The sequence below is a fragment of the Hevea brasiliensis genome, chromosome 12 (assembly GCF_030052815.1).
Source record: "Hevea brasiliensis isolate MT/VB/25A 57/8 chromosome 12, ASM3005281v1, whole genome shotgun sequence".
Lineage (NCBI taxonomy): Eukaryota > Viridiplantae > Streptophyta > Magnoliopsida > Malpighiales > Euphorbiaceae > Hevea > Hevea brasiliensis.
This window is the reverse complement of record NC_079504.1, coordinates 42417364-42489452: the sequence shown is the minus strand read 5'-3', so window position 1 is coordinate 42489452 and position 72089 is coordinate 42417364. Positions and strand designations below refer to the sequence as shown.

The 72089-nt window shown below is 36.2% G+C and overlaps 1 non-coding gene and 1 pseudogene across 1 annotated transcript; one reads left to right on the top strand and one right to left on the bottom strand.

The window, feature by feature from the left end:
- Positions 1–30406: 30406 nt before the first annotated feature.
- On the top strand, positions 30407–30513 carry LOC131171613 (small nucleolar RNA R71). Its single transcript, XR_009142273.1, has one exon. It is a non-coding gene; the product is annotated as a small nucleolar RNA R71 (small nucleolar RNA).
- A 36976-nt stretch (positions 30514–67489) lies between these two features.
- On the bottom strand, positions 67490–69767 carry LOC110633174 (TMV resistance protein N-like; annotated as a pseudogene).
- Between the last annotated feature and the right edge of the window lie 2322 nt (positions 69768–72089).

Below are 72089 nucleotides of genomic sequence, written 5' to 3'. Positions count from 1 at the left end.
TAATCATGTAAGATGATTAAAATCAAGATTAAATATAGGTTTGACACTTGGCACAATGTGATTGGGTCACTTAAACCTAGAGCTAATCAAAGGGTGACATGTGGCAAGGGTTTAATGTGTTAACCTAGCTATTTAAGTGTTGTTATGAAAAGAAAAAACAACCAGCAGCCACTCCTCTCCTTTGTCACGCCATTTTGAGGCTTTTCATCTATTCTTCTTCATCTCTCATCAATTCAAAGATATTAGCCATCAATCTCTTGAATTAAGAACACTAGAAATTGTTTTTAGTGTCCTGTTTACATCTCTAATCTCTTAAAAGGCAGAACTTGAATTTCTAATTAATAGAAAAAGCTTTAGAAGCTGTTCAAGGGCTGCCATAGGTGTTCTTGGTGTGGACAAGCTAGAGGGATAACATCTGGTGTCCTGAAGACGAATCTCAAAGATGCAGACACGCTGCAGTGCATCAAGAGGTTAGTGTAATCATTCTTTTTTAATCTGATTAATTTTAAAATCTTAAATGGCAAATACAGATCCAAAAACATATTAAAAGAGTTTTAATATGTTGTTTATCATTGAAATCAAATAGAAAAAAATAAATCTTGCATGGTGCATGTGACCCTAGGTGAAAATTTTTGAATTCAATGGTATAAACTTGTATTTTTTACGCTTCCGTTCCTTTAGGTACATCTTACCAAATTTATTTCTATGTATTTTGCGTTTTCTTGCAATTTGCTGGACTCCGGGATACTAGTTTGACCTAGTTCCCTCGATTTTTGGTCAAAACAACAAACTTGTAGATCTATGTCTTATTGCACACGGGGCAAAATTTCAGGTCATTCTAAGTTATGTAGACCAAGTTATGGTCATTTTACTATTGCTGGTAAGAATGTACCAAAATTGGTCACTTTAGGTTATTTTAGGTCAATTTTGGTTCGGCCAGTTTTTGGACCCGAACTTGTGCAAGCTTTTTGACTTGCTTATGGTCATTTCTGGGCTTTGGTGTCTTCATAAGACTTGTAGATATAGGTCTTAACTATTCATGGTCAAAATTTTAGGTCAATTGGACTTGTTTTGAGTGAGTTATGGCCTAAACACTAACTGCTGCCCAAATGGTCAATTTTCAGGCCTTAAATGCACTAATCCGGATTTGGTCTTTTTTCAAGTTACCTTACAAGCTGAATTTTGGCAAGCTTCCTTCATGAAAGTTGGCACATTTTGTGCCTAGTTTCACCTCCAATTGGTCTCATACCAATTGGAGCCACACACTTAAGGTTCTAAGCCCAAAACCTAACTGCCCTATTGCATTTCCTTTATTACTCATCAAAGATCACTTTTAGCATTTACCAATTTGCACATTCATGCCCAATCTGGTTTGTACCATAACCTAAACACAATTTACAACATATTGTTGATCATTTTGGCAGCTTATAATCACACTCAACATACTCCATATAGTGCAGAATTTGTCAAACTCAATTACAATAATTTAATCACCTAATCATGCTCATTTACATGTCCAACCTCACACCATCATACATATACCCAAACTGCCATAACCACTACTACAATTCAACATTAATATTCCATAAACCAAACATGAAATAATATCCTTTTGGTTCACCAAACCAAACTGCCGATTCATAAATTTACATTCCATTAATTTCCAAGCTTCCAATTTCAAATACACATTCACATATACTAAGTATATATCACCCAAATTAATTTCTACACACATAAACATTTAATCAACCTTTTAATCTACCATTTACAAGCAAGAATAAACTGTCCTCAAGGAGTTTCCATGACTGCCAAAAATAAACATCTCCCTTAGAACATTAAACTCCAAAATTCTTTCCACAATTCAAGTACCCATAACCTCCTTACTAACTTTAATGAAGCACTAACCAAAAACACAAACTTACCACTTTGGAAACTCTTCAAAATCTCTCCAAAACTTGGTCTTCTTGCTGCCAATCTACTGCCCAAGGTGTATGGACAACTTTTAGTGAAGAAACTATAACCGTTAGAAGCTTGGATCATGGATGCATGGAGGACTTCAAGGTGTGGCCATGGAGTCCCATGGAGGATGAATTCGGCTGGTTTGAGAGGAGGTTGAAGATGAACTCATTTCTGCCCATTTTAGCTCTTAAGTGTCCCACAATTCTAAGTTAGTGGAGCACTAACCATTATTTAAGATTTAATAATCCAAAGTTTCACAATTCACTCATTTTACCTCATTTCTTTTACTATTCCTATAATATACCACAAATTTAATTTTCATGATATTTTCAAAGTGTAATATCATTTATTTTTAATGGAAATTTAGGTCAAAAGACAACTCAGGGTGTCAAATGACCACAATGCCCCTGTTCGGGTTGCATTCCCGATTTTTCGATAACACCGGGTTTTGTCCGTTTTTCGATTTCTTACTTTTCTTTGTACTAATTAATTAATTTTTCTTTGATATTTCTAATGATATTTATACTTAAATTGATGTCTCTTTAAGTCTTAAAAATATTTTCCAGGGTTTCCCGCGGTCCAGGGCTAGTCAACGGTTTACGCCGTGACTTCCCGGTGCGGTCACCCATCGCTAGGGTTCTCGACTCGCTTAACTTGGTTACATTTCTTTGCTATTATTTTTCCTTTGTTTTTCTTGTATTTTCTTTTCTTGTATTTCATTATTTTATGTCTCCTCACTCATATCGAAGTGTAGTTCTAGGCATCCTAGCTGTTCGGACAACACTGGTCACCGGAACAGTAGAACGCACTACCGAACATAGGGGTGTTACAAATAATAAGCTAAAGGAAATTTTTAAAGTGCAAGCACAGTCATAAAATGAAAGAAACTACAACTATGACCAACGTTTGGAATTCAACAGAAAAATTACAAAAGTAAACCCAAGACATAAACTAAAATTGAAATAAAATCTAAATCTGGAACAAAGCCTAAATTACTGGTAAACTAAAGAAATTCTCGCTACTCTCTGCAATCAAGGTTTCTTTATTCTTTGCTAGGTTTGTAGGTGGCATAGGGGTTGGTGCATCAGGGTCTGCTTCAGGTTCTACAAAAGCTTCTTGGTGATCTGAAGCTTCAGAGGCTGTTTCCAAGTTTTCTGTGAGGTCCTTCATTTGCTGGAGCATGTCTTGGCCCCAATGATATAGGTTGTTGAAAGATTGGGCCAATTTGTTATAGAGCTCCAACATTTGAATTTCCTGCTACTTTTGTTTCCTTTTAAGAGATGAAAATCTCTTTTTAAGCCTCTTTTCTAGCTTTTTCTACTGTTTGATCTGCTACTGACCCAAAGAATCAATTTTAACTTCCAATCCCTTCAAGGTTTTAAGAATTTCTGTGGTTTCAGTTGGAGGAACAGATGGTTGGGCAGTTAAGTTGGCTATTTTAGATTCTAAGGATATTAAAAAGGATAGAATTTCTAGTGAAAATTACTGTTCAGTAGCTGCTTGAGGTGCCAATACAGGTTCTGCTGGTGCATAAGCACCTGGTGTTGCAGAACCACTAGCATTACTATGCTGCTGTAATAACACATAAGTGTGCCCTTTTTCTCACAAAGATCCAAGTGAAGCAACATTGTGCTATCTAAAGATGACTCACAAGAAACTGGCACAAGCTTATTTAAACTAGCATCAAAGCCAAATGAAATGGCTATGGTAATTATATAACCTCTAAAAACTATGCTACTTGTGGTGTGCCTTGTGACAGTTTGGTGCCAATGAGTAGCTAAGAAGTAGGCTGTGCTAACTGGTTTTTTCTACTTCATACACCAAAAGAAAAATAAGTCTCCAGCACTCATAATGCTATTACTATGCCCTCTACCTAAGACAGTAAAAGGGATAAATCTATGAAGATATTTCAACATAGGATCCACAATCCTAGTTGCCTTTGCTATCCTCTGTCAATAATAACCTCTATAAGGGGCGATTTCCTTCTAGAACTTAATAGGATCATAAATGGTTTGTTGCCACTCAATGCTCTTATATCCAACATCCTAAAAACCAAAGACTGCGCTCATAGAGCCCATATCTAACTCTCTATCTACACCAGCACATCTGAAGCAAATTACATCTCTATGGCCAGGGACATTAGGTTTTAAATTCAACCTTAGGGAACTCAAAAACTCCAAAGTTAAGTCTTTATACATTGGTTCCTTAATCCTAGCAAACTCAGTCCAATTGATAGCATCTAGATAAGCAAACACAGCATCATATATTCCCAATTCTCTTAAAATTTGCTCATCCATATATTTATTTGCTGAAATGGGTTTGGAGGCTAAACTATCTTATGCATTTTTCATATCTGTGTCTTTAAAAGCCCAAGGTGATGGAGAAGTTACCTCCTCTATGTCATCTACAGATGTTGAAGGTATTGCTGAAGCACTGGCAGGCTGAGAAGATGTCAAGGGTGACTGAAATATGGGGATTAGAGCAATTGGTGATGAAATTGATGATGCTGACCTTGTTCTCTTACTGCTAGGTGAAGATTCTAAATCCATAGGAATAGGGGATGACCCTTTCCTTTTCGCAATAGAGACTTTCTTGGTTCTACCTACAGCCATTTTGGTTTTGGTTTTAGGTTTGGCTTGAGTTGGCATAGGTTCAGGTATTGGTTCTTGAACTTGGTTTTCGATAGTAGGTGTGTCAATAGGCGTTTCGATGGCACGGGCAAGGATGGGGGTTTCTATAGTGGCTTCTTGTTGTGGTGTGAGAGGCATCAGTGGAATGAGGGAAGGTGTTTGGTCTTAGGGTAGTGGTGGTGAATGTGGTGGTGGTGATTGTGGTGGTGGGTTTAGGTTAGGGTTAGGGTTAGGGTCAGCAGAAGGTGAAGATGGGTTTGCCATTTTCGATTTGGCAGAAGATTTGGATTTTCGGGGTTTGTGGGTAGACCAAACTTTAGTTCTCATCATTAAATAAGAAGAAATAATCTCTTTAACTTCCCAAGAACTGCCTGAAGGAACGGTAGGGAGAGTGGTAGTGTGCTCTAGTTTTTCGGGTGAGAAAATGGGATAAAAGTGGCAGAAACTTAGGACTTTAAAATTTAAGGCAAACAACTGGTGGCTTGGGATAATGCTTAGGGTCTGCACAAAATTGCTTAAGGTTAAGCATGACTTGCATAGGGTACAACTTAGGGTAAGCATGTAGCAATTGCTGAACTAAAGATTTTGGAAATGCTTAGGGTCTGCACGAATTTGCTTAGGGTTAAGCAGGACTTGCATAGGGTATAGCTTAGGGTAAGCAAATCATCAGCAAGTTTTGGCAGGTTTTGGGAAAAAATGTGATTTCACTTACCAAAAATAGTCCGAATGCTATGAAATGCTATCATGACCCTCAGCAAATCTCCAATACACATAAACACAAGAAAATTAAAGAATTTAAGCTCATCATCTCTCAAAAACTTATCAAGCATAATATAAGCATGTGGGAATTGAGAGACAAATAGCTCAAATTAGGCACAAATTGTAGATTACCCTTGCAACCTTAATGAAATGGACTTATTCCTAAGCTTATACCCAAAACATATTTTCAGCAGCATTAGAGACAAATTCTAAGCACTCAGAAATTGCCGAAAATACATTGAAATTGACTGTCATGACCCAGGGATGGGGTTGAGATGTGCTCATTCAACTAGCTACATACTAGAGTGGAACTTCATGTCCCACATCGGAAACAGGTAGAAAAAGATTTAGGCCATATGTATGGGAGCCTTTCTCACCTAGTCAGCGTGCTTTTGGGAACGAAACCTCCCAAGGGACAAATCCATGAGGCCCATGGGCCAAAGCAGACAATACTAACTAGAAATGGATCAGGCTGTTACAATGTGGTATCAAAGCTGGTCTCCCTTAAGTACGGTGTGTTATACGAGGATGCACCAGGCAGAAGTTGGTGGGCTTATCACGGATGGGATTGGGATGTGCTCATTCAACCAGCTACGTACTGGAGTAGAACTTCGTGTTCCACATCAGAAACGGGAAGAAAAAGATTTGGGCCATATATATGGGAGCCTTCCTCACCTTGTCAGCGTGCTTTTAGGAACAAAACCTCCCAAGGGATAAATCCGTGAGGCCCACGAGCCAAAGCGAACAATACTGACTGGAGGTGGATCAGGTTGTTACATTGGCTTCTTAAGCAACATGAACAGTAGCATGAACAGTAACATAAATAGTAACTTAAATAAAATTATGCAAATTCTAACAAACTATAAAAACTATAGATCCACTAAAGGGTAAAACTCAACAAACACCATTTTTGCACTTCAATAACGCTCACATCAGTCCTAAATATCAAAATTGATCCTCATTCAAGTTGCATTTCATAAAATTTACACAAGACACATCTTTAAATATGTGCTATCAAGTAGATTTCAATATCAGTAATTTAGCACAAGTTTAAAAGTATTACTGTTCACAGGGACTAGATAAGTGCAGAAATTTGCTTTATACTTGCTCCCTCTCAATTCTTCTCTTTTTGCTACAAGTCTCAATTTGCATAATCTTCATAAATGACCAACAAAAGATATGAAAATATTACTTTTGAGTTTAATGAGGGTAAAAACTAAAATAAATGAAATAGAAAATCAATAAACTTTAAAAAGATACGCTTGGGTTGCCTCCCAAGAAGCGCTTGTTTAAGGTCTTAAGCTTGACCTTCCACTCCAAATCACCTAAATATCCCCAGTTGGGGAACTAAGCCATGAAACCTCTATAACTTTTTGTGTGGGCTCTCCAACAATATAGTGCTTTAATCTTTACCCATTAACTTTGAAAGTACCTGAGGTTTCATTCCTTATCTCCATAGCTCCATATGGATATGCCTTTGTAACAGTGTAAGGCCCTGACCATCTTGACTTTAATTTTCCTGGAAATAACCTTAACCTGGAATTATATAAGAGAACAACATCTCCCTCTTGAAATTCTTTCCTCCTAATATGCTTATCATGCCATCTCTTAGTTCTTTCCTTATAAAGCTTGGCATTTTCATAAGCATCCAGTTTAAGTTCCTCAAGTTCACTTAATTGCAACATTTTCTTTTCTCTTGCAGTCTTTAAGTCAAAATTCAGTGTCCTTATAGCTTAATATGCTCTATGTTCCAACTCCAAAGGTAAATGACAAGCTTTCCCATAAACCAATCTAAAAGGGGTGGTGCCAATGGGAGTTTTAAAAGCTGTCCCATAGGCCTAGAGAGCATCATCCAACTTTAATGACCAATCTTTCCTTAAACTGTTTACTGTTTTCTTATGAATCCTTTTCAGCTCTCTATTTAAAATCTCTACTTGACCACTAGTTTGTGGATGGTAGGGTGTTGCAACCTTATGCTTAACTCCATATTTTTGTAATAGTCTCTCAAATTGATGGTTGCAAAAGTGAGAACCCCCGTCACTTATAATGGCACGTGGAGCTCCAAACCTTGTAAAAATGAATTTCTTAAGAAATTTAACCACCACAATAACATCATTAGTCAGAGATGGAATAGCTTCAATCCATTTGCTCACATAATCTACTCCAACTAAGATGTACTTGTGTCCAAAGGATGATGGAAAGGGTCCCATGAAGTCAATGCCCCACACATCAAATAGTTCCACTTCCAATATGTTTTAGAGGGGCATCTCATCTCTTTTTGAGATATTCCCTATCCTTTGACACCTATCACATGCATTTACAAGCTTTCTTACATCTCTAAAAATATATGGCTAAAAGAACCCTGCTTGAAGAACTTTTTCTATAGTCTTTGTAACACTCATATGACCCCAATAAGGTGAAGAATGGCAATCTCTAATGATATCTCCTATCTCCTCGTTAGCTAAACATCTCTTAATCAGCCCATCTCCACACCTCTTAAACAAAAATGGCTCCTCCCAATCATAATCCCTTACATCAAAAAAAATTTCTTCTTTTGTTGCCATGTCAAATCAGGTGGAAGAATTCCACACACCAAATAGTTCACAAAATTTGCATACCAAGGGATTTTTGCACTAATGGTTGCCAACAGCTGCTCATTAGGAAAATAATCATTTATTGGAAGCTTTTTCCCCAAATTATCTCCTTGTTCTTGCCTCAATCTGGATAAATGATTTGATACTACATTTTCTACTCCTTTCTTGTCCTTAATTTCCAAATCAAACTCTTAAAGGAGTAATACCCACCTTATCAACCTAGGTTTAGCCTCTTTTTTTTTTTTTTTTCTGAAGAAGATACTTAATAGCTGCATGATCTATGTACACTATTACTTTAGATCCCGAAAGATAGGACCTAAATTTATCTACTATAAATACCATTGCCAAAAACTCTTTCTCTGTAGTAGAGTAATTTATTTGAGCATCATCTAAGGTCCTACTTGCATAATAGATTGCATACACCTTCTTATCTCTCCTTTGTCCTAAAACAGTCTTAATGGCATAGTCACTTGCATCACACATCAACTCAAAAGGTAATGACCAATCTGGTGGCTACATAATAGGAGCAGATATCAAAGCTTCTTTTATCCTACAAAAAGCATTCATACAATCAGTATCAAAATGAAATTCCACATCTTTACTCAATAAATTAATAAGAGGTTTAGAAATTTAAAAAAATCGTTGATGAATCTCCTGTAAAATCTAGCATGCCCTAAGAAACTCCTCACTCCTTTCACAGATGATAGGGGTTGCATTTTCTCAATAATTTCTACCTTTGCTTTGTCTACCTCAATACCCCTGTTTGACACAAGATGTCCCAAAACAATTCCTTCTTGTACCATAAAATGGTACTTTTCCCAATTCAAAACTAAATTAAACTCTTCACATCTCTACAAAACTTTAGACAAGTTAAATAAGCATTTATCAAAAGATTTACCATACACAGAAAAATTATCCATAAACACTTCCATAATACCCTTAATGAAATAAAAAAAAATGGACATCATACATATCTGAAATGTAGTTAGGGCATTACATAATCTAAATGGCATCCTTCGATATGCAAAGGTACCATAGGGACATGAGAAGGTGGTTTTATCCTGATCATCTAGGTGAATAGGGATCTGAAAGAACCCTGAATAGCCATCCAAATAGCAAAAATAAGAATGATCAGCTAATCTCTCAAGCATCTGATCTATAAATGGTAATGGAAAATAGTCATTTCTAGTTACATTGTTTAATTTCCTATAATCTATGCAAATTCACCATTCAGTTACAGTCCTCATAGGTATTGGTTCATCATTTTCATTTTTCACTACTGTGATGCCCCCTTTCTTGGGTACAACATGAATTGGACTTACCCAATTGCTATCAGAAACAGGGTAAATGATACCTGCATCAAGCTATTTTAAGATCTCTTTTTTCACAACCTCTTTCATATTTGGATTCAATCTTCTTTGTGACTCTCTAGAGGCCTTATAATCATTTTCCAACAAAATTCTATGCATGCACACAGAAGGATGTATTCCTTGTCACAATAGCATCTCACTCTGCTGCTTTGTCCTTTCCCTTATCTACGATAGCAAAATAAAGTTATCGCTGAGTAATTTTACTCAGTGGTGCACAATAAAAATTTTAAATTTACTAAAACAATCATTCATTGAAAAACAGCAATTTTAAAACCTTTCGCAAGCATTTTTCACAAAACTGAACTTAACATTTATAATACTATTTTACCAAACAATTTATAATTCACAGTGTTGCCAATCAATAACACAACTTAGGTCATGACACAAAATTTCCAAACAATATCGTGTTATACACCACGACAAAGCAATCTCAACCTCACTAATCGAAATCAATGAGGGAGGTGGCTAGCTAGCTATATGAGTACTCATTTGAACTCGACCTCAAACTGACAAGCCAGAGAGAGAGGAAAATAGTCAATCTCCACCCTATAAACAGAGGAGGCACATTGTGATATTGCCATGCCCAGTGTGAATAAAAAAAAATTTGAAAATCATATTATTCAACATTTCATGAAAAACATTAATCAATTTTCATTTCAAATTTCCATTTACAAGGTAGGTAACACAACATTTCTCAAGGCATTATTTAGCATAAATTGTTTCAAAATGTATTCAAATAAATTTTCAAATAGCAAATCAAAAGTGAAAAGTTATTATGCATAAACTTTTAGTGAGTCGCCTGTCTACCTTGACTCACTTTTTTCTTATCTTTTTCAGTGTCTCTTTCTACTAAAACACACAATTTAAAGTGTTTCAATACTCATTAAATTTATTTCTAACTAATAAATAATCCAACAACTAAATTTTATAGACTTAATCTACCCCATGCAATTTATAACATTTTAAGTCCCTTTGCATTTTTGGTTATGGTGGTGATTACTATTCATTCCACTATTCAAGTCAAAATGTTGACTTTTTCATCTTTAATAGGTGTGTTAGTTCTAATTACTCCCACATACCATTTTTAGGTCATAATTATGTTGGCATTGATTGCCAATTGGTTTTCTAAGCTCCTTAAGTGAAACTCCAAAAATTCAATTTTTGGTGACTTGTTTTAACTGTTCCATTAGACCTTCTATAGTAGAAATTTGGCCAACTTTCCTTCACCAAAGTTGTTCCTCAATGTCTTAGATTTAATTCCTTTTTTGAATCACTCCATTTGGAGTTTTGTAGCTCTAGTTATGCCACTTTTTCCAAGGCTAGCCGGATTGGCCAAAAGTCTAGAATTCTGGGCAATTAGGGTTCTGGCAGATTTTAGGAACCAAGTTTGGTTAACAATTTGACTTAGTTATGCTCAGAATTTGGGTTTTTGTTCTTCAAAACAGTTGTTCTACTATGTCATAGCTTTCCAATGGTCCAAAAATCAGGTCATTTGGACCTTTCTACACCAAGTTAAGACCATTTGAACAAGTACTATTCATATAGTCAATTCTGTACAGTAGTAGGGTGGGTGATCCGGATTCAACCTAATTTTTCACCAAATTAATATAAATTTTAGGGTAAGGTTTCCGCATGAAAATTGTAGCTTTAGGTCTTAATTTTCATCTTCAATTAGCCTCACACCAATTGAAGTAATAGAATTTCAGTTATAACCATTTAAAGGGATAAGGGTCAAGTTGCCAGTATTGACCATTTCACATACACCATTCCATTCCAATTTTAATCATTCACTCACACTCCAAATCATACCAATTGACCAATTTAAGCCTTAATTAGGTCAATTGGCATCAATTCCCCAAATTTTCAATGGCCAAGAACCCTAATTCATGAATTAACTCAATCCACTTAAATTAAAGCTTACTAATCACCTTTACTTACTTAATCAAACTTGAGTACAAGGTTAATTAAATCAAAACACCTCATTACTCCCAACATCCCATGGTTGCTGAATTTCATGGGGTTCTAGATAGGCATGATTTCTCATGTTTTCATTCAATTCTAACTTGTTCAACCTCAATTCTATACTTATAAATCAACTAAAGTTAAGAAGGAGAGCTTACCTCTTATGAAGTTTTCCTATCTTCTCAATTCTTCATATTCCCCTTTACTTTCTCCTTCAATCTTCTTCTTGAGGTTCAATTTGAGGTTTTCTACTATTTTGACAAAGGATTTATGGTTTAATTTGGGGTTTAGAAAGCTTGATGATGAGCTTTCATAGACGAAGAATGAAGAAATGAGAGAGGGATGAGAGGGATGGGGCAGCAAGGAAGAAGATAAAATGAGGATTTTTATTTTTATTTTTATTTTTATTAATTTTTTTTATAATTGTTAAAAATTATCCCAAAATTTCAAAGTTTAAAAATTAATATTTATTGTGTCATGCTTATGTTAAGGATGATGTCATAATCTTTTTACTTTTTTAAATTTCTTTCTTTTCTTTTTCATTTTCTTTCACTCACCTCTTCAATTTGAATTTAATTTTCAATATGTTAATTTCCTACATTTTATTGGAAATTTAGGCCAAAAGTTATCTCTAAGGGTGAATTGACCAAATTACCCCTTACCAGTCTGATCCGGTTTACCAATAGCATTGTATTGCTTCCTGAACCCTAATATAATTATTTGATCTTGTTCTCAATTCTTTTTTATGGTTCTCACATTTCTACTAGCTTCGCAATAATTCCTAGGCATGCGGTGTCACAATGTCTCATACAAAATTATGGTTTTGACTAATCTCGTAATCACTTCCCAGTATGATCACCCATCATTGTGACCTTGGCTCATTTAACCTTTTATGCTTTATTTTTCTTATTTCTACTTTACCTTCATGTAATTGCTATTAATTTTTGTTCATGGCGTTTCTAAGTGATTTAAATATGGTTTTACACACTCCAACTGTCTGGCCAAACACTGGTCACCAGAACAGTGGAATTTACTGACCTAATGAACATAGGGGTGTTACAATTCTCCCCCCCCCCCCCCTAAAAATAAATTTTGTCCTAAAATTTTACCTGATCTTAGTCTCTTAATAGTTGTGGGTGCAGCCTCCTCATGTCCTATTTATGTTCCCAAGTGGCTTCCTGGCCTGAATAATGGTTCCACAACACTTTAACCAGTGGTATCTGTTTATTCCTTAGTTGTTTCACCTCATATGCCAGAATCTCTATGGGTTCTTCCTCATATGTGATGTCTGGATTTACTTCAATCTCTTCTACTGGCAGAACATGAGATGAGTTTGATTTATACCTCCTCAACATGGACACATAGAAGACATTATGTATCTTTTCTAGCTCTGGAGGTAGTGCCAATCTTTATGCCAAAGGACCCACTCTTTTCAGAACCTCATACAACCAAATAAAGCGAGGGCTCAGTTTCCCCTTTTTAACAAATCTCATAATTTTCTTCCAAGGAGAAACCTTGAGGAATACCTTGTCACACACCGCATATTCAATATCTCTCCTTTTCAAATCGATGTAGAACTTCAGATGGTCTGATGTAGCCTTAAGTCTATCTCTGATAAGTTTGATCTTCTCCTCTGTCTGCTGAACAATTTTTGGGCTAATCAGCTTTCTTTCTCCTACTTCATCCCAACACAGAGGAGTTCTGCAGTTCCTACCATACAAGGCTTCATATGGAGGCATCCCTATTCTAGATTGATAGCTATTGTTGTAAGCGAACTCAATCAAAGGCAAGTGTGTATCCTAACTACCTTCAAAATCAATTATATAAGCCCGTAGCATATCCTCCAGTATCTGAATCACCTTCTCAAACTGGCCATCTATCTATGGATGGAATGTCGTACTGAAGTTCAATCTAGTTTCTAGGGCTTTTTACAAACTACCCTAGAATCTAGAAGTGAACCTTGGGTCTCTGTCTGACACAATCGATACCGGCACCCCATGACATCTCACAATCTCATTAGTGTATAGTTTAACCAATCTGTCCAGACTGTAGTCCATCCGTACTGGCAAAAAGTGAGCAGACTTGGTCAATCTGTCCACAACAACCCATACTGCATCATGATTCTTTTGTGTTCATGGAAGTCCCATCACAAAGTCCATTGTTATTCTTTCCCATTTCCACTCAGGTACTAGCAGTGGATGTAGCAACCCTGTTGGCACTTGGTGTTCTGCCTTTACTTGCTAACAAGTTAGGCATTTAGCTACATACTCTGCTATGTCCTTCTTCATCCCATTCCACTAATAATGCTCTTTCAAGGTTCTATACATCTTGGTCCCACTAGGGTGCATAGCAAAAGGACACTCATGTGCTTCTTTTATAATGATTTGTTTCAATTCCATATCATTGGGAATGCACATTCTACCCCAGTGTAGTAGTAGGCCATCATTATTTACAGAAAAGTCTAGTTTCTAGCCTTCCCAAGCTTCCTCCACCAATTTCACATACTTTTCATCATTCTGTGCAACCATCTTTATCTGATCAATTAACACTAGCTATACATGCCATGCATCTACCATCTGTGCCTCATCATCAATCTCCAAACTAGCATGCAGTGCTTTCTACTCATGTACCATAGACAAAGGAGAAACTCTTAAACTCGCCATGGTTTTATGGCTCAAAGCATCAATGACCACATTTGCCTTCCCTGGCTGGTAGTCTATTAGACAATCAAAGTCCTTAATCAGTTCTAACCACCTCCTTTATCTCAAATTCAACTTCTTTTGGCTACCCAGATACTTCAAGCTCATGTGATCTATGTAGATGTAACACTTTTCCCCATACAGATAATGTCTCCAGATCTTCAGAGCAAATACAATAGCTGCTAGCTCCTAGTCATGTGTAGGATAATTTCTCTCATGGGGTTTCAGCTAGTGTGATGCATAAGCAATGACATTTCAATCTTGCATCAGTACACAGCCTAGCGTATTGTGAGAAGCATAACTATAGATAGTGTATTCTTTACCCGATGTAGGTAAAGTAAGGACTGGAGCTTCAGTCAAACATCTTTTTAATTCATCAAAACTGTGCTGAAATTTATCAATCCACTAAAATTTCATATCTTTTTGAAGTAGTTTGGTCAGTGGAGATGCCAATATAGAAAATCCCTTCACAAAACGGTGGTAGTAACCAGCAAAACCTAGAAAACTATGAACTTTTGTAACATTCCTGGGTGGCTTCCAATTAAGGATAGCTTCAATCTTACTAGGATCCACCTTGAGTTGACACAATATACCCCAAGAAAGAAATGTCTTTCAGCCAAAATTCACATTTTGGTAATTTAGCATATAGTTATTTCTCCCTTAAAGTCTGTAGCACAATTCTCAGGTGCCTATCATGCTCTTCTGCATTTCTCGAATATACCAAGATGTCATCAATAAACACAACTACAAATTGGTCGAGGTATGGCCTGAAAATAGTGTTCATCAGGTCCATGAATGTAGCCGGAGCATTAGTTAACCCGAATGGCATAACCAGGAATTCATAATGGCCATATCAAGTTCTAAAAGCAGTTTTTGGAATGCTCTGCTCTTGCACCCTTAATTGATAGTAGCCCGATCTCAAGTCAATTTTAGAGAACACAGCTGCACCCTTTAATTGATCAAACAAGTCATATATGCGAGGCAGTGGATATTTGTTCTTTATTGTCACCTTATTCAACTGTCAGTAGTCAATACATAAGCGAAGAGTACCATCTTTCTTCTTAACAAACAGTACTAACACTCTCCAAGGTGACACACTAGGGTGAATGAAGCCCTTATCAAGTAGCTCTTGCAACTATACCTTCAACTCCTTTAATTTTACTGGTGCCATTTTATATGGAGTAATGGAGATTGGGTCCACACCTAGCATAACCTCTATTTCGAACTGCACCTCTCTTTCTGAAGTTAATCCTGGCAACTCTTCAAGAAACATATCTGGAAAATCACATACTGTAGGAATGTCCCTCAATACTGGACTCCTTACTCGGGTGTCTACCACATGGGCCAAATATGTTTCACACCCTTTTTGGATCATTTTTCTGGCAAGTGCAGCAGAAATAAGGTTTGATGGCAATAGCTGCCTCTCCCCATGTATTACCACATCACCATACTGAGGGAGACCAAAAGTGACTGTCTTTAGTCTACAGGCAATCATTTCAAGATGCCTGGCTAACCAATCTATGCTTAAGATAATATCATAATCTCTAAAGGGCATTTCCATCAAGTCGGATAGGAATGTGTGTCCTTAGATCACCAAAGGACAATCCTTATACATTCTATTAACCCTGACTTCTTGCCCTAATGGACTAGTCACTAGCACCTCAAAATCCATTTTCACACAAGGAACAATAATAAAGCTAATGATGCTAACACTAATATAGGAATGCGTAAATCTGGAAACAAACAACAAAAACACATCTTAATTAAAGGTTGAGAAGGTACCAGCCATAATATCAGATGTTTCAGCCTCTTCTCTCTGTCTCATAGTATAGACTTTGGCTAAAGCATGACCTTGTTCTGGCTAATTCACTGTGCTCTGACTTCCAGGTATACTACCTTACCTTTGCCTCTACCTCTACCTCTGCTAACTGATGGTGAAGTCCTCGGGCTAGAAGCTTGGGTTAATCCTTCTGAAATAGTAGGTAACCCAGACCCACGTGCACTAGTGCAATCCTTAGCAAAATGACCAGTCCCTCCACAGTTAAAACATGTTCCTGTGGCTCTACAGCATACTCCACTATGTGCCTTGCCACAGGTGTCACAAAGTCGACCTGATAATGCACCTCTGGATATCTGTTGGGTTTGCTGACCGGATCGGGTTGGTCTTTGGCTAGAAAATCTACCTCTGCCAGACTTACGAGAACTGGATCCCCCAAAATTTTTCCTCTTTCCAGAACCACTATCAGGGGCTTGACTAGTAGCCTTCCCAGTTTCACTTTCTCTTCTATCCCCTTTTTAATTGTTCCTTCATTCTCAATTCTCTCTAGTTCTAGGGCTTGTGATATTAGCTCTGAGAAATTCTGGTGTTAGAACCCCACAACTTGCATTATTAAACTAGGCCTTAACCGTGCCTCAAAACGTTTACATCTGTCTCTAGGAGTGACAAGTAGGCTTCTTGCATAATGACTCAATCGAGAGAAATCTCTTTTGTACTCTGCTACTGTTTTATCCCCTTGCTTCAAACTCAAAAACTCTTGCAACTTCATATCAACATATGTGTCGGGGATCCACTTTTGCCGAAATTCACTCAAAAAATCTGACCAGGTGAGGACTGGGGGCTCAACTAAGCTGTGGGGAATAGTTTTCCACCATTCATAAGCATCCTCTTACAGTAAGAAAATGGAGTACTCAAATTTCAGTTCTTCCGTACAGTGTAACTTCTTAAATACTCTTTCCATTCTCTCCAGTCACTGCTCTGCTTCAAGTAGATCCACTGTCCCCTTAAATTCTATCACCCCAAACTTCATTAGCTTGTCATATTGCCTGGCTGGAAGCTGTGGTTGCACCACTAGTGCTTGGGTTTGGGTGGGTAAGTTTCCAGCCATTTATTGGAATAGCGTAGCCATCTGCTAGGCAAACTGAGCAGGAAACTGTGGCATCAGTGGAGCCGGAGTGGCTGACCCACTCATATTCTAGAGAGCTGGGGCTTCCCCCTGTGCCTCAGCCTCTATAGATTGCTCGACGGAATGATCTCCTTCTTCCATTTTGATTCAAAGAGATTATCTACTCCCTGATAACAAACACAAGGAGGATTATCTCCATTAGTTGACATTCATGATGTAAATATGTCATATGTATCAACTAAGAACATTTGAGCAGTTGTACTTATCAAAGAAAATATTCAAATTCATAATCAAAACTCATTCAAAACATATCTCTGATACCTCTAAAACATGTCACGCCTTACCCCTCCATAAGGTATAACATGATCCCGTAGTATAACTAATGGATTGCCGAACTTCACCTATCAATAACCCATTACGTACAATACAAGGGATTTTAAACAAATTCATTTCATTTTAATTTCTAAAGTAATGTTTAAACATTATTCAAAAGCCTTTAATTAGAGTTTAGGGTATAGGCAAATATTTTGGTGAATTTGATTTTTCGTAAATTTTATCAAAATTTTGGCAGAGTGCCGGCTGTAATTTGAGAAAATAGTTCTTCAAAACCAGAAAAGAAAGCACTTCCAATGCATTTTTCTCAAACCCAACTCCAATAGTTCTCATTTCAACACAATTCAACCCAAAGCAACTCATTTTCAATAAAACTCATCATCATTACATTCAATTTAATTTACGTACACAAGCATCAATTTATAAAAAGAAAATAAAAAATAATATTATTACAAACTTTACTATACAACTGCTCAATAAGTTCCATAAATACATATGAACTAAAAATATTTACATCAAACAAATTTACAAGGGTATAAATAAATACCCATATAAAATCCTCAAGATTTACTTCCTTGTCACAATAGCAGCTCACTCTGCTGCCTTGTCCTTTCCCTTATGTGCGATAGCAAAACAAAGCTATCGCTGAGTAATTTTACTCAGTGGTGTACAATAAAAATTTTAAATTTACTAAAACAATCATTCATCGAAAAACAGTAATTTAAAAACCTTTCACAAGCATTTTTCACAAAACTGAACTTAACACTTATAATACTATTTTATCAAATAATTTACAATTCATAATGTTGCCAATCAATAATACAACTTAGGTCATGACACAAAATTTCCAAACAATGCCGTGTTGTACACCACGACAAAGCAATCTCAACCCCACTAATCAAAATCAATGAGGAAGGTGGCAAGCTAGCTATATGAGTACTCATCTGAACTCGACCTCAAACTAACAAGCTAGAGAGGGAGAAAAATAGTCAATCTCAACCCCGTAAACGAAGGAGGCACATCGTGATATTGCCATGCCAATGTGAATCAAAAGAAATTTGAAAATCATATTATTCAAAAATTTCATGCAAAACATTAATCAATTTTTATTTCAAATTTCCATTTACAAAGTAGGCAACACAACATTTCTCAAGGCATTATTTGGCATAAATTGTTCCAAAATGTATTCAAATAAATTTTCTAATAGCAAATCAAAAGTGAAAAGTTATTGTGCACAAACCTTTAGTGAGTCGCCTCTCTGCCTTGGCTCACTTTTTCCTTATCTTTCCTAGTGTCTCTTTCTACTAAAACACACAATTTAAAGTGTTTCAATACTCATTAAATTTATTTCTAACTAATAAATAATCGAACAACTAAATTTTATAGACTTAATCTACCCCATGCAATTTATAATATTTTAAATCCCTTTGGATTTTTGGTTATGGTGTTGATTACTATTCATTCCACTATTCAAGTCAAAATATTGAACTTTTCATGTTTAATAGGTGTGTTAGTTCTAATTACTCCCACATACCATATTTTAGGTCATAATTATGTTGGCATTGATTGCCAATTGAATTTCTAAGCTCGTTCAGTGAAACTCCAAAAATTCAGTTTTGGGTCACTTGTTTCTACTGTTCCATTGGACCTTCTACAGTGGAAATTTGGCTAACTTTCCTTCATCAAAGTTGTTCCTTAATGTCCTAGCTTTAATTCCCTTTTTGAATCACTCCATTTGGAGTTTTTTAGCTCCAGTTATACTACTTTTTCCAAGGCTGGCCGGATTTGCCAAAAGTCCAGAATTCTGGGCAATTAGGGTTCTGGCAGATTTTAGGAACCAACATTGGTTGGCAATTTCATTTAGTTATGCTCCGAATTTGGGTTTGTGTTCTTCACAACAGTTGTTCTACTATGTCATAGCTTTCCTATGGTCTAAAAATTAGGTCATTTGGACCTTTCTACACGAAGTTATGACCATTTGAACAAGTACTGTTCATATGGTCAATTCTGTATAGTGGCAGGCTGTGTGATCCGGATTTAACCTAATTTTTCACTAACTTAATGTAAATTTTAGGGCAAGGTTTCTGCATGAAAATTGTGGCTTTAGCTCGTACTTTTCATCTCCAATTAGCCTCACACCAATTGGAGCAACATAATTTCAGTTATAACCATTTAAATGGACAAGGGTCAAGCTGCCAGCAATGACCATTTCACATACACCATTCCATTCCAATTTTAATCATTCACTCACACTCCAAATCACACCAATTGACCAATTTAAGCCTCAATTAGGTCAATTGGCATCAATTCCCCAAATTCCCAACTTTTCCCCAAATTTTCAATAGCTAAGAACCCTAATTCACCAATTAACTCAATTCACTTAAATTAAAGCTTACTAATCACCTTTACTTACTTAATCAAACTTGTGTACAAGGTTAATTAAATCAAAACACCTACTTACCCCCAACATCCCATGGCTGCCAAATTTCATGGAGTTCTAGATAGGCATGATTTCTCATGTTTTCATGCAATTCTAACTTGTTCAACCTCAATTCTACACTTATAAATCAACTAAAGTTAAGAAGGAGAGCTTACCGCTTATGAAGTTTTCCTGTCTTCTCAATTCTTCAAATTCCCCTTTTATTTTCTCCTTCAATCTTCTTCTTGAGATTCAATTTGAGGTTTTCTACTATTTTTCAAAAGGATTTATGGTTTAATTTGGGGTTTATAAAGCTTGATGATGAGCTTTCATGGAGGAAGAATGAAGAAATGAGAGAGAGATGAGGCGGCAAGGAAGAAGATAAAATTAGGATTTTTATTTTTATTTTTTTTTAATTTGTCTTATAATTGTTAAAAATTATCCCAAAATTTCAAAGTTTAAAAATTAATATTTATTGTGTCATGCTTATGTCAAGGATGATGTCATAATCTTTTTACTTTTTTGAATTTCTTTATTTTCTTTTTCATTTTCTTTCACTCACCTCTTCAATTTGAATTTAATTTTCAATATTAATTTTCTACATTTTATTGGATATTTAGGCCAAATTGCCGCCTTACCAGTCTGATCTGGTTTACCAATAGCATTGTATTGCTTCCTGAACCCTGATCTAATTATTTGACCATGTTCTCAATTCTTTTCTATGGTTCCCTCATTTTCACTAGCTTCACAATAATTCCTAGGCCTGCGGTGTCATAATGTCTCATACGAAAATAGGGTTTTGGCTGACCTTACAGTCATTTCCCAATACAGTCACCCATCACCGTGACCTTAGCTCATTTAACCTTTTATGCTTTGTTTTTCTTATTTCTACTTTACCTTCATGTAATTGCTATTAATTTTTGTTCATGGCGTGTCTAAGTGATTTAAATATGGTTTTATACATCCCAACTGTCCCGGCAGACACTAGTCACCGGAACAGTGGAATGTACTGACCTAATGGACATAGGGGTGTTACATCATTTCTCATCTTAGCTATCTTGCTTGGTGGAAAATATTGAGCTAAAAATGCTTGAGAAAGTTCATCCCATGTCGTGATAGAACTCGGTGGCAAAGAATGTAGCCACTTTCTAGCTTGGTCCTTCAAAGAGAAAGGGAATAATCTTAGTCGAATTGCATCATCAGAAACTCCATTTATCTTCAACATATCACTGATCTCAAGAAAGTGTGCTAGATGAACATGTGGACTTTCACTTGGACTTCCCCCAAATTGTGATTGTTGTACCAACTGACAGAGTGCAGGCTTCAATTCAAAATTGTTAGCTTCTACTCTTGGTCTTGTAATACTTGGCATGAAATCCCCAATGTTAGGATAGGCATGATCCTTCATAGAATGGTTGTTATTGTTGTTGGCCATTTCCTCTTACGGTTTCTCTTACTCTTGTGCTCTTTATTGTTGTTTTTGAGCTTTAAATTCAACTTTTCTCATCTTAGATTCTACTCTTAAAGCTCTTGCTGTCTTTTCTATTTTTGGATCAAAGAATAAATTGATTTCTTCACTTTTTATCCTTCTCAAAAAATAAAAGTACCTGAAAAACAAAATAAACAAATTCTCAAAGTAAAATGATAAAAGAAATTAAAAATAAAAATAAAACACCCAAATTAACCAAACAAACAATCGTTCAATATCAAACAAAAATCAAATCCCCAGCAAAGGCACTAAAAACTTGATGCGTGAATCCGTAAGTATACGGGTCGTATCAAGTAATAAAGTGATAAGTCAAGTTTCATTCCCACGAAGATTTACCGTTTGAGTACCAAACTATGAATGAAGCGATTATTTAGGCTAATGATTGATGAAATGATGGTAAATATAAATGAGCAAAAATAAAATTGATAAATCTAACTAAAATGGGTAAAGAGCAAGTAAATAAATTCTAAATCTAGTTACAAATGAACTAAATTAATAATGGGTAATTTAAATCAAAGTTTAATTATGATAAAAAATGATTTAAGAGTTGGGGTTTCATGCATAAATTAATTGGAATTTGTCTTGAGTATTCCAATTTTAAGGGAAAATAGAGTTTGAAAGTGATTGATTCTAAATTCCTTTGATATCTTTTTCAAGCAGACCAAAGTGTGTTTTAAGATAATCAAACCTACTTTCGTATGATATTTGATTAATTTAAAACCCATTAAGTTTTGTAACTAATCATTAAATCCTCTTAAAACCCTAGTTTATTTCTAAATCTAGGTAATATTAAGTTCTAATCCTTGATTATCTATCAATGATCTTCACCTTTCGATCTTTCAATCAAAGATTAACATAATACCCAATGGGTACCAACATTAGGCAAGTAAATCAAGCACACAAGGAAAGAACCAGAACTCATTTTTATATAAAATATGGAAATAACCAGTCCAAATCCACAAATTAATCTAAAACATGTTTCCCAACTCTGAAATCTAAAGAGTTTACTCACTCATGTTAGTATTTATAAGAGAGATTGATGAAAAAGTAAAGAAAAGCATGATAAGAGGACTAAAATAGAAAAACCCAGGTAGAAGAACCCAAAACTCTGAGTCATGGAGCTTCCAGATATGGTTGCAACAGCTCCTCTTCTTCAAAATTGATGGCATCCTCCTCCCTTCTATATTTGTAATTTTTCTTTCCTTTGTTTCTTATTGTTACTTCTTATGGCAAAAACTAGAAAATAAAGCCTTTATATGGTCCCAAAATTTGCCCTAAAAATAGATAAGAGCCAAGGAGTGGATAAGAAATGAGGTGTAAAAATGTCCAGGTCAGCAAAGTTATTAACGTTCTATGCAGTCTGCTTAGGGTACTGCTTACCCTAAGTAACATCTTTAGCAATTTTCAGCCTCTGCATGTATTGTCTGCTTAAGGTTAAGCAAACCCTCCGCAAATCTCGATAAGTTTGAGATCAAATGAGTTTCTCTGCTCATGCTTGACCTCCAGTTTCACCTGAGTTGCACCTTAAGCACTATCGCTTACCCTAAGTAGGATCTCAAGCAGGACCCTAAGAAAATCTCGGCAAGTTTGTGGATGAAAACTTGAATATGTTAGATTTAAGCTGTGCTTGACTTATGGCTTGACCTAGGCTTAAGGCTAAGCAATTTGGCATACCTTGAGCATCATCATAAGCAAAGTTTCAAGCAAATTTCGGCAAACTTAATCTTCCAATGCTTGATTTCTTCAACTTTCCACCATACTTAAAGGGTTCCAAATTTCTTCAAATCACTTCCTAATGCACTCATTGACCCTCAATTTGCCACAAAAACCTATCAAAAATAACAAAATTACAAAAATCAAATAGAAAGTAACCAAAGTTAACAAAGAAGCGAAAATAAGGCTAAAAACATAAAATATACTAAAATATAAGGGTAAAATGGATGCAAAACTACCCTAAAATGCCTATATGAAATGAGTGCAACAGAACAGTGCCATTTCAACTTAAACCATGCAAATTAACATTTTAGCACATTAAAGCTCAATAAGAATCTACACAAAGTTGCACTTATTCACAAAAGAAAATAGGCACTCTAAATTATGCTAATAATGCAGCATGTCAAAATTGAATCACATAACCCAGTTAAGTTCAAAACCACAAAAACGACCTACTCACCATAATATCATCATGATAAGCACAGATATATAAAAGATAATACACCTAACCTCAACAAAGAAGAATTAGCAAATAGCATATACTGCAGAGCATTTGCTAGAGAACTTTTCTGCATAAACCAAGAAGGGATCCTGCATAGAAAGTAATGAAAATAAATCAATCTTGGAAGAGTTAATAGATAAAATATCAGATTAAGAGTAACTCCCCAGTAGTGCAGCAACCTTCATCCCTTTGAAATACATCTACAAAAGACAAAATTCAATAATGTCAAAAATTGAATTTGGAGAGATTTAAGACAAAAATAGAAGAAATGCAAATAAAAGTAAATCAACAAAAGCAAAATAAAGAAACTTGGGTTCCTCCCAAGAGCGCTAATTTATAGTCCTTAGCTAGACTCTTGATGCATTTCACTAAAAAGAAGGTGAGGGATTAGAGAGCTTGTAACAGCTTGCTCCCTCTATTGGTTCTCCAGTGATGTAATGCTTCAATCTATGCCCATTGACCTTAAAATTCCCAGATTTTTCACTCTAAATTTCAATTGCTCCATAAGGGAAAACTTTAGAAACTCTATATAGGCTAGTCCATCTTGATTTAAATTTCTCGGGAAACAATTTCAATCTTGAGTTGAACAATAAAACTGAATCACCTTCTTTAAATTCCTTTTTCCTAAGATGCTTATCATGCTAAGCTTTGGTTCTTTCTTCATAAATGCGGGCATTTTCATAGGCATCCATCCTTAATTTTTCAAGCTCATTAAGTTGCAATAGCCTCTTCTCACCAGCTTGTTTGAGATCAAAATTCAAGGTCTGAATGACCCAATATACTCTATGCTCTAGGTCCATAGGTAAATGACAAGACTTACCATACGCCAACCTAAAAGGAATAGTTCCTATAGGGGTTTTGTAAGCAGTCTATATGCCTATAAAGCATCATCTAATTTGATAGACCAATCATTCCTAGAATTGTTCATTGTTTTCTCCAAATCTACTCAAGATAAATTTCTTTAAAAATTTCACTACCACTTTAGCATCATTAACTGTAGTTGTAACAACTTCTACCCACCTTGACACATAGTCAATTCCAACTAGAATGTATTTATTGCCATATGAGGGAGGAAATGGGGCCATAAAATCTATTCGCCATACATCAAATAATTCTACCTCAAGAATACCATTTTGGGGCATTTCATCTCTTTTTGACAGATTTCCACTCCTTTAGCATTTATCACATCCTAATACAAATTTCCTCACATCCTTGAAAAGGTTTGGCAAAAAAAAAATAGCTTGTAGAATTTTACCAGTTGTTTTAGAGATTCCAAAGTGTCCTCCATAATCAGAAGCATGACAATGATGCATAACACTCTCTATCTCCTCATCAGGAATACATCTTCTTATCAAACCATCATAACATCTCCTAAAGAGCAAAGGATCATCCCATGTATAAAATCTCACCTCATGCAAAAACTTTTTCTTTTGTTGCCATGTCATTCCTAGAGGTAAAACTCCACAAGATAGATAATTCACCAAGTCTTCATACCAAGGTAATTTAGCAACAAGAGAGAAAGGTTGTTCATCCAAGAAGAATTCATCAATAGGGACTACATCCTTTTCTTCATCATCCAATTTCAACCTAGTAAGATTATCTACAACTACATTTTTAGCTCCCTTATTATCTCTAATTTCCAAATCAAACTCTTGTAGCATCAAAATCCACCTAATGAGCCTAGGTTTAGCCTCCTTTTTATGGAGCAAATACCTAATGGCAGCATGGTCTGAAAATATAACTACCTTTGAATCAATAATGTAAGTTCTGAACTTTTCCAATGTAAAGACAATTGCTAAAAATTCCTTTTCAGTTGTCGCATAATTGATCTGAGCCTCATCCAGTGTTCTACTAGCATAATAAATAGCATATACCCTCTTATCTTTCCTTTGACCAAGAACAGCTCCAATTGCATAGTTGCTAGCATCACACATAATTTCAAAAGGGAGACTCTAATCAGGCGGTTGCATGATTGGTGCAGTAATAAGAGCTTACTTCAACTTGCAAAAGACATCCAAACACTCTTAGTCAAATATAAATGGTGTGTCATGACTTAATAAATTAAACAAAGGTTTAGCTATTTTAGAAAAATCCTTAATAAAGCATTTGTAGAACCCAGCATGCCCTAAAAAACTTTGAATTCCTTTGACATTGGTGGGAGGGGGCATCTTTTCTATCACTTCAACCTTGGCTTTATCAACCTCTATTCCCCTATTAGACACCAAATGTCCAAGCACTATCCCTTCCTGAACCATGAAATGACACTTTTCCTAGTTTAACACAAGGTTAGTATCTGCACATTACTGCAAAACTTTAGAAAGATTAGCTAAACATATGTCAAATGAAGATCCATAAACAGAAAAGTCATCCATAAAAACCTCCATTATATCTTCAATGAAATCTGAGAAGATTGCCATCATGCACATTTGAAAAGTGGCCGGTGCATTGCACAACACAAATGGCATTCTCTTGTAGGCAAAGGTTCCATATGGACAAGTAAAAGTGATTTTCTATTAATCATTTGGATAGATAGGGATTTGGAAAAATCCTGAATACCCATCTAAATAGCAAAAATAAGAATGCCTAGCCAGTCTTTCTAATATTTGATCAATGAAGGGAAGTGGAAAGTGATCTATTCTAGTGGCATTATTTAATTTTTGATAATCTATGCACATTCGCCAACTAGTCACTGTTCTTGTGGGAATTAATTCATTATTTTCATTTTTAACCACTGTTATTCTACCCTTTTTAGGGATAACATGCACTGGGCTCACCCATGTACTATCTGAGATAGGATATATTATTCCTGTATTAAGCAACTTCAAAATTTCCTTTTTAATAACTTCCTTCAAATTTGGGTTCAACCTCCTCTAATGTTCAATAGAAGGTTTGCAATTTTCTTCCAAAATAATTTTATGTATGCAAAAGTGAGGGCTAATTCCCTTGATGTCATCTATTGTGTATCCTAAAACCTTCCTAAATTACCTCAACACTCTTAACAACTTATCAACCTCTAAAGTGCTCAAATTTGCATTTATAATTACTGGATAAGTGTTATTGGGGCCAAGAAATTCATACTTGAGCTGAGAAGGAAGTTGCTTAAATTCTACCTTTAGTGCATCTTCTTCCTTGAATGATGGTAGCTTAATTTCACTTTTCTCCACTTGTGTAAGTTGAAAAACTGGAGCAGAAATGAATGGTGGACTACTCTTCAAATGTTGAGCATGTGCAACCACATTAGGATTATCATGATTTATGCTTCCTCCATGAACCAAGCAATTTTCAAGTGGATCTTCTGGATATCTCTTTCTGAAATGTTCTTCAACAAGCTCATCAATGATATCAATTCTCAAACAAGTATCAGTTTTAGAATGATGCTTCTTCATGGTGTTATTAATATTGAAAACCAATTGATCTTCACCAACTCTAAGAGTTAATTTTTCACCTTTAACATCAATTAATGTTCCTACTGTAGATAGAAAAGGCCTTCCCAAAATAATTAGGATATTAGAATCCTCTTTCATGTCCAAAATGACAAAGTCAATAGGTATATAAAATCCCTTTCAGATATTTAATTGATCTATCAGCTAACTTAAGAGAAATGTGGGTTGGTTTTAGATCTCCCATATTGAGCTTTTCATAGATGGAAAGGGGCATAAGGCTTACACTAGCCCCTAAATCAAATAAAGCTTTTATAGAGCATGACTCTCCAATATGACATGGAATTGAAAAACTTCCGGGGTCATTGAGCTTAGGAGGAAGTTTCCTTTAGAGTGTGGCACTGTACTCTTCTGTAAGGGCTACAGTCTTATGATCTTCAAGTCTCCTCTTGTTTGAGAGAATTTCCTTCAACAATTTTGCATAAGAGGACATTTGGGAAAGAGCATCAATAAAAGGCACATTTATGTATAGCTTATTTAAAACCTCTGAGAACTTCCCAAATTGCTTATCAAGCTTGGCTTTTTGAAATCTTTATGGAAAGGGAAGTTGAGGCTTATAAGGCTCTGGAGGTATATACTTCTCTTCCTTCTCTTCAACTTTCTCTTTATCTTTTTCTGCACTTTCTTTCTCACTTGCTTGTTTTTCACTCTCATCAATTTCTTTCTCATTTTCTCTCTTCTCACTTTTTTCACTCTTCTCATTGTTTAATACCTTCCCACTGCTTAAAGTGATAGGTTGATACTGCTTTCTTGGGTTTTTTGGCTGACTTGTAAGTTTTCCAAAAGACTTGATACTTGAGGAAGATGCTTGTTGTGCAATCTGGTTTTCCAGCATTCTGTTATGTGTTTGCATCTGTTCTAGCCTTGGTTTCATTTCTTTCATCTCTTCATCATGCTTAGTTTGGTTGGCAAGAATCTGTTGTAACAAAAATTTTGTGATAAAACCTTGCTCTTGCTATTTTGGTGGAGGATTCATGTTTCTCTGCTGAAAATTAGGCAATGATTGCCTATTTTGCTGATATGGAATTCCTTGTTGCTGTTGTGGTTGAAAATTCTGATTTGGGACTTGGTTTTGCTGATTTCCCCGTGAAAAGTTAGGATGATTCCTCTAAGCTAGATTATATGTTTGAGAGTAAGGATTCCCCATCTGTTTTTTTCCATAATTACCAACATATGCAGCCTACTCTCCATATCTACTCCATAACTCATTGTTCCTTCTGCACAGGCTATCTATTGTACACTTTCAGATGGTAATGATGAACTAACCAACACACTTAAATCTTCCATCTTCTTTGCCAAAAAATTTATAAGTGTATCAACCTTTGCATTAATCAATTTGAATGTGAAGGAGCGGAAGCATGAAAATTATTAGATTAGAACAATGACTTCAAAAATTTTCTTCTAGGGTCTCATGCATCATGTAAGATTCAATTTTTACCTATTGATTTCAATGTTTAATTACATATTAAAACACTGTTAATATATATTTGGATCTACATTTGCCATTTAAGATTTTATAATTAACATATTAATTCATTAAAACCCTAGATTAATTCAAGAACATGTGCACTAACCTTTTAATGAATTATAGATATGTTTGGTACCTTTGGGAAGCACCTAGGACCCCAAATGTTATCCCTCTAGTTTGTCCACACCAAGATCACCAATGGCAGCCCCTTGAACAGCTTCTAAGGCCTTGCCAACCAATTAGAAAATAGGGATTTTCCTTTAGAGAGGTTGTAGATGTATATAGGACACTAGAAACGATTTCTAGCAATTTTAATTCAAGAGAATATGGGCAATTCTCTTTGAATTGATGAAAGAAGAAGAAGAAGAGAGAGGAGAGCCTCTTTGGGTGGCGGCACCTTGAGAGAATAATCAGATTGTTATATTATTCTTTCATAACATCACATTATATAATTAGGTCATCACTTAAAACCCTTGCCACATGTCATCTTCTGATTGGCTCAGAATTTTAATTGACCTAATCACATTAAGCCAAGTGTTAAAGCTAGATTTAATCTTGACTTTGATCATCTTACATGATTGGAAGACAAATGGCAAGCTCATATGGTGCCACATGTCACCCTGTGAAATGACCAAATTACCCTTGTATTGTAATTTTGAGTTCTCAACCCAAAATAATTATTTTTCCTCTTCTAATCAATTTATATTAATTAATTAATTAATCTCTATTAATTAATTTCACATAATTAAATTCATATTTAAACACTTTAAATATAAATTTAACTTATACTATACATCCAATAACCTAGATTTGGTTTCAAGCCATGCTAGGGACTTTGCAATCTAATTACAAATCAAACCTATTTAATTAATCAATTAAACTCTTTAACTAATTAATTAAATCACATTTAACTTGGTGATTACTTGTGTATGTGTGTGACTCACTAGGCTCATCACTAATTGGCAATGAGATATGATATTAACTCTTAATATCATCAGAACTCTTTCTTACCATAAATGATTTCTCTAAATCATTTTATGCACCTCATAGACCATGGTTAACACCTAGCATAGCATGCCATGGCCATCAATAAGGAATACCTTAAATGAACCTTTTATCATATATTACCATGCACTAGAATCTCTCTGTTACAAAATCCCAATTCAAGCTGGAGTCATGGTTTATGTCAAACTCCATTTGCTATGAAAATTATGTTCTCTTTTAATTCCAATTCTTGATTAAAAAGATTTTTCTCATCATAAACTCTTTTCTGATTAAATCTATATGTCCTGGCCAGGAACTTGAAACATCAAGAACAATTAAATGAACATAGGATTTTATCCCTATTTACTTAGGGTAACAGATTCCATCTTGATCAACACCTACCTCCATATATAACTAGTAGAAGCCAACACATGCCCATATACCCATACACAGTACAAGTATGAAAGCAGTATCAAACTCAAACCACCTATATACAAGATAATTGTGCCATCTCAGGTCTAAATATTATATGCACTAATATGATTTATGACAATGCATTAACATGAGTAAACTCCATGTGCTTGTTATAAATGTCACTGGTTCGGCCTACTTATCATGCATAAGTGCCTATCATATTTGTTATATGGCATGAGACTCACCATTCCATCTTATTTACATCTCATATAAATAACTTGGGAACAAATATGATTATAATCTTTCTGGATAAGTCATGTCCTTATTGTGAATTATCCTTGATTGTGAACCAATTTATGATACTTTGTGCTAGAAACACTGATATTCTTAACAACTTAAGAATAGAATTTCTAATAAAATATCAATGGACCTTTTCTATTACACATAAATATATTATATAAACGGAAAAGTGAAAATGCCTTTTTATTAATAAAACATATACAAGATACATACTAAATGATATGCTCTAGGACATACTACTAACAGAATGGATCAAGGTCATGCATTTCAGTAGCTTGCCTCTTTTGCATTGGAGCTGGTCCTCTTGAACTACTCCAAAGATGAGTATTCTTTACAATTTTCTCCAACAGCTCATAGGCTTCATCTTTTTGCTTCATAATAAATTCTCCTCCTGTTTAAGCATTAATAATCCCTCTAATTGTAGGAGTAACATTGGTGTAAAAATTCTAGTTTATCATCCATTTTGGAATGGCATGATGTGGGCATTGTCTCTCTAACTCCTCCCTTCCCATCCATGATTCATAGAGAGTTTCATCTTCTCTTGGTCTGAAAGCTGTCATTTGATTCCTCAATTCTTGAGTTTTTCCAAGTGGAAAATATTGTGTAAGAAATGCATCAGTGAGTTGCTCCCAATTTGTAATAGAATTGTGAGGTAGAGAATCAAGCCAATCTAATGCTCTATCCTTGAAAGAGAATGGGAATAGCTTCAATCTTGCTGCATTATCAAATACTCCAAGTTGTTTTTTCATATCACAAATCATAGCAAACTTCTTAAGATGTGTGTGTGGATTTTCTGAACAATATCCCCCCAATTAGGAATTTTGAATCATTTGAAATACCCCAAAATCTATCTTATAGCTATTTGTATCAATTCTCGGTCTTGTTATACTCTCTCTCAAATCATCAACATGAGGGAATGCATGATCCATTATACTTTCCCTAGGCACATTAGCATTGACAACTTCTTCCCCTCGAGCTTCATTTTCATTATTTTGATTGTTTCCACCATTGCCACCATAATACATTAGACAAAGTTCACAATTCTTCACCTCTAACTAGTCAGAAAAAAATGATGCCTTAAGTTGATTACATCGTTCCAATTGATCTAGACCAGTTATGGAGCTAGGAGGCACAAAGCTAACCTAAAGTTGATCAGAAGTGATGCATAAATCTTGAGAGATATCCATCGTAGAGCGACCTAAAAACAAACTTTGTTCCAATGACAATTTGTATGCATACAAGTCATAGATAGTAGTACAAGTATCCACTAAAGGAGGCTGATCATGATGGAATCTAATAACTCCAATTAAAAAAAATCCCCTCCATCCGTAATTCAACCAATAAGGAGGTAGCTGCACTTGTAATGAAGACCCCGAGCCTCGATAGTTGAACCACAAAGGAATACCCCAAAATCCATCTTATAGCCATTTGCATCAATTCTCGGTCTTGTTATACTCTCTCTCAAATCATCAAAATGAGGGAATGCATGATCCATCATACTTCCCCTAGGCACATTAGCATTGACAACTTCTGTAACACCCCTATTTGTATAGCCTGGTATATTTCACTATTCCGGTGATCGGAGTCGGTCCGAATAATTAAGGGAATTAGAACCACACTTAAGACAACTAGATAAGCCATAAAAACAAATAATTAGTAATTGTCAATTAGTTAAGTATAAACAAGAAAAATAGAACATAAGAAGTTAAATGAGCCGAGAGTCACAGCGATGGATGACCTTCTCGGGAAGGACTGCGAAGTCGATTTAAACTCAAATTTTGAACTGTAAAATGTGACGCTGCGGTCCTTAGGACCATTACGAACATAGTGGAAAAGAGAAAATCACGAATAAGAATTGTTAAGCCAGTCAAATAATTAGGTCAGAGATCCGGAAGAAATATTGAATTATTTCCAAACAAGGTCGAACCGACGACGGGCAATTTGGTCAATTGAGAAGCGAAAATTAAATTAAAGAACTAATAAAAAAATAAAAAAAAAAAAGAGAAAGAAAATGGAAAAGTAAAAAGTGATGACATCATGCATGACCTCATGCATGATGCAATAATTACTTTAATTAAAAATTTATTTAATTTAATTTCTGGTCTTCCATAAGACTAAAAAAAAACAAAAAGGAAAAGAAAAAAAAAGGGATTTATCTTCTTCCCTTGCCGCCCTCTCTCTCTCTCATCTCTCCCTCACTTCATCCACCATTAAAGCTCATTTTGAGCTTCAAGAAACCCTAATTCCCACCATAGAAACCATACTCTCCATCACTAAAACTTGTTTTGGTAACTAGAAGAGGAGATTGAGCAAGAGAGAAAGAAGAAAAGAAAGAAGAAATTGGGTTATTGAACTTCAAAGTTGAGGTAAGCTATTTACTTTGGAATTTTGAGTTTAATACATGTGTTTATGATTGAATGACTTGGAAATAAGCTTAAAATGAAATGAAGACAAGTGTTAGGGGACAAAGTTGAATTTTGGCCAGCTAGGGTTTGATGGTGTATACATGTGTTTTAATTGAATTAGTAGAGTAGGTAAGCTTGAATGAGTTAAGGAAGCATGTTTATAGGTGTTTAATTAGCTAAATGCAACAAATGGCATGAACTAGGGTTTTGGCATTTAGGGTTTTGGAGACAAAAGTGTGAGAATTGGTCAAATGGTGTGTTTGACCTTGTTTGAGATGAAAAATGGTCATTTGTGACCAATTGAGATGTGTTGGAAGTGTTAGAAGTGAGTTTAAATTCGGATTGAAAATGGCCATGCTGTAGGAAGCAGGACCAAGGTCCCTTTGAGGGACCAAAACTGAAAATTTACAAGTCCAATTGGTGTGAGGCCAATTGGGAATGAAAATAGACACAAAATGACACAATTTTCATCTAGGAATCATGCCCAAAAAGTGACTAAAACCTAGTGAACAAATTGACCAAATCCGGATTTATGCAGTCTGACCTGTACAAAAATGACCAAGTGAATAGTATTTGTTCATTTAGCCATAACTTGGGCTAGGTAGGTCTAAATGACCTGAAATTTTACCAGTGGACAGTTGAGATATAGACCTAAAACTTTCATATGGAACACAAACCCAAATTATGCTCTTAACCAAGTCATTTGGCCACCCAAATTTGGTGACCTAAAACTGCCAGAAAGAGTTTGGTACCCAGAAATCTGGGTTAAGTCCAATCTGGCAGCCCTGATTCAAATGGCTATAACTTGAGCTACAAAACTCCAAATGGAGTGATTCAAAAAGGAGAATAAAGTTAAGACAATAGGGAACATTTTCTATGAAGAAAGTTTTGCCAAACTCTAACAGAAAAATGACCAATGGAACAGTGCAACATAAGACACCAAAACTGAAAATTTGCAAATTTGCCTAAAAGACTTAGAAGTTGAGTAAACAACCAAAATCAACAAATTTAGTAACCAAAATGTGATATGTGGGTGAAGTTGGAATTCCCATACCTATTAAGCCTTAGAATGTCAATAAATTGACTTGAATAGTGTTGTAAATAGTAACCCCGAAACACAAATTTTAATGAACGTCAATTTTAGCATATTAGAGCTAGGTAAAAGTGAATTTAATTTTTTTTTTTGGATTTTTGCTAAGTTATTATACTAAAACACTGTGAAACTGGGTGTTTCAGTGGAAAAGAATATCGGGAAGGAACCCAAGTTGTCGAGTCAAGGCCAAAAAGGTGACTCACATAAGGATTGTGCATAATGTATAATTTCTATAAATTTTTTTTCTGCATATTGTTTTGAATGAATTGAAATATTGAATTATGACATCAATGGGAGGAAATATTTATTATGCTTTTGATTTAAATTGTTGAAAGTTATATATGTGTTTTTGAGATGGCATAAAGGTTTAGTAAATTGTTAAGATAAGTTTTGAAACCACAGTGTCATGACCATATATTTGAACACCTCACTAGCATGACTAGTGGGGGTAATCAGTTTCAAATTTTGATTCCTTCTCTGGCTGAAGTGTTGAGATGTGTGCCAGTAGAAGAAGAAATTGAATGGATATCCATATATTTGAGCTAGCTAGCCTTGTGATGTGACTTGTCCTTGGCCTCTGGCTATTGAGATTATATTTGTTTCGAATGGCATGATATAACTATGTGTTTTTATGAAATGTGTTTTGAGACTTTAGAAATGAAATTGTTTGGATTAAAATTCCATAAGTCATGTTTTGAATGTATTGCTCATGTTCAATTTCAATTTTGAAAAAATGTGATTTAAATTTCGCATAAAGTTTATTTTAGTATGTTGTGCACCACTGAGTCCTAGTACTCAGCGATGGCTATTATTGCTATCACAGATTTAAAGACTAGAGGAGCAGCAAATTGAGCTACTGAAGATTGAGGAGCTACCTGCTTGAAGTTATCGGGTATATTTTACACCCTTACTATAAAAATTTATTTTGATGTATGTAATGTATGTAAAGGTATGGACACATAAAACTGGTCTTGAGCAGTTTGTATAAAGTTGTATAAAGCTTGTATTAAATTTTGGTTTGGATCCTTCTTAATGTAAATTTTTGTAATGATGTATATAAATTGTTTTATCTTTAATGATATATGAATGGAAATATTTTATTTTAATTTGAATGAAATTGATTGATAGTATTTTGATGATTACTGAATTTTGGAAATTGAGAAATGGTATTGAAAATTGTTGGGATGGTTGTGAAATTGAAGAAGTTGTTGAGATAAATTATTAGAAGTGCCTTTTTACGGGTTTTTGAAGAACTGTTTTCTCAAAATACAGATGGCACTCTACCGAAATTTTTATAAAATTTGCCAAAAAATAAAATGGGCTAAAAATTTTAATTAGTTTTCATCTTTGAATAAATGATTTTAATATCTATTTAGAAATGCTCACCACTTATAAAAGTAAGAAAATTGTTTAAAAATCCCTTGTAGGGTACTTAATGAGTTATCGGTAGGTGAAGTTCAGTAGTTCATTAGGTATTCTACGGGATCATGTTATGCCTTACAGAGGGGTAAGGTGTGACATGTTTTAGTGGTATCAGAGCAAATTTTTAAAGTATGTTTTAACTTATGAATTTGTGTCTTTTCTTTGCTAAGTACAACTGCTCAATGTTCTTATTTGTTACATACAGTGCATTACATCCTAAATATGAACTAACGGAGGGAAATCTCCATGTGTTACTTGTTCAGGAGATACCCTAACTTCAGACTGAAATGGAAGAAGGGGATCGCTCAGTCGAGTAATCTGTTGAAGCTGAGGCACAAGGGGAAGCCCCAGCTTTACAAAACGTCAGTGTATCAGTAGCACCAGCCCCACAAATGCCATAGTTTCCTGCACTTTCACACAGTAGATGGCTGCGATGTTTCAACAAATGGCTAGGGGTATGCCTACTCTAGCTCCACCTCAAACTACTGTGATACAATCACAGCCTCCAGCCAGATAGTATGACAAGTTATTGAAGTATGGAGCTACTGAATTTAAGGGTACAGTAGACCCGCTTGAGGCAGAGCAATGGCTTGAAAGAATGGACAGAGTGTTCAAGAAGCTGCACTGCCAAGATGAATTGAAGTTTGAATACTCTGTGTCACTACTACAAGGGGATGTGTATGATTGGTGGAAGACCATCCCCCACAGCTTAGCTGACCACCAGTACTGACCTGGGATGACTTCATCAAAGAATTCAGACAAACATATGTCCCAGATGCATATGTAGATTAGAAACTACAAGAATTTCTAAGTTTAAAGCAAGGCAACAGATTAGTGGCAGAATATGAGAGGGAATTCTCCCGCTTAAGCCACTATGCTGAGAGTCTCCTTTCTACCAGTAAGGAAAGGTGCAAGAGATTTGAGATCGGTTTGAAGCCCAGTCTGCGGATGCAAGTAGTGAGATTTAGACACAGTAACTTCTCAGAGCTCATCTCTCAGGCACTTGAGCTAGAAAGAATTGAATTAGAAGCAACACCAGTGAAAGAGAAAGCTGAGAAGACTGAAAAATCAGTTGAACAAAGTCCTAGTGGTACATCTGGAAAAAAGAAGAAATTTGGGGGACCTAGCAGAGGTAGAGGTGGAAGGTTTGGAAGGGGTAGATTCTGCAGGGAGAGACCCCTAGGTGCAGTCGGCGATCAGCGAGGGTTCACATCCTCCTCGCCCCTGTGAGACTTGTGGCAAGGTTCATGGGGGAGAATGCTATTGGGCAACAGGAGCCTGTTTTAATTGTGGAGGCAAGGGTCATATTGCAAAAGATTGCACTAGTGCTCCTAGATACGGTCCAGCTCCTATGACTACAGAAGGGTCTATTCAGAGTCCTGCTTCCAGAAGTTCACAACTAGTTGGCAAAGGAAGAGGCAGAGGTAGAGGCACCTTGCTTGAGCGATCAAGGTACTATTGGTCGATCGGCTCAAGGAAGTGCTTGACCGGGGTTTACACAATGAGGCAGAAGAAGAGGCTGAGACTTCTCATGTGGTAGCTGGTACATTCTCTATCTCTGATCAAGAAGTATTTGTGTTGTTTGATCCGAGTTCAACCCACTCATATGTTAGTACTAGCATAGTCAGTTCACTTGCTGTCCCATGTGTCAAAATGGATTTTGAAGTGCTAGTAACTAGTCCATTAGGACAAGAGGTTCAGGTCAATAGAATTTATAGAGACTGTCCTTTGGTGATCCAAGGACATGTTTTTCTGTCAGATTTGATTGAAATGCCCTTCAGAGATTATGATATCATCTTGGGCATGGATTGGTTAGCCAGGCATCACACCATGATTGATTGTAGATTGAAGACAGTCACTTTTGGTCACCCTCTGTATGGTGATGTGGTAATACATGGGGAGAGGCATTTACTGCCATCAAATATCATTTCGGCTGCACTAGCCAGAAGGATGATCAGAAAAGGGTGTGAAGCATACTTAGCACATGTGATAGACACCCAAGTGGGGAGCCCAGCACTGAGGGAAATCCCTACAATATGTGACTTTCCGGATGTGTTTCCTGATGAATTGCCAGGATTACCTCCAAAAAGAGAGGTGCAGTTTGAGATTGATGTTATGCCTGGTGTGGACCCAATCTTCACAACACCATATAGAATGGCACCTACAGAATTAAAAGAGTTGAAAGTACAATTGCAAGAGTTGCTTAACAAGGGCTTTATCCGCCCTAGTGTGTCACCTTGGGGAGCGCCAGTGTTGTTTGTTAAGAAGAAGGATGGCACTCTCCGCTTATGTATTGATTATCGATAGTTGAATAAGGTGACAATAAAGAATAAATATCCATTGCCCCGTATTGATGACTTGTTTGATCAGTTGAGGGGTGCAGCTGTATTCTCCAAAATCGACCTGAGATCAGGTTATTATCAGCTAAAGTACAAGAGCAGAGTATTCCTAAAACTGCCTTTAGAACCCGCTATGGCCATTTTGAGTTCTTAGTCATGCCATTCGGGTTAACTAATGCTCCGGCTGCTTTTATAGATCTGATGAACACTATCTTCAGAGCATACCTTGACCAGTTTGTTGTGGTATTCATTGATGATATATTGGTCTATTCGAGGAGTGCAAAAGAGCATAATAGACATCTACGGATTGTACTACAGACTTTGAGGGAGAAACAGCTATACTCCAAATTGTCAAAATGTGAATTTTGGCTGAAAGAAATATCTTTCTTGGGGCATGTAGTATCAGTAGAGGGCATCAAGGTAGATCCAAGTAAGATTGAAACTGTCCTTAATTGGAGGCCACCCAGAAATATCACGGAGATTCGCAGTTTTCTAGGTTTAGCTGGATACTACCATCGATTTGTGAAAGAATTCTCCATTTTGGCATCTCCATTGACCAAGCTACTTCGAAAAGATGTGAAATTTCAGTGGACGGACAAATGCCAGCAGAGTTTTGATGAATTGAAAAAGTGTTTAACTGAAGCTCCAGTCTTGACTTTACCTACTCCGGGTAAAGAATACACAGTTTACAGTGATGTTTCTCACAATGGGTTAGGCTGTGTACTGATGCAAGATCGAAATGTCATTACCTATGCATCATGTCAGCTGAAACCACATGAGAGGAATTATCCGACACACAACTTGGAGCTTGCAGCTATTGTGTTTGCTCTTAAGATCTAGAGGCACTATTTGTATGGGGAGAAATGTTACATTTACACAGATCATAAGAGTTTAAAGTATTTGGGCACCCAGAAAGAACTGAATTTGAGACAGAGGAGATGGTTAGAGTTGATAAAAGATTATGATTGTTTGATAGACTATCAGCCAGGGAAAGCTAATGTGGTGGCTGACGCCTTAAGTCGCAAGACTATGGCAAGTCTATGGGTTACTCCTTTGTCTATGGTACATGAGTTGAGATCATTGTATACCAGCTTAGAGATTAATGATAATGGGCAGACAGCAATTGCATGGCATGTACAGCCAGTGTTGATTGATCAGATCAGAATGGCTGCTCAGAATGACCAGAAGTATCATAAATTATTAGAAGAAGTCCGGCAGAGCAAGAAACCAGAATTCTCAATAAGAGATGATGGTCTACTACTACACCAGGGCAGAATGTGTGTTCCTAATGATGTTGATTTGAGGCAGATCAGAAGCACATGAGTCTCCTTTTACCATGCACCCTGGTGGCACAAAAATGTATAGAGGGCTAAAGGAGCATTATTGGTGGATGGGTATGAAAAGAGATGTCGCAGAATTTGTTTCCAAATGCCTAACTTGTCAATAATTGAAGGCAGAGCATCAAGTACCCACTGGGTTGTTACATCCACTTCCAGTACCAGAATGGAAATAGGAGAGAATAACAATGGATTTTGTGATGGGACTTTCGAGAACAAAAAACAGTCATGATGCAGTATGGGTCATCATCGATAGACTAACCAAGTCTGCTCATTTTCTGCCAGTTCGGATGGACTAAAGTCTAGAAAGATTGGCCAAGTTGTACATAGATGAGATAGTAAAACTGCATGGAGTGCCGGTATCCATCGTATCAGACAGAGATCTTAGGTTCACTTCTAGATTCTGGGGTAGTCTTCAGAGAGCCCTATGAACTAGATTGAACTTCAGTACGGCATTCCACCCACAGACAGATGGCCAGTCTAAGAGGATAATTTAGATCTTGGAGGACATGCTACGAGCTTGTGTGATTGAGTTTGAGGGCAGTTGGGACACACACTTGCCTTTGATTGAGTTTGCTTACAACAACAGCTACCAATCAAGCATTGGGATGCCTCCATATGAAACTTTGTATGGCAGGAAGAGCAGAACTCCCCTGTGTTGGGATGAGATAGGTGAAAGAAAGATGATTGGGCCAGAAATTTTTCAGCAGACTGAGGAGAAAATCAGATTGATCAGAGATCGACTTAAGGTTATGGTAAAAGTGTTGTGGAACCATTGGTAAAAGTGTTGTGGAACTATCATTCGGGCCAAGAAGCTACTTGGGAACGAGAGGAGGACATGAGGAGACAGCACCCACAGCTGTTCAGAGATTGATACCAGGTAAAATTTCAAGACGAAATTTATTTTAAGGGAGGGAGAATTATAACACCCCTATTTGTATAGCCTGATATATTTCACTGTTCCGGTGATCGGAGTCGGTCCGAATAATTAAGGGAATTATAACCACACTTAAGACAACTAGATAAGTCATAAAAACAAATAATTAGTAATTCTCAATTAGTTAAGTATAAACAAGAAAAACATAACATAAAAAGTTAAACGAGCTAAGAGTCACAACGATGGGTGACCTTCTCGGGAAGGACTGCAAAGTCGATTTAAACTCAAATTTCGAACCATAAAATGTGACGCTGCGGTCCTTAGGACCATTACGAACACAGTGGAAAAGAGAAAATCATGAATAAGAATTGTTAAGCCAGTCAAATAATTAAGTTAGAGATCCACAAGAAATATTGAATTATTTCCAAACTGCGTCGAACCGGCAATGGGCAATTTGGTCAATTGACCCTGAGAGCTGACTCCTGATCAAACTGTCAAATAAAATCGAAGAAAAGAAAAATTTAGAAGCGAAAATTATATTAAAAAACTAATAAAAAAATAAAAAAACAAAAGTAAAAAGTAATGACATCATGCAAGACCTCATGCATGATGCAATAATTACTTTAATTAAAATTTTATTTAATTTGATTTATGGTCTTCCATAAGACTAAAAAAAACAAAAAGAAAAAGGAAAAAAAAAAAGGGATTTATCTTCTTCCCTTGCCACCCTCTCTCTCTCTCATCTCTCCCTTACTTCATCCACCATTAAAGCTCATTTTGAGCTTGAAGAAACCCTAATTCCCACCATAGAAACCATACTCTCCATCACTAAAACTTGTTTTGGTAACTAGAAGAGGAGATTGAGCAAGAGAGAAAGAAGAAAAGAAAGAAGAAATTGGGTTATTGAACTTCAAAGTTGAGGTAAGCTATTTACTTTGGAATTTTGAGTTTAATACATGTGTTTATGATTGAATGACTTGGAAATAAGCTTAAAATGAAATGAAGACAAGTGTTAGGGGACAAAGTTGAATTTTGGCCAGCTAGGGTTTGATGGTGTATACATGTGTTTTGATTGAATTAGTAGAGTAGGTAAGCTTGAATGAGTTAAGGAAGCATGTTTATAGGTGTTTAATTAGCTAAATGCAACAAATGGCATGAACTAGGGTTTTGGCATTTAGGGTTTTGGAGACAAAAGTGTGAGAATTGGTCAAATGGTGTGTTTGACCTTGTTTGAGATGAAAAATGGTCATTTGTGACCAATTGAGATGTGTTGGAAGTGTTAGAAGTGAGTTTAAATTCGGATTGAAAATGGCCATGCTGCAGGCAGCAGGACCAAGGTCCCTTTGAGGGACCAAAATTGAAAATTTACAAGTCCAATTGGTGTGAGGCCGATTGGGAATGAAAATAGACACAAAATGACACAATTTTCATTTAGGAATCATGCCCACAAAGTGACCAAAACCTAGTGAACAAATTGACCAAATCCGGATTTATGCAGTCTGACCTGTACAAAAATGACCAAGTGAACAGTGTTTATTCATTTCGTCATAACTTGGGCTAGGTAGGTCTAAATGACCTGAACTTTTACCAGTGGACATTTGAGATATAGACCTAAAACTTTCATGAAGAACACAAACCCAAATTATGCGCTTAACCAAGTCATTTGGCCACCCAAAATTGGTAACTTAAAACTGCCAGAACCAGTTTGGTACCCAGAAATATGAGTTAAGTCCAATCCGGCAGTCATGATTCAAATGGCTATAACTTGAGCTACAAAACTCCAAATGGAGTGATTCAAAAAGGAGAATAAATTTAAGACAATAGGGAACATTTTCTATGAAGAAAGTTTTGCCAAACTCTAACAGAAAAATGACCAATGGAACAGTGCAACATAAGACACCAAAACTAAAAATTTGCAAATTTGCCTAAAAGACTTAGAAGTTGAGTAAACAACCAAAATCAACAAATTTAGTAACCAAAATATGGTATGTGGGTGAAGTTGGAATTCCCATAACTATTGAGCCTTAGAAAGTCAACAAATTGACTTGAATAGTATTGTGAATAGTAACCCCGAAACACAAATTTTAAAGAACGTCAATTTTAGCATATTAGAGCTAGGTAAAAGTGAATTTAAATTTATTTTTGGATTTATGCTAAGTTATTATACTGAAACACTGTGAAACTGTGTGTTTTAGTGGAAAAGAATGCCGGGAAGGAACTCGAGGTGTCGAGTCAAGGCCAAAAAGGCGACTCACATAAGGTTTGTGCACAACGTATAATTTCTGTAAATTTTTTTCTGCACACTGTTTTGAATGAATTGAAATATTGAATTGTAACATCATTGCGAGGAAATATTTATTATGCTTTTGATTTAAATTGTTGAAAGTTATTTATGTATTTTTGAGATGGCATAAAGGTTTAGTAAATTGTTAAGATAAGTTTTGAAACCGCAGTGTCATGACCATATATTTGAACACCTCACTAACATGACTAGTGGGGGTAATCAGTTTCGAATTTTGATTCCTTCTCTGGCTGAAGTATTGAGGTGTGTGCCAGTAGAAGAAGAAATTGAATGGATATCCATATATTTGAGCTAGCTAGCCTTGTGATGTGACTTCTCCTTAGCCTCTGGCTATTGAGATTATATTTGTTTCGAATGGCATGATATAATAGTGTGTTTTTATGAAATGTGTTTTGAGACTTTTGAAATGAAATTGTTTGGATTAAAATTCCATGAGTCATGTTTTGAATGTATTGCTCATGTTCAATTTAAATTTTGAATAAATGTGATTTAAATTCCGCATAAAGTTTATTTTAGTATGTTGTGCACCACTGAGTCCTAATACTCAGCGATGGCTATTATTCTTTGCATGATTTAGAGACTAGAGGAAGCGTGATTGAATTTCTTGAAGATTGAGGAGCTACCTGCTTGAAGTTATCGAGTATATTTTATACCCTGACTGTAAAAATTTATTTTGATGTATGTAATGTATGTAAAGGTATGGACATGTAAAACTGGTCTTGAGCAGTTTGTATAAAGTTGTATTAAATTTTGGTTTGGATCCTTCTTAATGTAAATTTTTGTAATGATGTATATAAATTATTTTATCTTTAATGAAATATGAATGGAAATATTTTATTTTAATTTGAATGAAATTGATTGATAGTATTTTGATGATTACTAAATTTTGGAAATTGAGAAATGGTATTAAAAATTGTTGGGATGGTTGTGAAATTGAAGAAGTTGTTGAGATAAATTATTAGAAGTACCTTTTTACAGGTATTTGAAGAACCGTTTTCTCTAAATACAGACTGCACTCTGCTGAAATTTTTATAAAATTTGTGAAAAAATAAAATGGGCCAAAAATTTTATAAAAATTTCGGCAGAGTGCCGTTTGTATTTTGAGAAAATAGTTCTTCAAATACCTGTAAAAAGGCACTTCTAATAATTTATCTCAACAACTTCTTCAATTTCACAACCATCCAACAATTTTCATTACCATTTCTCAATTTCCAAAATTCAGTAATCATCAAAATACTATCATTCAATTTCATTCAAATTAAATAAAATATTTTCATTCATATATCATTAAAAATAAAATAATTTATATACATCATTACAAATATTTACATTAAGAAGGATCCAAACCAAAATTTAATACAAGCTTTATACAACTTTATACAAACTGCTCAAGACTAGTTTTACATGTCCATAGCTTTACATATATTACATACATCAAAATAAATTTTTATAGTCAGGGTATAAAATATACCCGATAACTTCAAGCAGGTAGCTCCTCAATCTTCAGCAGCTCAATCTGCTACTCCTCTAGTCTCTAAATCTGCGACAGCAATAACAGCCATCGTTGAGTACTAGGACTCAGTGGTGCATAACATACTAAAATAAACTTTATGCGGAATTTAAATCATATTTATTCAAAATTTAAATTGAACATGAGCAACACATTCAAAACATGACTTATGGAGTTTTAATCCAAACAATTTCATTTCAAAAGTCTCAAAACACATTTCATAAAAACACACTGTTATATCATGCCATTCGAAACAAATATAATCTCAATAGCCAGAGGCTAAGGAGAAGTCACATAACAAGGCTAGCTAGCTCAAATATATGGATATCCATTCAATTTCTTCTTCTACTGGCACACACCTCAATACTTCAGCCAGATAAGGAATCAAAATTCGAAACTGATTGCCCCCACTAGTCATGCTAGTGAGGTATTCAAATATATGGTCATGATACTGTGGTTTCAAAACTTATCTTAACAATTTACTAAACCTTTATGCCATCTCAAAAATACATAAATAACTTTTAACAATTTAAATCAAAAGCATAATAAATATTTCCTCACAATGATATCACAATTCAATATTTCAATTCACAGTTTCACAGTGTTTCAGCATAATAACTTAGCATAAATCTAAAAATAAATTTAAATTCACTTTTACCTAGCTCTAATATGCTAAAATTGACGTTCTTTAAAATTTGTGTTTCAGGGTTACTATTCACAACACTATTCAAGTCAATTTGTTGACTTTCTAAGGCTCAATAGGTATGGAAATTCCAACTTCACCCACATACCACATTTTGGTTACTAAATTTATTGATTTTGGTTGTTTACTCAACTTCTAAGTCTTTTAGGCAAATTTGTAAATTTTCAGTTTTGGTGTCTTATGTTGTACTGTTCCACTGGTCATTTTTCTGTTAGAGTTTGGCAAAACTTTCTTCATAGAAAATGTTTCCTATTGTCTTAACTTTATTCTCCTTTTTGAATCACTCCATTTGGAGTTTTGTAGCTCAAGTTATAGCCATTTGAATCATGGCTGCCGGATTGGACTTAACCCAGATTTCTGGGTACCAAACTGGTTCTGGTAGTTTTAGGTCACCAATTTTGGGTGACCAAATGACTTGGTTAAGGGCATAATTTGGGTTTTTGTTCTTCATGAAAGTTTTAGGTCTATATCTCAACTATCCATTGGTAAAATTTCAGGTCATTTAGACCTATCTAGCCCAAGTTATGGCCAAATGAACAAACACTGTGCATTTGGTCATTTTTGTACAGGTCAGACTGTATAAATCTGGATTTGGTCAATTTGTTCACTAGGTTTTGGTCACTTTTTGGGCATGATTCCTAAATGAAAATTGTGTCCTTTTGCGTCTATTTTCATTCCCAATTGGCCTTACACCAATTGGACTTGTAAATTTTCAGTTTTGATCCCTCAAAGGGACCTTGGTCCTACCGCCTGCAGCATGGCCATTTTCAATCCGAATTTAAACTCACTTCTAATACTTCCAACACATCTTAATTGGTCACAAATGACCATTTTTCATCTCAAACAAGGTCAAACACACCATTTGACCAATTCTCACACTTTTTTCTCCAAAACCCTAAATGCCAAAACCCTAGTTCATGCCATTTGTTGCATTTAGCCAATTAAACACCTATAAACATGCTTCCTTAACTCATTCAAGCTTACCTACTCTACTAATTCAATCAAAACACATGCATACACCATCAAAACCTAGCTGGCCAAAATTCAACTTTGTCCCCTAACACTTGTCTTCATTTCATTTTAAGCTTATTTCCAAGTCATTCAATCATAAACACATGTATTAAACTCAAAATTCCAAAGTAAATAGCTTACCTCAACTTTGAAGTTCAATAACCCAATTTCTTCTTTCTTTTCTTCTTTCTTTCTTGCTCAATCTCCTCTTCTAGTTACCAAAACAAGTTTTAGTGATGGAGAGTAGGGTTTCTATGGTGGGAATTAGGGTTTCTTCAAGCTCAAAATGAGCTTTAATGGTGGATGAAGTGAGGGAGAGATGAGAGAGAGAGAGGGCGGCAAGGGAAGAAGATAAATCCCTTTTTTTTCTTTTCCTTTTTGTTTTTTTTAGTCTTATGGAAGACCATAAATCAAATTAAATAAATTTTTAATTAAAGTAATTATTGCATCATGCATGAGGTCATGCATGATGTCATCACTTTTTACTGTTCAATTTTCTTTCTTTTTTTTATTTTTTTATTAGTTCTTTAATTTAATTTTCGCTTCTAAAATTTTCTTTTCTCCGATTTTATTTGACAGTTAGGTTAAGAGTCAGCTCTCAGGTTCAATTGACCAAATTGGCCCTTGCAGATTCAACCCAGTTTGAAAATAATTCAATATTTCTTCTGGATCCCTGACCTAATTATTTGACTGGCTTAACAATTCTTATTCGTGATTTTCTCTTTTCCACTGTGTTCGTAATGGTCCTAAGGACTACAGCGTCACATTTTACGGTTCGAAATTTGAGTTCAAATCGACTTCACAGTCTTTCCCGAGAAGGTCACCCATCGCTGTGACTCTCGGCTTGTTTAACTTCTTATGTTCTATTTTTCTTGTTTATACTTAACTAATTGATAATTACTAATTATTTGTTTTTATGGCTTATCTAGTTGTCTTAAGTGTGGTTCTAATTCCCTTAATTATTCGGACCGACTCTGGTCACCGGAACAGTGAAATATTTCGAGCTATACAAATAGGGGTGTTACAATTCTCCCCCCCTCCCCCCCTTAAAATAAATTTCGTCTCGAAATTTTACCTAGTATCAATCTCTAAACAGCTGTGGGTGCTTGTTCCGTAGCTACTTCACCTCATAACCTAGAATCTCTATGGGTTCTGCCTCATATGTGAGGTCTGGATTCACTTCAATTTCTTCCACTAGTAGTACATGAGATGGGTCTGATCGGTACCTCCTCAACATAGACACATGGAAGACATTATCTCTCTTCTCCAACTCTAGAGGTAGTGCCAAACGATATGCCAAAGGATCCACTCTTTCCAGAACCTCATATGGCCCAATGAATCGAGGACTCAGTTTCCCCTTTCTGCCGAATCTCATAATTCTCTTCCAAGGAGAAACTTTGAGGAATACTTTCTCACTCACTGCATACTCAATATCCCTTCTCTTTAAATCAATGTAGGACTTCTGATGGTCTGATGCAGCCTTAAGTCGATCTCTGATCAATCTGATTTTCTCCTCAGTCTGCTGAAAAATTTCTAGCCCAATCATCTTTCTTTAACCTACCTCATCCCAACACAAGGGAGTTCTGCACTTCCTACCATACCACTAAAACATGTCACACCTTACCCCTCTATAAGGCATAACATGATCCCATAGAATACATAATGATCTACCGAACTTCACCTACCGATAACTCATTAAGTACCCTACAAGGGATTTTTAAACAATTTTCTTACTTCTTCCCCTCGAGCTTCATTTTCATTATTTTAATTGTTTCCACCATTGCCACCATAATACATTAGACGAAGTCCACAATTCTTCACCTCTAATTGGTCAAAAAATGATGCCTTAAGTTGATTACATCCTTCCAATTGATCTAGACAAGTTATGGAGCTAAGAGGCACAAAGCTAACCCAAAGTAGATCAGAAGTGATGCATAAATCTTGAGAGATTTCCATCTTAGAGTGACCTAGAAACAAACTTTGTTCCGATGACAAATTGTACGCATGCAAGTCATAGATAGCAGTATAAGTATCCACTGAAGGAGGCTGATCATGATGGAATCTAAAAACTCTAATTAAACAGAATCCCCTCCATCCGTAATTCAACCAATAAGGAGGTAGCTGCACTTCTAATGAAGACCCGAAGCCTCAATAATTGAACCACAAAGGAGCTTCATTTGAGGCTAAACAAAATGATATAAGGGTGCTTGAACAAAAGAGTCTTTGAGCCAAAATTATTACTTAACAATTAATTAAATTGTGTAGCTTTGCAGCAATATTCTAAGGGAAAATAAAATTTTCTTGGGCAAGAACACACAATGCACATAATGAAATTTAGTATGGGCCACCGAGATAACATAAAAATGGAACCAAAATAAGACACTAAAATAGATATATTGAAAGGAAACTGAAACATGTGAAAAAAAAAATTTTAAATCTAGGGTGATGTGGCCTAACTGCAGTGCACGGGTCATACAAGTAGTATAGAAAAGATATTGTTTCCTTGAAGAGTTGTGTTAATGATTGAATTTTTTATATAAAAATTGACTAATTCAAGTTAATTTTGAAATTCAAGTGATTGATTGAAAGAATTTGAGGTGTGAAATCTATATATGCAAAATTAACAATCTAATTACTAATATGAAGATTCAACTAATGCAGCAGCAAATAAAATGAGCAAATGGAAATATGGTAAGTAATTAAATTCAATTAACAATTAACAATATTAAAAAGGGCTATTCCGGAGTTTGGGGATTCATATTCAAGCTATTTTGGGATTTTTAAATTGGTTATCCAATCTTATGGAAATTATGGGTTTTAAGGAGATTAATTCTTAAATCCTTTGAATACCCTTTCGAGTGAGACAAATAGTGCCTTAATTAACTTAATCCTATTTTTCATGGAGCTAAAATTAATCAAGACCCATTAGGTTCCTTAATTAATCTGTAAATCTTATTAATCCTTAGTTTATTTCTAGATCTAAGTTAATTAAGTCCAATTTATTGATTATCTATCACAGAGTTTTCTCTTTTCAGTACTTCAACCATGGATTAAGAACAATACTTAATGGGATCCTACACTAAGCATGTAATTAGGCGCACAATAAATGGATAAAACCTCATAAAAATCACAAAATATGGATTACCTAATCAAAATCCACAAAATATCTTGAATATTACATCCCAACTCCAGAATTTATGAAAAACTACTCACTATCCATATTTATTATAAGAGATTCTGAGTAAATATGGAAATAGAACTTGAAAATATACTAAGAACTAAGAAACCCAATACAAGAAAGGTAGAAAATAGTGAAGAAAAGAAGAAGAATCCAAATCTGATTCAGAAAAGGGAACTAATGCCCCCTTGCTCTATTTTCTGACATTTCCTCTGCCTCTTTCCACTTTCTTGTTCTTTCCTCCTTTCCCAAAATGAGATAAGGACACTATTTATATTCTTCTGACAAATAACTCTAAAATGGTGTGTTTGAGGTAGAGATTCACGTGTGAAAATCTTTTTGCCAGCTCATTATGAAGAATTGCACAAGTTATGCAAGCTTCCTATGCAGATTCTATGCAAATTTGGTGATTCCAGGTGCTTCCTGTGATGTTGCACAAGTTATGCATGCTGGTTGTGTAGATTTTTCATGCTTTGGAGACCTTCGTGAAACTGTTTAAGTTATGCAGCTGGTTGTGCAAGTTTTGATAGGTTTGGGTGCTCTTTCTGTGATGCTACATAAATGAGGAGTGGAGCTACATAAGTTTGCAACAAGTTATACAAGTTTTGGCCAAAGCAGTTGTTCCCTCCTTGAAACTGCATAAGCAAGACATGAGACTGCATAAGTTATGCGGCAAGTTATGCAGGTTTCCATGAAGCTGCATAAGCAAGGAGTGAATCTGCATAAGTCATGCAGGTTTCAGCAGGCTCACAAATTGCTTCTTCTCCCTGTGCAGAAACTACACAAGTTATGTAGCAAGTTATGCAGACTTTGGCAATTTTGCATTCTTCAACTTTCAAGCTTTATTGTGATATTTTTGGCTCTGAGAATCACTCCTCACTGACACAATTACTTTTTAGTCCCTCAAAAACACCATTGTACCTACATAACAAAGTAAATTACAAATTAACTCAAAAATTGATAATTATGAAAAATTATCTAAATAACCAACAAAATTAGCTAAAAGTGACTAACAAATAAATAAAATGGCCATAAAATTTAACCTAAATGACTATGCAAAATGTATGTATCATAGGTGTCGCAATGGGATTTTGCGGTCGCCCGGACGATCACTCACCGAAGTGGGAAAAAGTGAGGAGTCGCCACCTTAGTTTTGAGGGGAACTAAAGAAACCATTTGAGAAGATAAATGAAGAATGAAACCACTTCAAGACAGAGATTCTAGGTTCGGGGTCCGTAAACGGGTGGGGAAGGTGTTAGGCACCCCACCTCGTCGCTTAATAAGGGTAAGTAGATTTAATTTTGCGTCCTTTATAAATTAGTTAGAAGGGCTCGGATGGGAATGTTAGTCCTTTAGGTAAAAGGAATGTTTGATTTTTCACTGATTAGGATCACCCAGATACATAAGTAAATGAGACAACCTTAGTGAATTACTTTTGTATGTTAATTTTACTTGAAAAGGGATGTTTTATTTAAAATCTAATTTAGAAGATCGGATAAGAACTCTCTTCCGAACCTCTTTTAGATATTCATTAAAATTTTGGTCGGGGATCGGATAAGAACTCTCTTCCGATCCCTAATAAATATTTATTAGAGATTTTAATTTGAGATCGGATAAGAACTCTCCTCCGACCTCTTTTAAGTATTTATTAAAATTTTAAGCTGAGACCGGATAAGAACTCTCCTCCAATCTCTTAAGCATTTATTAAAATTTTAAGCTGAGACCGGATAAGAACTCTCCTCCGATCTCTTTTAAATATTTATTAAAATTTTAAGCTGAGACCGGATAAGAACTCTCCTCCGATCTCTTTTAAATATTTATTAAAAGTTTTGAATTGAGGTCGGATAAGAACTCTCCTCCAATCTCTATTAAGTATTTATTAAAATTTTAAGCTGAGACCGGATAAGAACTCTCCTCCGATCTCTTTCGGGTTAGCAGGAGCCTGGAAGGGGCTTTGCCGATCTCCGAATTTCAATTTCACTACATATCACAAGAACCTAAAACTAAGGTTTCGGCATTCAAAAATCTTGGAGATAAGGTTTCTTGATACCCTATGACTAAATGGGTAATACTAAACTTGATTTACCGACCTTCCATGTAGTCATTTCACGCATACCTATTAATGTCCGATGCATTACTGTCTAGTTTATTTTGGTTTTATTCCTCTTCATGGTATCTTGCGAATTCCGTTCACGTTAGCCTAATAGTTTGGCTATTTTCCGACGTGTTATTCAAGCTTTCTCTTTTAAAAGAGGCCCTTAAGTTGCAGATACCTATATTTTGCCTGACCACTTACACGCTACTAGGAGCTAAAAGCTCGTATTCAGAAATGACGAAAATTGATGAAATGATGGACCGATCACTAAAGAGAATTCGAGTAACGTTCTTTGAGATTTTTTGCTTAGAATAAACTTAGAAAAACGCGTGCGTAAAGAGAACAAAGAAAGTGCGAAAAATAAACGCAAATACTTAATAAAGCGATAATATGAACTCTTACACCGTGAGGAGCCAAATTTATTGAAATAACTGTGTGGTGGTAAATAGTTATGATGATGGCGGATTGATCAGCATGAGAGTTGATGTCTGTGAGGAGCCAAATGTATTGAAATAACTATGAGGTGGTAAATAGTGATGAAGATGGCGGATTGATCAGCCTGAGAGTTGATGTCTGTCGTAAAACCGAGAGATGTTTTAGCTAAAAGGTAACCAGGTAAGAACCAGGTGGAAGGAAGTTGAGCTTGAGCAGAGGAAAAGCGAGAGATGATGAGAGTATGACGGATAATGAACAAGCTGGAAATGTAGAGTTCCAGATTCAAAATCTTTTCAAGAAAACACTCCTGAAAACTAGTTTCAAAAGTCTTTTTAATCACTACAAAATAGCGAGTAACAAAGCTGAATGAAGTTTCAGAGTTCCTCCACGATAATAGCGACCTCTTGTCTATATTTTTTCTGTCCTTGAACAGTTTTTCATGCAGGTATTTATAGGAATCGGGTGCTCCCCATGAAGGGTCAGGATTTATTTTGAGGGAGATGGAGGGTCAAGATTTTGAAGTACAGGATCGAATGTTCAGGAATTAAAGAGAATCAAAACAAATGGCTGAGGTCGCTTCTCAGAATATTTGTCCTTTTCCTCTTTTAATCGGCGGTCTTGAATCCTCTTGTCGGAACGATCGAGGGCTAAGAGTGAAAACGCTGGTATTGTCGTCTTCTCTTTTGATCCAAGGGTTCGATTCATCCTTACAAGTGAGATCAACGGTGGAGATTGGGATGTCTGGATGTCATGACATACCACGGCACTGTCGGCGTGCGGGCGATTCTTAGGCGTGCGGTGGAGATCTCATCGCCACGCTTTAACTACCTCGGCTCGATTACGGCGGCGGTTATTGGGATTTGTCTTATTCTTTTTGTCTTCCGATCCCTCCCCTAGCTCCTATTCCGATCTCTCATGCTGATCACCTATCTCCCGATCTCTTTTTTCCCTTGATAAGTCGGGATTCGGACCAAGCATAAATTGCATCTCGATTCTCGGCGTGCGCCGTTTTCCTTCGACAATAAATGCTCATTTTCCCTATATATACCCACATCAGCGGAGACATTTTCTTCATCTGACTTTCCTCTCTTCATTTCTTACTTACCTTGTTCTAGCTGCTCCGGTAGAAGTTCTGGCTATAACTGAGGCTTTGATCTTTTTCCGATGGTTTTCCTTTCTCACCGACTGAAAATTTACGATCCCGGTGATTGGATGATCCTAATTGACGATGGTGAGAGAACTGGATTTGACCGATCCGTGTGCGGGCCTCGGTTGTACCGATCTCGAGTTGCTCAAGCGAGTTCATTCGGCTTCTCATCACATTGAGTGTTCCGGCGATTCTCGATCCACATTGGGTGTTCGACGGCGGATGAAGCATCCGTCGGCAATATCCTTGGGATCGATTATAAGCGATCCTTAGATCAGCTGGTGGTATCCTTGGGATCAGTTATAAACTGATTCTTAGATCGGCCCCTTCAGATAGGATTTTCGTCAGTCTCTAGAGATCGCCCAAATGATGTAATTCTTCAATGTAATCAGATCTCTAGAGATCTCCCAAATGATGTAGTTAGACCTTTATTGTAATCCGATCCCTAGAGATCGCCCAAATGATGTAATCTGATCTCTTGAAAATAAAGACTTTACTTTGTCGGTTATCATTTTATTATTTTGCATTGATTATTTTCCGATCTCTGATGTGATTATCCAATCTGATTCTTTACCTGAATGACCCTTAACTGATCCTTTATTCAAAATGTTTAACTCATTATGCCGATCTCTAATTAACCGATCTCAGAACATTCGGTTATTTGAGAACAGCTGTCGAGTCCCACCAATCGATGTGCTGCCTAGAACTTCGCGAGCATTAAATGCTCGGACTAGTATAAATAGGGGTGGGAGGGTTAGCCAGTTGTTCTCTCATTCCTTTCTCAGCCTCTTGTTCGCAACTTCGAAGTTCTCTCCTTTTCTCCAGTTCTTCCGACGCCGATCAGACTCCGGTAAGGGCTTTAATCCTCTTTTTAGTTTAAGTTCTTTGTTTCTTTTGAAAATGAGCGGTGCCGAAGGTCAGAGAGCGGCGAGCCCTCCTTCCATTCAGTTCTCATGGTCATCGTCGATGAAGAAGAGGCGATCGGGCCCGTGCAACCTAAACCCCTAGGGTCTGCTCCAGTGCCTGGTCGGGTCATACCATCAAGGCTTGCACCACCTTCAAGGAGAGAGACCCTTCCTATAGACGAGCTTCCGTCGGTTCTTCGGGAATCCGATCTGCAATCGTTTGTTCAAGAATACAATATTTGTCCTGATTCATATGAGCTGATCAAGTGCCATGGCGATCTTCGTGTCGATCACTCTTTTGAAGAGAATGACATGGTCATGGTGTACGAGGAACAGTTAAAGGCCGGTCTGAGGTTCCCTCTAGCCGATTTCTATAAGGAGGTCCTAAAACTTCACCGAGCATCCATTGTTCAAATCCACCCCAACTCGTGGCGGATCTTGGTAGCTTTCCGAGGTCTATGCCGAGCTAAGGGAATCAGACCTACGGCTAAGGTGTTCGCCGAGCTGCATGCACTAACTCACCGAAAGGATGACGAACATCGGTTCTTTCAGCGAAGCCTCGTTGCGGACTCTTTTCCGATCCGCCCTCATCCCTTAAGAATTGGAAGAACCGGTTCTTCATTACGAGGAGTAAAGATCCGAGCCGCTTTGAGGACTTTCCTCGTAGCCGGTGGTACCAGGGCCTCGCTCAAGCACATTACCTTGAGTCAAGAGGAAAGCTCAATAGTGATGGAGCCGAAAAGTCGTGCCGCCACTCTAAAATATTCTGTCCAAATGCGGTGATCGCCGAATCGCACCATTGGACCATGCAATCGATCACCGGCCGAGATCGCGAACTTCCGCTCTCGACTCGGCATTGGTATTTTCTATATCTCGCTTCGGGACCTTAGCGATCTCACTAACCTCTTTTACGTGCGGTATGGCGGGTGGTGAGGGTTCTAGGAAGCGGAAGAAGGAAAGAGAGATCTCGGAAGGTAAAGGAGATGAAGCGTTGGAGCGTCTTCAAACACCGGTCATGAACACGGGAGATACAAAGAGACCCGCCAACCTTGGGTTGCCGACCATTGAGTGTCGAGATCTCCTCCTAGATCGGAAGAGCAGCCCCCGCCTCTCTCAGTTATTCCAAGCACGGAAAGGGAGCCTTCTCAATCTTCTGGGAGGACCTCTTCTCGTGGCGCTCAGATACTGATCGACTGCTTGAAGAATAACCGGACTGTTAGGGAGAACTCCGATTTTGCCAAAGTCCTGGGATCTACCATCTTCTTTCAAGAGGATCGGACAGCTATCCTGAATGGTCTCGATGATATCTTGACTCGAACCATGAGCCTAAACGTGGAGTGTCTGGTGAACCAGACCATGATTCGGGAAAAGATTCAGCGTCTGGGTAAGGAGGTTGGCAATAAAACTGGTAGGAAAAGATCTAGTGCCAGTTCATTTTATTTATCAACAGAGATCAGGAATATACTTGACAGGTCCGGAAATTCGACAACGGGTTTGAGAGGTCGGTAAATGATTTGAGAGATCGGCGAGGCCTTAATGAATATGAGGACTCAGCATTAATTCAATTCTTTGTGAGGAGAGATCGGAAATGTGACCGCCTATCAAAGAGGGATCGGAAACGTGATTAGCTGTTCAATTTTTATTGATTCTAGGGATCGGCCAAAATATGGTGTCGACAATAGGGCCCCCTAAAGCTATGTGTGTGAGAGAGAGAGAGAGACAGAGAGAGTGACCAGAGAGCTATGCATCCATATAAAATGTAGGTAACTTATTGTCACACCTTACCCCTCTGTAAGGCATAACATGATCCCGTAGAATACCTAATGAACTACCGAACTTCACCTATCGATAACTCATTAAGTACCTTACAAGGGATTTTAAAACCATTTTCTTACTTTTTAGAAGTGGTGAGCATTTTCTTACGTTTAATAGAAGTTTAAAAACTAGTTCAAATTTTTGTCCATTTTATTTTTACGCAAATTTTAGAAAAATTTTGGTAGAGTGTCGTCTGTATTTTAAGAAAACAGTTCTTCAAAAACCTATAAAAATATTTCCAATAATTCTTTTTCATCAAACCCACTACTATCTCAACACAACTCAACATCATTTCTCAAACTCTAAAATTCAAATCAATAATTCACAATTCAATTGTCAACAAAATAGTACTCACTATATCCATTCATTTTTTATTAAAGTAAAAACAATTTACATTCATCATCCAAATTAATATTATTACAAACTCTATACAACTACTCATGACCAGTTATTACATGTACATACAATTATATACAAAAATATAAAACATTACATTCAGGGTATAAAATATATCCGACAAAACTTCAGGAAAGGTGGCTCCAAGATCCTCAGTAGCTCACTCTACTGCTCCTCTAGTCTCTATATCTGCGACAGCAATAACAGCCATCGCTGAGTACTATGACTCAGTGGTGCACAATATACTAAAATAACAATTTATGTATACTTCAAATCATACTTATTCAAACACATTGCTGAAAATGGAAGACATATGCAAAACATGATTTATAAACTTTTAGTCCAACAATTTCATTTAGGAATTCTCAAATCAATTTCATAAAATCACACAGTTATATCATGTCATTCGAAACATATTCATCTCAATAGCCGGAGGCTTATGAGAAATCACAAGGCTAGCTAGCTCAAATATATGGGTACCCATTCAATTTCTTCCTCGACTGGCACACACCTCAACACTTCAGCCAGAGAGGGAATCAAAATTCAAAACTATTTCTTTCCACTAGTCATGCTAGTGAGGTATTCAAATATATGGTCATGACACTGTGGTTTCAAAACTATCTTAACAATTTATTAAACATTTATTGCCATTTCAAACACATACAAGTAAACTTTCAACAATTTAAGTCAAAAGTATAATACACATTTTGCAATATAAGTAATTCATTTCATGCACTTTGCAAATGAATTTTAAAGAATATTAATGTTGTGCACAAACCTTATACGAGTCGCTTCTTGGCCTTGACTCGATACTTCGAGTTCCTTCTCAGTATTCTTTTCCACTGAAACACACAATTTTACAGTGTTTCAGTACCATAAATTATCATAAGTCCAAAAATAATTTCTAATCTAACTTTAATATGCTTAATTTGACGTTCTTTGAAATTTGTATTTTGGGGTTACTATTCACAATACTATTCAAGTCAATTTGTTGACTTTCTAATGCTTAATAGGTATGGGAATTCTAATTTCACCTACATACCACATTTTGGTTACCTAATTTGTTAGTTTTGGTTATTTTCTCAAACTTCAAGTCTCTTAGGCACAAATTTCAAATTTTTAGTTTTGGTGTTCAGTTTTGCACTATTCCATTGGTCATGTTGCTGTTAGAATTTGGCTAAGTTTTCTTCATATAAGTTGTTCCTTATTGTCTTAAATTTATTTCCCTTTTTGAATCACTCCATTTGGAGTTTTTTAGCCTAAGTTATAGCCATTTGAACATGGCTGGCCAGATTTGGTGTTACCCAGAATTCTGGGCAAATTCTGGATTTTGGCAATTTTTTAAAGTTGAATTCAGGTGGATTTTAAAATAGGTTATGGTCAAAATTTGGGTTTATTTTCTTCATGAAAGTTGTAGGGATATGTCTCAGCTTTCTACTGGTAAAATTTCAGGTCATTTAGACCTTTCTAGACTAAGTTATGGTCATTTACGTACCTACTATTCATTTGGTCATTTTTGTACAAGTTAGTTTGCCAATTCTGGATTTGGCCTAATTGTTCACTAAGTTATGGTCACTTTCTGGGAGTAATTCCTAAATGAAAAATGTGCCCTTTTGTGTCTAGTTTCATTCCCAATTGGCCTCACACCAATTGGGTTGGTAAAGTTTCAGTTTTGGTCCCTGAAAGGGACCTAGGTCAAGCTGCCTACAGATTGACCTTCACCAATCCGAATTGGAACTTGGTTCCAACAATTCATACACACCACAAATGGTCACAATTGACCATTTCTCAACTCAAATAAGGTCAACTACATCATTTGACCAATTCTCAAATTTTTCTTCAATTTTTCCCATGCTCAAAACCCTAGCTACACATAAAATTCAATCTAATGCATTTTAAAGTGTGTATTCATGTTTTATACACCTAATTCATCTCAAATAACCATTCAAAATCATCAAACTCATTCATATCAAGCCCTAACCCTAGCTGGATGAATTTCATGTTTGGTCCCTCAATAATTATTTTTGTTTGATTTCCCTCAAATCTAAATTAATTCAAGTAGATATGCATGAATATAAAGAGAAATCAAAGAATGAATACCTAATCTCTTTGTGTGGCTTTTCTCTCTTCCCAAATTCCACTTCTTTCCTCTTTTTTTTGTTGTCAATAGATGAATCAAGGTTCAAGGATAAGATTTACTTAAGAAACCTTAGGGAAATTATGGCTAGATTAGGGTTTATGAAGATTGGGGTTATGTTTCCATGGAGTTTTGAGAGAGAAAGCAAAGGGAAGAGAGAGATGGGTGGCTGAAAATGAAGAAGAAGAATGAAATTTTTTTCTTTTTTTTTTCTTTTAATTATTAGGATTTATCCCAAATTTCAATTTTTAAATATTAGATTTATTGCATCATGCTTTTGTCATGCATGATGCAAATAAACTTTTTCTTTTCTTTCTTTTTCTTTTTTATTTATTTTTCCATTAGTTCTTTAATTTAATTCTTGATACCGAAATTTTCTTTTCTTCAATTTTATTGGACAGTTAGGTCAGGTGTCAGCTCTAGGGGTGAATTGACCAAATTGCCCCTCGCTAGTTCAATTCAGTTTGCAAGTTATTAGATATTTCTTTCGAATCCCTGACCTAATTGTTTGACCTGCTTAACAATTCTTTTATATGATTTTCTCTTTTCCACGGTGTTCGCAATAGTCCTAAGGACTGCAGCGTCACATTTTACATTTCAAAATTTGAGTTTAGACTGACCTCGCAGTCATTCCCGAGAAAGTCACCCATCGTTGTGACTCTAGGCTCATTTAACTTTTTGTGTTCTATTTTTCTTATTTATACTTAACTATTTGGCAATTACTAATTATTTGTGTTCAGGGCTTATCTAGGTCTCTTAGACGAGGTTCTACTTCTCTTAATTATTCGGACCAACACCGGTCACCGGAACAGTAAAATATACCAGCCTATGCAAATAGGGGTGTTACAATTCTTCCCCCCTTAAAATAAATTTCATCTCAAAATTTTTACCTGGTAATCAGTCTCTGAATAGCTGTGGGTGCTGTCTCCTCATGTGCTCCTCTCATTCCCAAGTAGCTTCTTGGCTCGAATGATGGTTTCACAGCACCTTTACCAACGGTATTTGCTTATTCCTCAGCTGCTTCACCTCATAAGCCAGAATCTCTATGGGTTCTACCTCGTATGTGAGGTTTGGATTCACTTCAATTTCTTCTACTGGTAGTACATGAGATGGGTCTGATCGATACCTCCTCAATATAGATACATGGAAGACATTATGTATCTTCTCCAACTCTGGAGGTAGTGCCAAACGATATGCCAAAGGACCCACTCTTTCTAGAACCTCATATGGCCCAATGAAACGAGGACTCAGTTTCCCTTTTCTGCTGAATCTCATAATTCTCTTCTAAGGGGAAACCTTAAGGAATACTTTCTCACCTACTGCATACTCAATATCCCTTCTCTTTAGATCAATATAGGACTTCTGACGGTCTGATGCAGCTTTAAGTCTATTTCTAACCAATCCGATTTTCTCCTCAGTTTGCTGAACAATTTTGGGCCCAATCATCTTTCTTTCACCCACTTCATCCCAACACAATGGGGTTCTACATTTTCTGCCATACAAAGCTTCATATGGAGGCATCCCAATGCTTGATTGGTAGCTGTTATTATAAGCAAACTCAATCAAAGGCAAGTGTGTGTCCCAACTGCCCTCAAACTCAATCACACAAGCCCGTAGCATGTCCTCCAAGATCTGAATTACTCTTTCAGATTGGTCATCTGTCTATGGGTGGAATGTCATACTGAAGTTCAATCTAGTTCCTAGGGCTCTCTGAATACTACCCCAGAATCTAGAAGTGAACCTACGATCTCTATCAGATACGATGGATACTGGCACTCCATGTAGTATCATAATCTCATCTATGTATGACTTGGCCAATCTTACTAAACTATAGTCCATCCAGACAGGCAGAAAATGAGCAAACTTGATCAGTCTGTCAACAATGACCCATACTACATCATGGCTCTTCTGGGTCCTCGGAAGTCCCATCACAAAATCCATAGTTATTCTTTCCCATTTCCATTCCGGTACTAGTAGTGGATGTAATAAACCAGCCGGTACTTGATGCTCTATCTTTACTTGCTAACAAGTTAGGCATTTGGAAACAAATTTTGCTACATTTCTTTTCATACCCATCCACCAGTAGTGCTCTTTCAGCCCTCTATACATTTTAGTACCACCAGGGTGCATAATAAAAGGAGACTCATGTGCTTCCTTCATAATGATCTACCTCAAATCAATGTCATTAGGAACGCACATTCTACCCTGGCATAGTAATAGACCGTCATCTCTCACTGAGAATTCTAGTTTCTTGCCCTGTTTGACTTTTTTCTAACAGCTTCTGATACTTCTGATCATTCTGAGCAACCATTCAGATTTGATCAATCAACACTGGCTGTACTTGCCATGCAACTGCTGTCTGCCCCTCATCATTAATCTCTAAGTTGGCATGCAATACTCTCAACTCATGTACCATAGACAAAGGAGTAACCCGTAGACTTGCCATAGTCTTGTGACTTAAGGCGTCAGCCACCACATTAGCTTTCCCTAACTGATAGTCTATCAAATAATCATAGTCTTTTATCAACTCTAACCATCTCCTCTGTCTCAAATTCAACTCCTTCTGAGTGCCCAAATACTTCAAACTCTTATGATCTGTGTAGATGTAGCACTTTTCCCCATACAAATAGTGTCTCCAGATCTTAAGAGCAAACACAATAGCTGCAAGCTCCAAGTCATATGTCAGATAATTCCTCTCATGCAGTTTCAACTGGCATGATGCACAGGCAATGACATTCTGCTCTTGCATCAATACACAGCCTAACCCATTGTGAGAAGCATCACTATAAACAATTTACTCTTTACTCGAGAAAGGTAAAGTAAGGATTGGAGCTTTAGTCAAACACTTCTTTAACTCATCAAAACTCTATTAGCATTTATCCGTCTACTAAAATTTTATATCTTTTCGAAGTAATTTGGTCAATGGAGATGCCAACATAGAGAACCCTTTCACAAATCGACAGTAGTATCCAGCTAAACCCAGAAAACTGTAAATTTCAGTGATATTTCTGGGTGGCCTCCAATTAAGGACAGCTTCTATCTTACTTGGATCTACTTTGATGCCTTCTATCAATACTACGTGCCCCAAGAAGGATATTTCCTTCAACCAAAATTCACACTTCAACAATTTGGCATATAGCTGTTTCTCCCTCAAAGTCTGCAGTACAATCCGCAGATGTCTATCATGCTCTTCTGCACTCCTCGAGTAAACCAATATATCATCTATGAATACCACAACAAACTGGTCGAGGTATGGTCTAAAGATAGTATTCATCATATCCATAAAAGCAGTCGGAGCATTAGTTAACCCGAATGGCATAACCAAGAACTCAAAATCGCCATAGCAGGTTCTAAAGGCAGTTTTAGGAATACTCTGCTCTTATACTTTCAGCTGATAGTAACCTAATCTCAGGTTAATTTTGGAGAACACAACTGCACCCCTCAACTGATCAAACAAATCATCAATGCAGGGCAATGAATATCTATTCTTTATTGTCACCTTATTTAACTGCCGATAGTCAATACATAAGCAGAGAGTGTCATCCTTCTTCTTAACAAACAACACTGGCACTCTCCAAGGTGACACACTAGGGTGGATAAAGCCCTTATCAAGCAGCTCTTGCAACTGCACTTTTAACTCTTTCAATTCTGCTGGTGCCATTCTATATGGTGTTATGGAGATTGGGTCCACACCAGGCATAACATCAATCTCAAACTGCACTTCTCTTTCTGGAGGTAATCCTGGCAATTCATCAGGAAACACATCCGGAAAGTCACATACTGTAGGGATGTCCCTTAGTGCTGGACTCCCCACTTGGGTGTCTATCACATGTGCCAAGTATGCTTCACACCCCTTTCTGATCATCCTTTTGGCTAGTGCAGTCGAAATGATGTTTGATGGCAGTAACTGCCTCTCCCCATTTATTACCACATCACCATACAAAGGGAGACCAAAAGTGACTGTCTTCAGTCTACAGTCAATCATGGCAGGATGCCTGGCTAACCAATCCATGCCCAAGATGATATCATAATCTCTGAAGGGCATTTCAATCAAATCTGACAGAAAAGTGTGTCCTTAGATCACCAAAGGACAATCTCTATACATTCTATTAACCCGGACCTCTTGTCCTAATGGACTAGTTACTAGCACTTCAAAATCCATTTCACGGAACAGTAAGGAAATTAACGATGCTAGCACTAACATATGAGTGAGTAGAACCCAGATCAAACAATACAAATACATCTTGATCAGAGATAGAGAATGTACCAGCTACAACATTGGAAGTCTCAGCCTCTTCTCGCTGTCTCATCGTGTAAACCCTGGCTGAAGCACTTCCTTGTGCTGACTGGCCAATAGTACCCTGACTGCTAGAAGCATTGCCTCTAACTCTGCCTCTTCCTCTGCCAATCAGTTGTGAACCTCTGGTAGCAGGACTCTGAATAGATCCTTCTACAGTAGTAGGAGCTGGACCAAATCCAGGGGCACTGGTGCAGTCCTTAGCAAGATAGCCCTTGCCTCCACAGTTAAAGCAAGCTCCTGTTGCCCAATAACATTCTTCCCCATGAATCTTGCCACATGTCTCACAGGGGCGGGGAGGATATGAACCCCTGGTCGACTGTTGACCAGATCTAGGGGGTCTCTGTCCAGAGAATCGACCCCTTCCAAACCTTCCACCTCTACCTCTGCTTGGTCCCCCAAATTTCTTCTTCTTTCCAGATCTACCACTGGGACTTTGCTCTACTGATTTTTCCCCTTTATCTTTCTCTGATTTCTCAGTCTTCTCTGATTTTTCTTTCGCTGGGGTCGCTTCTAATTCAATCCTTTCCAACTCAAGTGCCTGAGAGATGAGCTCAGAGAAGTTACTATGTCTGAATCCCACTACTTGCATCCTCAAACTGGGCTTCAAACCGGTCTCAAATCTCTTGCACCTTTCCTTGCTAGTAGACAGGAGACTCCCAGCATAGTGGCTTAAGTGGGAGAACTCCCTTTCATATTCTGCCACTGATCTATTGCCTTGTTTCAAGCTCAGAAATTCTTGCAGTTTCTAATCCACATATGCATCTGGGACATATTTCTGTCTGAACTCTCTAATGAAGTCGTCCTAGGTCAATACTGGCGGTTCTGCCAAGTTGTGGGGGATGGTCTTCCACCAGTCATAAGCATCCCCTTGCAGTAGCAATACTGAATACTCGAATTTTAGTTCATCTGGGCAGTGCAGCTTCTTGAACATTCAGTCCATCCTCCCTAACCACTGCTCTGCCTCTAAAGGGTCCACTGTACCCTTAAACTCTATGGCCTCATACTTAAGTAGCTTGTCATACTGCCTAACTGGAGGCTGTGGTTGCACCACAGGAGTCTGGGGTGGAGCTTGAGTAGGCATGCTTCTAGCCATTTGTTGGAATATCGTAGCCATCTACTGAGCAAATTGTGCAGGAAACTGCGGCATTTGTGGGGCTGGTGCCAATGACCCACTGACATTTTGCAGAGCTGGGGCTTCCCCTTGGGCCTCAGCCTCTACCGATTGCTCAACAGAGCGATCCCCTTCTTCCATTTAAGTCTAGAGTTAAGATATCTCCTGAATAAATAACACAAGGAGATTCCCTCTGTTAGTTCATATTTATGATGTAATGCACTGAATGTAACAAATAAAGACATTGAGCAGTTGTACTTATCAAAGAAAAGACACAAATTCACAAGTTAAAACATACTTAAAAAAAAATTCGCTCTGATACTACAAAAACATGTCACACCTTACCCCTTTGTAAGGCATAACATGATCCCGTAGAATACCTAATGAACTACTGAACTTCACCTATCGATAACTCATTAAGTACCTTACAAGGGATTTTAAAACCATTTTCTTACCTTTAGAAGTGGTGAGCATTTTCTTACATTTAATAGAAGTTTAAAAACTAGTTCAAATTTTTGTCCATTTTATTTTTACGCAAATTTTAGAAAAATTTCGGCAGAGTGTCGTCTGTATTTTAAGAAAACAATTCTTCAAAAACCTGTAAAAACACTTCCAATAATTCTTTTTCATCAAACCCACTACTATCTCAACACAACTCAACATCATTTCTCAAACTCCAAAATTCAAATCAATAATTCACAATCCAATTGTCATCAAAATAGTACTCAATATTTCCATTCATTTTTCATTAAAGTAAAAACAATTTACATTCATCATCCAAATTAATATTATTACAAACTCTATACAACTGCTCATTACCAGTTATTACATGAACATACAGTTACATACACAAATATAAATATTACATTCAGGGTATAAAATATACCCGATAAAACTTCAGGAAAGGTGGCTCCAAGATCCTCAGCAGCTCACTCTACTGCTCCTCTAGTCTGTATATCTACGATAGCAATAACAGCCATCGCTGAGTACTATGACTCAGTGGTGCACAATATACTAAAATAACAATTTATGTATACTTCAAATCATACTTATTCAAACACATTGCTGAAACTGGAAGACATATGCAAAACATGATTTATAAACTTTTAGTCCAACAATTTCATTTAGGAATTCTCAAATCAATTTCACAAAATCACAAAGTTATATCATGCAATTCGAAACATATTCATCTCAATAGCCGGAGGCTTATGAGAAATCACAAGGCTAGCTAGCTCAAATATATGGGTACCCCTTCAATTTCTTACTCTACTGGCACACACCTCAACACTTCAGCCAAAGAGGGAATCAAAATTAGAAATTATTTCTTTCCACTAGTCATGCCAGTGAGGTATTCAAATATATGGTCATGACACTGTGGTTTCAAAACTATCTTAACAATTTACTAAACATTTATTGCCATTTCAAACACATACAAGTAAACTTTCAATAATTTAAGTCAAAAGTATAATACACATTTTGCAATATAAGTAATTCATTTCATGCACTTTGCAAATGAATTTTAAAGAATATTAATGTTGTGCACAAACCTTATATGAGTCACTTCTTGGCCTTGACTCAATGCTTCGGGTTCCTTCCCGATATTCTTTTTCACTGAAACACACAATTTTATAGTGTTTCAGTACCATAAATTATCATAAGTCCAAAAAAAATTTCTAATCTAACTTTAATATGCTTAATTTGACGTTCTTTGAAATTTGTATTTTGGAGTTACTATTTATGATACTATTCAAGTCAATTTATTGACTTTCTAATGCTTAATAGGTATGGGAATTCTAATTTCACCTACATACCACATTTTGGTTACCTAATTTGTTGGTTTTGGTTATTTTCTTATACTTCAAGTCTCTTAGGCACAAATTTCAAATTTTCAATTTTGGTGTTCAGTTTTGTATTGTTCCATTAGTCATGTTGTTGTTAGAATTTGGCTAAGTTTTCTTCATAGAAGTTGTTTCTTATTGTCTTAAATTTATTTCTCTTTTTGAATCACTCCATTTGGAGTTTTGTAGCCTAAGTTATAGCCATTTGAACATGGCTGGCCAGATTTGGTGTTACCCAGAATTCTGGGCAAATTCTGGATTTTGGCAATTTTTTGTGGTTGATTTCAAGTGGATTTTCAAATAGGTTATGGTCAAAATTTAAGTTTTTTTTCTTCATGAAAGTTGTAGGGATATGTCTCAGCTTTCTATTGGTAAAAGTTCAGGTAATTTGGACCTTTCTAGACCAAGTTATTGTCATTTACGTAACTACTGTTCATTTGGTCATTTCTATACAGGTCAGTTTGCTAATTCCGGATTTGGCCTAATTGTTCACTAAGTTATGGTCACTTTCTAGGCATAATTCCTAAATGAACAATGTGCCATTTTGTATCTAGTTTCAGTCCCAATTAGCCTCACACCAATTGGGTTGGTAAATTTTTAGTTTTGGTCCCTGAAAGGGACCTAGGTCAAGCTGCCTGCAGATTGACCTTCACCAATCCGAATTGGAACTTGGTTCCAACAATTCATACACACCACAAATGGTCACAATTGACCATTTCTCAACTCAAATAAGGTCAACTACATCATTTGGCCAATTCTCAAATTTTTCTTCAATTTTTCACATGCTCAAAACCCTAGCTACATATAAAATTCAATCTAATACATTTTAAAGTGTGTATTCATGTTTTATACACCTAATTCATCTCAAATAACCATTTAGAACCATCAAACTCATTCATATCAAACCCTAACCCTAGCTGGATGAATTTCATGTTTGGTCCCTCAACAATTGTTTTTGTTTGATTTCCCTCAAATCTAAATTAATTCAAGTAGATATGCATGAATATAAAGAGAAATCAAAGAATGAATAACTGACCTCTTTGTGTGGCTTTTCTCTCTTCCCAAATTCCACTTCTTTCCTCTTTTTTTTGTTGTCAATAGATGAATCAATGTTCAAGGATAAGATTTACTTAAGAAACCTTAGGGAAATTATGGCTAGATTAGGGTTTGTGAAGCTTGGGGTTGTGTTTCCATGGAGTTTTGAGAGAGAAAGCAAAGGGAAGAGAGAGATGGGTGGCTGAAAATGAAGAAGAAGAATGAAATTTTTTCTTTTTTTTTTGTCTTTTAATTATTAGGATTTATCCCAAATTTCAATTTTTAAATATTAGATTTATTGCATCATGCTGATGTCATGCATGATGCAAATAAACTTTTTCTTTTCTTTCTTTTTCTTTTTCATTTATTTTTCTATTAGTTCTTTAATTTAATTCTTGATCCAGAAATTTTCTTTTCTTCAATTTTATTAGATAGTTAGGTCAGGTGTCAGCTCTAGGAGTGAATTAGCCAAATTGTCCCTCGCTGGTTCAATCCGGTTTGCAAGTTATTCGATATTTCTTCCGAATCCCTGACCTAATTGTTTGACCTACTTAACAATTCTTTTCTGTGATTTTCTCTTTTATACTATGTTCGCAATAGTCCTAAGGACCGCAGCGTCACATTTTACGGCTCGAAATTTGAGTTTAGACTGACCTCGCAGTCATTCCCAAGAAGGTCACCTATCGCTGTGACTCCCTACTCATTTAACTTTTTGTGTTATGTTTTTTTTTATTTATACTTAACTATTTGGCAATTACTAATTATTTGTGTTTAGCGCTTATCTAGGTGTCTTAGACGAGGTTATACTTCTCTTAATTGTCCAAACCGACACCGGTCACCAGAACAGTAAAATATACTAGGCTATGCAAATAGGGGTATTACACTTATTAGCCTTGCAAGTGGCATACGGTTTTTGCCTTGAATCTCGATCAACTTTAAGCATTTTATGAAAGTGAACGATGAAGGTCTCGAAGTGCTTGCTTCAAATGTATTTGTAATAGTTTCCTGTGTAGTTAGAGCTTCCACATTAAGTTGTAGAACAGTTGATGAAAGATCAGGCAAGGACTGAAGCTTCTTGCAATCAACCAAGTGAAGATTTTCAAGTTTAAAATTTCTACTTATGCTTGTAGATAGTGAAGTTTCCAAGCAAGAGCATCCCTCCATACTAAGATGAAAGAGACTCGAAGGAAGATTTGGAAATGATCTAATCCTCTTGCAATTGTTAAGGCGAGAATCTCTGAGTTTAGAGAGTTGGCTAATGCTTGCAGGCAGGCTTACAAAATCATTTCCGCTTAGATTTAGATATTCTAAAAATGGGAAACAACTTAGATCATACGGAATTGTTGCATCGGTAAGACCGCAATAACTTAGATTAAGTCTCCTAAGAAAGCATAAACCTTTCAAAGAAGGCAACTCAAAAGACATGGCAGGTGGAGGCTTCTTAGGCATTAGCCACCAAGGGCAAAGACAATCCCATGGCTGAGCTAATGGCATTGATGTTGAACCAATTCCTGCTACATCAAACACATCTAAAGATGTCATATCCCCTATCTTATCTGGCATCTCTTCAAGATTTGAGCAGCCACTCAAATTAAAAACTTTAAGAGACTTCAAATTACATAGGCTACTTGGAAGAGCTGTAAGGCTTTTGCAATTCATCATGTTCAGCAAAACAAGCCTTTCTAGAAGTCCAATGGAATGGTGTACTTCAACTAATCCTGTACAACATTCAAGATTCAACTCTTCAAGATAAGGGATCTCCCTAAAGTCAGGTGTCCTGATTAAATTTTTGGAGTAACTAAGGTCAACTATCTTCAGCAACTTTAAAGGCTGTTAAAAGATGTTGAAATAAAGAAAGTTAGAAAGAAACTTAATCCATAACCATAATACCAAATAAATAAATAGATATAAGAAGTTAGTTTTACATACTCTTACTCCCTTCCATAATTGTTCAATTCTGCTATACGACAAATGGAGCTCAACAAGTTGATCTGGTTGAAAAGTTTGTGGCAAAGATTTGAAAGGATACCCATGCCATTCCAAGTACCTTAATTCATTGGAAACGTATTCAATGTCTTTGGAGACGTTTAAATTGTGTAGTATGAGCAATCTTAAAGCTTTCATCTTCAAGAAAGCTTTAGAACTCATGTATCTGTCTCCTTAACCAAACATATAATCTAGGAGTACACCTTCAATTAGATTCATTCCCTAAAAATGAAAGACAATAATTAGTGGTGAAAATAACTGAAAGACTAGTAAAATTTATAATGGAAGTTTGTCAAATCAAATATAATTCTTAATTATTGAGTAATACTTACCATATCATTCATTAAAATATGATAGACATCCTTATAAAGCCATAGTTTACTAGTTGTCCAGGCTCTTTCGGCATTAGCGACGAACAATTTCTTGACCCATTTCTTCAAGCAAATCATGCATCCACACTCGATCTTCTAAAATTGTTATGAGAGATTTATCGATGAGCTCTCTTAGACTAATATCTGGGTATAATCCACAACTTTCCAATACTCTCATCACATAATCTTTTGTTTTTCCTTTAAAAAAACATGTGATGTTTAAAAATATTTTCTTTTGTACTTCCTCCAGTCCATAAAAACTTATTTCAAGTTTACTTAGAATTTTTTCATTGGGAATTTCCTTCAACCTCTTCAATGCACTATTCCATTCTTTCATAGATCTAGTATACAAGGAGCAACTCAAAACATTAAGTGCTAATGGGAGGCCACCTGCATAGTTTACAAATTGGTTGGATAGCTCCATGTGGTCTTCTGGTGGACAGTCATTCTTAAAGGCTTTCAAGCAAAAAGAGTTAAAGGGCTTCATGATGATTTAACTCTTCAACCCTATATATTTGATCTACTTTATGTTGGATCAACAAATGTTCATCCCTAGTCATTACTATGATTCTACTTCCAACTCCAAACCAGTTTTCATCTTTTTTTTTTCCAACTAATAATTCTAATTGCTCCAACTCATCAACATCATCAAGAATGACCAAAACCTACTTCTGGGATAGCCTATTTTTTATGTGATAAACTCCATTGTACACATCATACACATCTATGTCTCTTTCCATCAATGTTGCACAAAAAAGTTGTCTTTGTAAAGTGACCAAATCATATTTTCTTGAAGTTTCTCTAACATTCGTAAGAAAAGCACTACCCTCAAATTGGCATTGCATTTCTTAGTAGATGTCACTGGCAATAGTTGTTTTTCCTATGCCACCCATCCCACAAATTCCTACCATTTTGACATTATTAAGCTCCTCCATATTTATGCATAATCTCACTTTCTCCACCCGTAAATCTATTCCAACAAAATCCTTGGCTATACTATGACTAAATCTTCTCAATTTATTAAGTATTTCTTTAGCAATGTTCTGAATAAATTCTGACTCCTCCCTATAATGTAAGAATTTCCTATTATCATACATAAAACAATATTTTAAACATAGAAATAATATTAATAATATCAAGTGTTCAAATTTGTTCATATTGCAAACAAAAATTCTATAATATTAAAAAAAAAACTCTCCTTGTATTTTGCTATGTTGGCAAATAGTAGCCAAACGTTAAAAATAGTGATGTAATAGAGATAGAGGAAGAAATTTTAAAATTTTTTTTCCAAAAGCACATTCAATTATTTATACTTTTTCAAAAATTAATAAATTTAATTGATTATCACAAATTTTTTTTTCGTGTCAGTTGTTGGCTAATTACTAAAATAAAAAAAAAATATGATGTACCATATAACCAATATATATGTATATATATATTCTGGTTAAATTGGTCGAATTGATACAGGTTATAGAAATATGGGAAAAACTAAAAGCATGAGTTTAGTGAGGGACATATAGGAAAATGCTAATTAAATTCAAATAACCAAAAGACAGGATATATTATGACCTATCTTGTAAATTCCATCTAGAAAAATTGACCACTTGGGTCATAGCAAGTCTCCACCGTTGCACCCTCTCGTCGTTTTGCTGATAACGTTTCTCATGTTCAGCAAAGTGATTTTCAAAATTCCCATTCTGCTTTCAAACTTCTGATGGATTCACATTATAGAAAATGGGAAAAACTATTTGGTTACCAGAGTTCTTGCATTCTAAAATTTTTACGAGTTCATCCAAACACCATGTTGAAGAAGCATAATTTTTTGAAAAGATGACAAGAGAAATTTTGGAGCTTTCAATTGCTTTGAGGAGTTCTTGAGAAATAGTTTCCCCTTTCTCAAGTTCTCTATCATCCTTGAATGTGATGATTCCTTTTTGGCAAAACTCTTTATACAAATGACTAATAAAATTCTTACGGGTATCTTTGCCACTAAAGCTAAGAAAAAGATCATATTTCCATTATTAAGAAGAAGAAGATGATGATGATGATGATGAATATAAAGCTAAAGAGTTTTCCTCCATCGCCTTAACTAAGAGCCATGAAAAACTTTTAAATGGGAAGCTTGATGGGTCATTTGTTATATCTTTCTTCTACAAGCTTAGAATGGTATTTATAGAAGCTATTTTCCACTATGCAGTGCACTTTCCTAAAACCAAAACAGGTGGCTAGCCAACCAAGAATACCAATTCAACTTAGCTGCCCCAGAAGTAAAACTATTATTCCCATCTAAGTTATCAGTAAAACTAACCCAATCACTCACCCTAGTGTTTACGATGCAGAGGTGGTACCAGCTTTCCAACAGCGAAAGGTGCAGATGCCCTAGGTGACCTTTGGCTCTTTTGGCTGAGGGGGCAATAACTTTAGAGGGACTACATTATATATTGTGCAAGATCTCCAAAAAGTAACACCAGTCCCTCAAATGACGAAACCTGTAACTCCAATCCTAATGGTACTAACAATTCCTCAGGTGACTCAAAACTCGAGGGCATAGTCACAAAGAAACAAAAATATCTATAATGCAGGTATCTTAGCCAACCGCACCAATGTCCCAGGTACCAACACATGTGGTCCAGCTTCTTAATATCACAATTCTAATTGATAAGACTTGAGACAAACCAATAATCCTGTAAGTGATGAAGGAAAAATTTGGTCTTCAAGTTTTTGCAACTTTTAATGACTAATTCCTTAAGCTGGAGGAACCAAACTTGACTTCCAGGAGCATTACAGAACTCGAGGGGCACCGGTCTAAAATTCCCCCAGGGGGTAGTATATGAGGAATTAATGTTACCACACTCCATATTCCTTTTATGATAATGACAGTTGCTCCAATTTTTAAGGTAACAATTCAAATGACGCGATTCTGTAAGTCAAAGCCATTGCACCTTACAGAAGCCAATGGGATAACACAAAGCATAAAATAGCAAAGGCCGACCCATGGCCTCAAACAGCCAATCTCACTGCTTTTCCTAAGGACCATGTAGAAGTGAAATAAAAAAAGCTAACACAACTGCTAACATTTTAAAGTATTCAATTGTAATCAAACAAAGGCTAATGTAATAATTAGGCCTTAGGCCACTTTTATTCATAAATAAAAGTTGAAACATAGCTTATTGTTCAACAAGCACCTAAGTATCAAATGTATACCAAATTTGTTACATCAAAATATAATGATTACAACATGTAGAAAAGTTCTTGAAGGAAGCTTGGAGTCAGTAAGTAGCTTTAAAATAAGGATGGATAGACAACTCCCTAGTATTGGATACCTACACTTAATGAGGAAGCACCAAAGGCTTACACTTACACTCTCTACAAAAATAAAAATAAAGAAATGAAGTTAGCTACCTGTGAAATGCACCTAAGGAAATTAGCTCTTTAAGTGTACAACAGTCTTAGGAGACTGCATGTACTTATAGGAACCTTAATAAGAGTGGATGAAGGCTAAGCACCTAAAGAAGTACTTGTAGAAGTATTAGGTTCCAAGTAGTTATAGAGGTATCTGCACCTATAGAGACACCTGTGGGTCAACAAAGGTACTTGGTCAACAAAGATTTTGATGGAGTCTCCTCTATAATACAAATATCTAGAAAATTGGCTTTTTAGTATTTAGCTAATTTCTAACACAATAAACAACACAATCTATAGGAGAAGCACATAATATAAAATAAAGTAAGATTCATCTAGTAAATACAAAAGTGATAGAAGTAATTGCACCAAGTGTTGGTACTTAAATGCAGATGTCGAGGTACTGTAATAGGGGAGCTAGTACTTATGGAGCTACATATACTTGCAAGGTGGCAAATATGTAAGTGGGTACCTGGGTAGGTACCTAAGTACCAGCTAATACCTACGAGTCAAAAGAGTGTCTGATACCATCTTTACAAATAGAAGAGACATAATGAGCATTCCCAAGCAACAATAGTCAAGCAACAAACACAGGTACCGACCGACATGCAAGTTCAATATATAATACTTATTCTTAACAAGATATAGACAATTTGCAGGTACCGACAAATATGTTATAGGTATCGATTAATATACTACAAATACCAACCCATATATTGCAGGTACCTAAGCAGGTAACTGCAAAATTCTTAAATCTAGGAATAGTCAACAAGACCCATTCAAAATTCTCCAATGCTACATGATAAGATTACATCAAAGAAGAGATGGAAATTTTCAATCTACCTAAAATCAAGAGAAACAAGAACACAAGTGCCCAGTGACCGGAAGTTGCGAATTAGTGGCCAATGTTGAGATGATACCATTGATGGCTAAGGGTACCATGCATGAAACTTAACGGCAAAAAGAATACTATGGTAAAGAGTGAGTCGATGAAACTAGTG